The following is a 72,089-nucleotide window of genomic DNA, read 5'->3' as shown; positions in this document are numbered from 1 at the left end:
GCTTGCAAAATACTGCCAATTCTTTTCCTGTGTAAAAGTTATGTAAGTTCAGTGTTACGTGATCACACGGGAGCAAAGGTGTCACAAGAATACATGGGTCAGTCTGTACACAATACCTTTGCCCAAAATAATACTTGGCCTATTTTATACATTGAAAGAATTAGAGCCATTACTCTAGGTAATAGTCCCTAAAATGCAAAAGCTTTTTTCATGCCTGGAGAATTTTAAGCTAGGAGGGAAAAACATGTTATTCACAGACGTAGAACACATGGAAAAAGTTTTATTATAATTTCTTTCTCCATTAAAAGCATTCGGGTTTTTGAATGAAAATAAGCTTAATCATTATTTAATCCAAATCCTGACAGTTGTTTGTAGACATATGTAGACATTAAAAAAAAAAAAACAAAACAGGAGGTGGGAACACTTTTTACCAGGAGTGTTTCTCACAACCAAGGGTTCTACATTTTGCACAAAGTGGAAGCAGCGTTAATTAGACTATGAAAAGTTGGGGGTGTACCTTGTATCCCTATAGAAACTAATTTTTAAAAGACAAGGGTAAGGGTGAAGTATGATAAATCCTTTCCCAAAAAGGCAGTGATAGAACTGGATAAAATTATCAGAACCAACCATTTTAGTACTCCATAAATTGACCAGTCATACAGTAAATTGAGCAGAATGCCTTTGAGAAACATGACTGAGCATTGGTAGATCAGTGTCAGGCTGTGGTGTGAGACTGGAGCTGTTCCATTTGCTCCTTTCCCACCTCTGTCATGAGGCAGTTCTCCCAGAACAGAGTAGGTCATGAGAAGGAGCTTCCGAGGGGCCTGGTTTCATTTGGAGCAGAACTGAGGAACCCTTTGCCCAAGGTCACTATCCAGAACAAGTGGGATTTCAATGGCAAATAATCAGGGAAGCTCAGCACTGCAGCTAGCCTGATGTTGCAATGTTGGTTGTGACAAGCAACACACCAGCAGACCAACCAGAAATTTGACAGCGTGACCTGGGACTCTGTGGCCATTGTAGGTCCTGATAAGCTCCCACATGTCCCTAGGGGTCTGAAGACTGCCTGTGCATGGTTGTACTCCTACTCAGGAGAAACCAAACAGGGCCTCACCTAGATGTGAAGCTAACTGAAGACAGAGCTTTGTGATACAGAGAGCAAAATCAGGGATAGAGTTGTAAACTGAGTGAATATTGCATATGGTCTTGAACCTAAACAAAACTCCATGGGGAAAGGCTAAACCAAGGATGGTTGCTTAAGCACAAATTCTTACCAGTTATTCACCAGGCTTAAAACAACAACAAAAACAAGAATAACAATAATAGTAAACACTGAACAGGAACAGCAAAACTGCTGCATGTTCTGACAAAGTCCGACTCCACAGTAAGTCCAGGCAAGTCACTAAACAAATGAGTAAATACAGTAATAATAGCTTGCAATGGAAGGGTATTAGAATCTAAAGTTGCTACACTATAGTATTAAAAAATGCTCAGATTTCATGAAAAAGTTATGAGACATTCAAAGGAACAGTAAGTATGACCTGAACACAGGAGGGAAAAAACAGCAATAGAGGCAGTCTCTGAGGAGGCCCAGATGTAGGATATAGTGGACAAAGATTAGCTGTGCTCAAAGAACTAAAGGAAACAATGCCTAAAGAATTAAATGAAAAAATGATAATATCTCATGAAACAGAGAACACTGATGAAGAGAGAGAAATTACTAGGAAGAATTGAACAAAAATTCTGGTGTTGAAAAAAAAAAAACTGATAGCCGAAACAAAAATTCACTATGAGGTGTCAGTCACAGCTTTGGTATGGCAAAAGAAGAATCAGTAAATTTGAGGATAATCCAAAAGAGACTATTCAACTTAGAGAAAATTTCAAGGGAATACTTTCTTTGTAATAGAGATAAAAAGTATCTACAATGTATGGGATGCAGCTAACGTAGCACATATAAGAAAATTCATAGCTTTAAACATTCCTTTACAGAAAAGAAGAATAATCCCAAATCAAATAATCAAATTTCCATCTCTAATAAAGTAGAAAAGAGAAAACTGAGCCCAAATCAATCAGAAAGAAGGAAATAAGACAAGAGGAAATCAATTAAAGAAGAAACAGAAGAGCAATAGAAAAAATTAATTAAACTGAAAATTGGTTCCTTGAAAAGATCAAAATATTGACAAAACTTTAGATAGACTGATGAAAAAAACTGAGACGATCAAAAACAAGAAGGGAAAGGGGATCACTATTTACCTTAGAGAAATTTAAAAGCTTATAAGGCAATAGTATGAAGAACTTAAGACTAACAAATTATATAGCTTAGATGAAAAGAAATAATTCCAAGAATAAAAATTAGCAGAATGATATAAGAAATTGAAACTCTGACCAGACCTATATCAAGTAAAGAACTTGAATTTGTAATTTAAATATTCCATAATGAAAATCCTCGGTCCAGTTTTTTTCCTACTGGAAGAATCTATAAATTTGGAGAAAAATAACCCTTAATAACCTTGCCGAGAAAACAGAAGTGGAGAGCTGGAGGCATGGCTGAAGTGGTAGAACTAGCAAACACAAAGTTTTGAGATCAAACCCCAGCACAACAACAACAAAAGAAGAAAGAAGGTAAGGAAGGGAGGGAGAGAGAAAAGGAAGGAGGAAGGAAGGGAGGGGTGGAAAAAGAGAAGAGAAAAAAGAAAGAAAATAGAGCCGGAAGGAATATTTCACAAGTCAATCTATATGACCGGCTTTAACCTACTACCAAAACAAAAGGCATCGAACTGCAGACCAATGCTCCTCGTGAGGACAGATGCATAAATTTTCAGCAAAACACTAGCAAGATGAACTCAACAGTATTTTAGAAGCAATGTTACTATCTATAATACATTGGGTAATAGAATAAAGTACAAAAAACACATGATCATCTCATCAGACCAAGAAAAACCACTGGACAACATCCAGTACCTACTTATGGCAAAACAAACAAACAAAAAACTCAAGAAACCGGAAATGGGTAGGAACTTAAACAAAGGCGGAGACTGAGTTCTTTCCTTCCTAAGATTTAAACCAAGACGAGAATGTCACCTCTCACCGCTTCTGTTTGCTTTGTGCCAGGGAGAAAAAAGACGTGTCAGTAAGAAAAAAAGCGTCTTTATTTACAGACTTGAGATTTTGTGTGTAGGATGTGCACGAAAACACACACATGCACACGCACCCTTGCACACACATTCAACACTACTAGAACTTGAATGAATCGGTGAGGACGCAAACTACAAGCTCAGCACACCAAAATCAATTGCATTTTTATATATTCACAATGAGAAACCCCAAAATAAAACTAAGAAATACATTCTTAAGTGAAAAAATGGCACCTCCAAAACTACAGTGCAATATATATTCTGCAAAAGTCAATCGAGCTGGAAGTGTAGCTCAGTGGTAGAGCACTTGTGTCGTCTGCATGAAGTTCTGGGTTGGTCCTCCCACCTTCACCCCTAAATCAGCCAATCAGAGAAAGTTTGGAAAATGAATTGCACAGTAGTTACCAAAGGTAGAGAAATTGTGGCTAATTTAAGTTTTTTTCTTTCCTTTTGTTTTTGAAACAAGATCTTGCTATGTAGTCCAGTTGGCTTCAAACTCCTCAGCTTCCCAAGTGCTGGGATTCTAGGCATGAACTACTAATACCTGGGTTAAAGCTTATCTTTTTATTTATTTATTTATTTATTTAGCCGTACTGGGGCTTGAACTCAGGGCCTCATGTTTGCCAGGCAGGCGCTCTACCACTTGAGCCATTCCTCCAGCCCTAATTAAAATTTTAATAGTGAACGTGGGTGGCTTTTATGGTAAGGAAATAAATGGCCAATGTTATTTAAACTCTTTGGGTTCTTTAATTGAAAATATTTCACATTACCTAGTGTAGTGTTTGAAGCATAGCTTTGGGACAGCCATCCAGGGCTCAAATGTCTCAGTCACTTTCTAGCATGAGACCTTGGGAAAGTGACTTGAGCTCTCCATCTCAGTTTCCTCATCCAGAAAATGACACATACCTTAAGACCGTTATGAAGACTAATGGGAACTGTGTATGAAGTGGTCTGTACAATGGCACACAATTCAGTATTCAATAAATTGTCACTAATGCTTTTGCTGTTAAGGGAGCCTTGTGCTGTGTCTTGGGGAATGATTCTTTTCTCCTGGCTGTCATTTCTTTGCTATGTCTGATTTACTTCTTCAAGCCACAAGAGTAGGGAATACAGAGGCCAAGAAGGATTTGGTGAAGACAGCAGAGAACATAGTCACAACTATGTTCCATCCATGTATGACATCACCTCTTCAGTTCCAAGGCATGAGGTGCTAGTGAGGGGAGCCATTACCAGAGCTGTCCCAAATGGGGCTCTAAGTATCCTACAATTTGTTTTCCCTTGACCTTAAATGCTTGTGAGACCTCACAGCCGGAGGACTAGGTAGGGAAGCTGAAAGGATGCTAGGAAGGAGTTTTTGAGAACTGATAATGTACACAAGTCTTAATTTAGCACCATGCAGTTATCTCCTCCGTGTGGCTGCGTACCTGAGTCATCAAGAGAATTCCCAGACTCCACAGAGGTCAGAGGTCAGGAAGTGACAATCTAGTCAAAAGACAATCACCTCTGACCCTTCAGGCATCATCCCCCAAAGACTTCTGGTAGAACTGACATGATTCACTAACTACATCGCCAGCACCACAAGTTAAATCCGAAAAACGGTGGGTTTATGCAGATAGAATCCTAATGTAAGGATTTAGCTTACAAATTATTCTCATGACTTTTTAAAGAGGGAGGCATTTGGGACTTAACAGTCTTTCAAAGTTGTAAATGTTGATGGCACATTTTAGGTAGAACTATTTTGTTGTTTTTGGCGCCACTGGGATTTGAACTCAGAACCTCACATTTGCTAGGCAGGTGTTCTTCTCACTTGAGCCACGGCACCAGCTGGAGGCACATTTTACACAAATATGGCATGTAAGAAGAATAACCTGATTTGAGGTTTAATAGCAAAATAAGTATTTTTTAATATCTCAAGTACAGTTAGACTATAAAATCTGTATACTGGTGTGTAGATACAGTTCAAAAAATGTGGGAAGAATACGGCTTAATTTAGATTACAGCTGCTTAGCTTACATCCTCATAGCTCCATCAAAATCAACTGAAAAATGAACAAAACATACAATTCATAAACAAGTAGTCTGATTTTAGTTTTTAAACTAAATTTGTCATTTATTTTCGCATACTTTTTTCTTAAAAGTACATTTTTAGAATGAAATTAGTTATGTGGTTTAAGTAACAGCCTAGTGTGTATTTTCTTCTGTACATAAAGGTTTGTAACCTTCCCTCTAAAGTTGAAAGTAACATTTAAAATTGCAGAGTTTAGTTTTTAATTCCTCCAACTTTTTAAATAGGAATAATATTCTTGAAATGGTATTGTTTGGGATCTAAATTACTCAAGTTTTATATGAAGTGTAAGTTAAGGTGATGTCAAAGAACCACAGGCTGTTCACATCACCGTTAACTAGTAAGATTCAGGGGGAGTGAACTCTCTAGCTAATCCACAAGTCTGGTTTTCCAGGATAGCACTTATTTATAGTGTGAGATATTCTTTTTTATATCTCCATTCCGCCAAGTATCCTGTTGGCCCACAGCAAGTCACAGGGAAATAGGATCGCTAATAAAAGGTAACTTGATTCTGAATCAGAATCACAGTGTGAAAATTTGAGAGCAAAAAATTAGGACAGATTTTTCATGAGGGCAAGGGACAAATTCAAAGAATGAACACTTCTCCGGGACAGAACTCTTTCCAATGATGGAAAAGCTGTATCTACCACACAGATATAGCAGCATTTACATTAAAGAGTGTGGGTGCATAGACATCCATTTTCTGTTTTATATTACAAGCAACCTTGTCAAATATCTTTTTGGAAGAAGGCGGATAATAGAACTAATTAACAGAATGCCATCCTCCTAGTATTCCACCATGATTTTGTGTAGTTTCATTCCAGTATGATGGTTTTGCAGCCTTTGTAGGAATGTTTCTGTCTGAGGGTGACCTTACTTGGGCTTGGCTGTATCTCTGGTTTCCTTCGTAACACACCGACAAACTGACTCTTGGGATGCCTTCTGACTCTACAAGCCATGACAAGTTGATTCTAACCAGCCTCACTAATATTTTGAAATGTCGATATCTGAGGTAACACATTCATAGAGTTCTCTTACACCCCATCCATAAATCTTATAAATCTTAGTTTCAAGGAGACTTAATTAATTGTATGTGCTACACTTCACACAACTGACAGAACAGTAGGTTTGTTAGAGCAGCAATCACCACAGGCAAGTGAGGAACGGGATGCACTAGGAAGCTACAATGGCTAGGACATCCCTATGTGGTAGGAATTTTTCAGCTGTATAATATGGGACCACTACTGTGTATGTGACCAAAACCACCATTATGTGGTCTGTGATTTTATACTGTTTTTGATTCATCCTCTGGATGTGTATTTGTGAGCTTCATTTAAAAATTTTTTATTTTGAGAAACGCTCACACCTACAGAAAGGTAAAATGGTACTATGTTTGCCAATTCACCTAGATTTACCTATCATTAATATTTTACTGCACTCACTTTACTTTTTATCATTTTCTGAGCTCAGAAGATAATCAGTTACACACCATGACATTCCAACCCTCAATGATCACCATGCACCTCGTGAAAACAAGGAATTTTCCCTGTAGAGTCAATCTCATTACTTCATGCAAGAAAGTTAGCACTGAAACAGAATGAGTCTATATTCTAATTTACCTAGTTATCCCCAAAATGTCTTTTTTTAAGATTTTTAAATTCTAAGACCTATCAGATCATGAACTGCCTTCGGTTGTTACGTCTAGTTTTCCTTAGTCTAGCAAAGTCCCCTGCCTGAATTTCCTGTCATGACACGTTTTTGAAGATTCAGATCAGTCATCTAACATAATGTCCCATAATTTGTCTCATGATTAGATTCAATTTAAACATTTTGGCAAGAATAGTACAAATTGTGTGCATTTTTCATGGGGAATCCAAGACTGTCCCATGATTGGTCACACAAATTGCGACCACATGGTTAAAGTTAACATCCATTAGATTTATCCATGTAAAAGTACCCTTTTTCCTTTATTAACTGAGGTAAAACTTTGAATGTGAATATTTCATTTCCCAAAACTTTGTAGCCAATGGTGAAATGTTTGGACCAACATTTCATGGTTGCAAAATGATAATTAACTTCTGCATTTTTTTGGCATTCTTCTACAAGGAGCTTTCCCAGCACCATCCCCTACCCCTTTCCTTTGGGAATCCCTATGGACTTGGAATTTTTCTTTAATTTGGTAATACTATCATATTTCTTTTGATACTCCAATTTTGCCAGATTTGGCCAGTGGGAGCCTCCCTTAAATTGGTTGGCCTCTCCTTTTGACATGTCCCATCATGAACCAATTGGTAAGAAATATGGGATTTTTGATTGACTTACTGATGAAGAGCTATTGGTAGCACTGGCAAAGGTATGCCTTAACTCACACAAAGTCTTTGGGAGAAGGGTAGGTAATCAAAACAAATTTAGGGTTATTTTATGAAGGTAAAAGGGTAAGATATAGCGCAGTGAAACTGGGTTGACAATCAACAGCCTACCAATAGTTTGATGTAAATATTTAGCTTGAGAAATACATGAATTCAGCAAATTCCATTCCAGAGAACAGTGCTGGAAATAGCAGTGGTTATTTTTCTATCTATCAAGTCAGCCATCAGTTCTACCTTTCCAGGGTAGAAGTCAGAGTTGTCTCTTTGGGTGACAGCCCTTACGGTTTTGAACAGTTGGACAAAAGATCTATTTGCATAGGTTCCACAGAACCAGAGGGCTAAACTAAGAACCTCTGTCCTGGTAAACCATCTAGTTCATTAATTTCTAACACAAATCAGTAGCCTGACCATTTTCCAAACCAAACTACTGCAGAATCAGTTTTATTTCTGGACAGTCTCCAAAGATTGGTGGATTTCAGTTTCTCCAAAAAAAAAAAAAATGGTGGCTTGTACTCAGGGCCTTGAGCTTGCATTCTAATTGAGCAAAGCCTCCAACCTAGTTTCTCCAAAAACTTTTTTTTTTTTCTTACATGGTACTGGGTTTGAACTCAGAGCTTTGCGATTGCTAGGCACTCCACCACTTAAGCCAAGCTGCCACCATTTTTACCCTGGTTATTTTTTGAGATAGGGTCTCACTTTGTGCTCAGGCCAGACTGGACTGAAATCCTCCTATTTTATGCTTTCAACCATTGCTGGGATGACAGGCACATACCACGGCACCCAGCTTTTTTTCTCGAGACGGAGGTCTGGCTAACTTTTCTGCCTGGTGTGAACTGTAACCACGATCCTCCAGATCCCAGCCTAACGGTAGGGGGGATGAGCGGTGCACACACAATTACTGGCTGAGATGAGATCTCACTGGTTTTGCCCAGTGTGGCCTCAAACTGCCATTCTCCTGATCTCAGCTTTCCAAGTAGGTAGGAGTATAGGCATGAGCCACCAGTACTGGGCTCAAAAATTTCAACATACAATGATTCTCCACATGCAGTGAGGACTTGGGTAACTTGTCACTCTTCTGAGTTCAACCCAAGCCTCATCTTCTTGAAGAGATGCCATATACCATCATGTTGAGCAGAGTCCCAGGTTCCAAAGGGAATACTGTCACAGTGATGATCAATGATTTCTCTTCATCTCAACTCTGTTTTGTAGGGTGCTATTATAAACCCTTATAAAACTTATCTTTTAATTTTAGCATGTAATTTTTCCATAAGTTGCAAATCAATGAGTAATTTACCTGTTATTTTCAAGACCTTTAGAAATTTTTAAGTGTAATCCTTAAAAACAACTTAATATTTAACATACATATATATATATATATATATATATATATATATATTTGTTTGTTTCTTTTGTTTCATTTTGTTTTGGTGGTACTAGGGTTTGAACTCAGGATTTCACACTTGCTAGGCAGGCACTCTTCTGCTTGAGCCACTCCACCAGTCCTGTTTTGTACTGGGAATTTTTGAGATAAGGTCTCACAAACTATTTGCCCAGGGCTGGTTTCAGACCTCGATCCTCCTGATCTCTGCCTCCAGAGTAGCGAGGATTACAGGCCTGAGCCACCAGCGTCCAGCAACATATATTTATTTTTGACAATTTAAGTGATCCACACTTCAGAGTAAAGTACAATGATGTTGGACATACGTTGTTTGCTTCCCCAGGATCCATGTTTCTCTTCTTCCTTTCCAACAGCCTTATACTTCTTTTGTGGGACTCCATACAGTTCTTTCACTGACTTCACTTCTCTGGGGCCAGAGATTGATTAAGAAGGGCATGTCCAGCCATGAAGAAGAACGAAATGTTATCATTCGCTGGTAAATGGATGGAATTGGAGAACATCATTCTGAGTGAGGTTAGCCTGGCCCAAAAGACCAAAAATCGTATGTTCTCCCTCATATGTGGACATTAGATCAAGGGTAAACACAACAAGGGATTGGACTATGAGCACATGATAAAAGCGAGAGCACACAAGGAAGGGGTGAGGATAGGTAAGACACCTAAAAAACTAGCTAGCATTTGTTACCCTTAACACAGAGAAACTAAAGCAGATACCTTAAAGCAACTGAGGCCAATAGGAAAAGGGGAACAGGTACTAGAGAAAAGGTTAGATCAAAAAGAATTAACCTAGAAGGTAACACCCACGCACAGGAAATCAATGTGAGTCAATGCCCTGTATAGCTATCCTTATCTCAACCAGCAAAAACCCTTGTTCCTTCCTATTATTGCTTATACTCTCTCTACAACAAAATTAGAAATAAGGGCAAAATAGTTTCTGCTGGGTATTGAGGGGGGGGAGAGGGAGGGGGCGGAGTGGGTGGTAAGGGAGGGGGTGGGGGCAGGGGGGAGAAATGAACCAAGCCTTGTATGCACATATGAATAATCAAAGAAAAAGAAAAAAAAAAGAAGGGCATGTCATTTCAGCCAGGTCAGCAGGAGTGAATCTCAGGACTGCTCTGCAAATGCTGGGACATGTTTTCTCTTTCCTGTGAAACATGAGCAAGTACCCAAATGCCCTAGGAGCTTCTGGTCTTTGTATTCCTGCTGTTCATTCAAAAACATTTATGAACATCTGTTGTGTGCCAGATGGGAAAATATAAAGTTGAATGAGATACAGCCACTCACGTTAAGTCATTTATATTTCAGCTAGGTATGGTGGCACATGCCTGTAGTATCACTTGGGATGTAGAGGCAGGAGGATTGAGAGTTTGAGGCCAGTCTGGACTACATAGTGACACCCTGTCTCAAAACAAGACATTTATATTCCAGTGGAGAAAATAGGGAGACAAAATGGTAGTCAATGTTCGTGAAAAATGACAGAACAAATTCTAGGGATAGACCAAACTGGTTGCTTCAGGACATCTTCAGAGTTTCAAATGGATTTTCTGACCATCCCTTTTACAGAGGTGTAAAGTGCACCAGTCTGTCTGGAACCACTTGATTATCTGAATGTTGGAGAAATTTGTTACAGGAGCCCAATCGAAAAAGGGAAGGGTGAACAGTCTCCTCCGTTACTCACAAGTGTCTTAATCCAAGTGCAAGAGTAACTTGAAACCAGCTTTCTGGTTACATTGAAATACTTGGATGGTGATAATACCATCCTTCAATATTAAGGAGGAAAATAAGATAGTACTCCGAATGTGCACTCATATCTCCTTAAAGGTTTTTTTTGGATTTTTTTGGTAGTACTGGTGTTTGAATTCAGAACCTCACATTTGTTAGGCAAGTGCTCTGGCACTTGTCCCACGCCCTCAGTCCTTTTTTCCCTTTAGTTTTTCAGATAGGGTCTCATACTTTTGCCAGGGTTGCCTTGGACTCCGATCCGCCTGTCTCCACATCATTAATAATGGTTTTTTCTTTCTGCTCAATAATATACCTCTATGAAAGATTTTGATACAAACCATACCTTACTATGACTATCTAGCCCATCCGATCAGATTACAGGAAATATATAAAATACCTGAAATCTAGAGTAGGTATTGGCAGGTATAGGCCAGGTGGAAGAATAACTTCCTCAGATGTCATTAGAATCATAAGGATAGTTTTCCACGACTAAACACACCCCCATGTCACCGCCCCCCCCATGAGATTTCCATGTGAGTTTTCCCTCAAAATCACTCTTAATGTATCATCTTACTTCTGATGGGGTAGACAAAACACTGAGATCTGATCTAGCGATTTGCAGCATGGAGAGGGCCCTGAAACTGAGGGGATAAATAGCAAACTGTGGAGCTGGTTAATGACAGCGTGAATCATTAAATCATGATACATGTCATTTGTGTGCAAGAGCTCTTATCATTGCATTTTCTAACGTTGGTCAAAGGTAGAAAGTCATCATTGTTGATCACAAATTTTAGTTCTGATGTAAAAAACATTGATCAAATGTTGAGAAGAGTTCATTTGGCTTCTTAAGGCCAAGGAAAATGTAAAGACCTTTTGCTTGGCGGTAAAGCAATTACTCTCAGCGCAAGGTTTGTGACTATCTAGCAAAATTAGCATTGTTTTGGTTGCTTAAAGTATCCCACCCTAAGCTTTAGAAGTGTGAGAACAGGAGATACGACAGGAACAGTAGAGCCCATGGTAGTTGAGGATGACAGCGAAAAGGGGCAAATACCGTCTAATGAAACTCATCATGAACTTGTCACCTCATTTAAAATTACACCCAAAGAATCCAAGGAAATAGGCAAGTTATACGATGGTGTGGATTTCACGATAGAGTACATATGAAATAGATTTCATATATTTTGCCAACCTAAAATGTGCTCTGTGGGGCGAGGCTCCAGTAGGGCTCCCTCAGCCGGGTCGCCAACCCACCAGCCTCGGCGTGGGCGTCTGGGACCTCCAAGCCACGGCCACAATTCTGCATCCCGACCGGGTTCCCTGATGTGCGACACAGCGTCAACACGAGTGATCCTCGTAAACGTCTACAAGGTGGGACCTTCCCCATTGCTGACTTTCACAACGTCCACCAAGCGGTGGAGAATGTGAACGAGTTTATCTCAGGGTCTGCTCGATCACTTCGATGATACGCCGGCTCCCGGGACGCTCGGGCGCCGGGATCCCGAGCGGCGCTGCGGCTGACGCCAGGTGGCCGAGCAGAGCGGAGTCAGCAGTCAAAGCGGGACCAGGGCCCTCGGCAAAATCCTAGTCTTCTGCGGCCCTCTTCTCACGTATGCGTTGCAAGCTTCTCGCGGCGCCCAGGCAAGCTCACCTCGTTGCCGCCCCGGGGTCCCCACCCCACGTCCTCTGGCGGCTGGCAGAGACCCGACATTAGGACCGCGCGGAAGCCGCCGTAGAAAGGCGGCCAGGCAGCAGCTGGGCGTGGCTCCTCGGCGAAAGACGGCCCCTGGGGCGGGGAGATCTACGTCACCGTCGACTCGGAGCGATGATTGGCTGAAGCGCGGTGCGCGGATCCCGCAAGCGTCACCGCCCAGCCCAGCCGCTCCATCCGCGCCGGCTCGCGAGGGAACCGCTTAGGCGCCGCCGCCCCAGCCCAGTGCGGACGACTGAGAGAAGGAGGCGGAAGGAGAACACGCTCGCTCCCATCAGCTCCCGGGCTCCCAGAACCGGCGCGGCGCCCAGGGGGAGGAGCCGCCGCGGGCACGCCCGCCTCTGGCCCAGGACACCGCCGCCAGCGACCCCGCCGGCCGGCCGGCCGCCGCCCCCTTGGCCGGCCGAGACCCACCCCCGGCCCTCCCCCAGCGGCATGAAGGGGCCCCGCTCCTGACGGCCGCGCCGCCGCCCCGGCCCCCGCCCCACCGCGCGGCCCCTCCCGCCCGCCCCCGCTCGCATGTCCGCGCCGCGCTAGCCGAGGATGCTGAGGATGAAGCTCCCGCTGAAGCCGACGCACCCCGCCGAGCCGCCGCCCGAGGCAGAGGAGCCCGAATCGGACGCGCGGCTGGGCGCAAAGGCGCCTCCGCGCCGCCGCCGTGACTGCCGCCCCCCGCCGCCGCCGCCCGCGGGCCCGCCGCGGGGTCCCCTGCCGCCGCCGCCCGGGGGGCTCAGGCCGCCTGTTGCTGGCGGGCCGCCGGCGGCGGGGGCGGGCATGCCGGGCGGCGGCGGCGGCGGCGGAGGGGGGCCCGCGGCGGCGGCGACGGCGCTGCGCGAGCAGGAGCGAGTGTACGAGTGGTTCGGGCTGGTGCTGGGCTCGGCGCAGCGCCTGGAGTTCATGTGCGGGCTGTTGGACCTGTGCAACCCGCTGGAGCTGCGCTTCCTCGGCTCGTGCCTGGAGGACCTGGCGCGCAAGGACTACCACTACCTGCGCGACTCGGAGGCCAAGGCCAATGGCCTCTCGGACCCGGGGCCGCTGGCTGACTTCCGAGAGCCCGCCGTGCGCTCTCGCCTCATCGTGTACCTGGCGCTGTTGGGCTCGGAGAACCGGGAAGCTGCCGGCCGTCTGCACCGCCTCCTGCCCCAGGTGGACTCGGTGCTCAAGAGCCTGCGCGCGGCCCGGGCCGAGGGCTCGCGGGGCAGCGCGGACGATGAGCCGGCCGGCGAGGACGGCGACGCCGAGCAGGACGGTTCCGGCCCGGAAGGCGGCGGCGCGGAGCCCCGGGCGGGAGGCGTGCTGGGCTCCAGGGCCCAGGAGGAGCTGCTGCTGCTGTTCACCATGGCTTCGCTGCACCCGGCGTTCTCCTTCCACCAGCGGGTCACCCTGAGGGAGCACCTGGAGCGGCTCCGCCACGCGCTCCGCCGGAGCCCCGAGGACGCGGAGGTGGAGCCCTGCAACTTTGCCGGCCCCAAGGCCCAGGTAAGTCGGGGCCCCCGGCCCGGCGCAGGGGGGTTGGATTTCCACGCCGCCTCTCCCAGCCCCCGGGGTCCTCGCCTTCGCGTGGTTGGGCCGCTCAGCTCCACTCCCCCCCACCCCCCCATGCACACATCGCCACCCGCCATAACAGAACGCTCTAGAAGTCTTCCGTGCCGGAGTTGCCCCGGGGGACGCGAGGCGGGAGGGGCTCGGGACATCCTGGGCTTTGGGCAGCCCCAGCCCTCCCCCCCACACCCGGTGGGGCGTCCCGAAGGTGCGCTGCGGACCAGCTGCCCTTGGCGCTGGCCTAAGAGCTTTTTATGTTCTGTGCGCGCCCGAGTTAAAAGGGATTGTAGGGATCTTTTGGCAGAACTGTGCTGATGTGACCTGCGAATTGACTTGAGATAAACACTGGTGCAGATGTGTGGGTTCAAAGAGCGTCCTGGGGCGGTCTGGTCCTCCGCTGTACCCCGCATAGCCAGCTTTCTCAGGGGCTCATTTGTGCCTACAGATGTGGATCCGGGGATTTGTTGGGTCCCTACTACAGGAATTGGTACTGTTCAGAGAGTTAGATATCAAAGTGTAGTACATGAGGATCCAGATGAGTCAGTTGTCACAAACATTAAAGGATTTTTATAGAGCAATTTCATTATCTGGGCCCAGTTAAGTCCTTGTGAGTGACGGTTTAATGGAGAAGAGGGGAGGAGGTTTCGTTTACAATGAAAACTGTACGCTTACAGTTGATTTGTGTACACCAGACTTTTGAAGGGTATTGATTGGGATGTCATGCTTTTTAAATTAATCTCCAGGACCCCCCCCCGCCCTTGCTTGGGAAGTTAATTCTGCTTATATGTCTGTGTAATTCAGTATCTTAGAGCTAAAATTGCGTGTTGTGTTTCGCTAATAGTTGAAAAGATAATCTAAGCTGAGCCCCTCATTTTTACCAGGAGGCTTCTATGAAGCGACAATCTTGTTTTAGGACACATTTTATCAAACTCAAGTGCAGTAACGCCACAGTAGCCAGCATTTTCTCCATCCCGTGAAATGCCTATTTAAGTGTGTGTAGTAAGGGTGTTCAAACCAAGTCCTCCCTTCAGCCTACTCACCAAAACGCACCTGAAAAGCTACGCCGCAAAGCCAGTAAGTTTAAAGCAGAAAGCATGGGTTCTGGGACAATGGAAAACACTTTAACGTATTTTGTAGTAACAGTGTATATGGTAAGGATAACCTTGAATGTAGGTCTGGTGAAAATGTCCCACAGTGGAACAACTTTTATATCCTTTCCATTAATACCAGTCTCACAAGGGTACATCAGAGGTTCCAGATTTTAATCTGCTAGGAGTCTTTTTTCCCTTCCCTTTATTTCTTTAAAATCTGGCTTTTAATGTGATTATTGTAAAGCAACTAGACTAAGGAAAGAGGTGCGCGCTAACCAGAGTAGACATTTTTTACCTTGGCAGTTGCTTGACCTTTTCTGGCAACCAGTGAGTGCTGAGGAGGGGACCAAGCGGATTGGGCATCCTGCCGTAAATTCAGTCCAGCCTTACTTCGGGAAGTGCCCTGGGCTGTGGCCATCAGCTGGAGTTCCTTACTACAGGTGACACAGCCTGTTCTAGACCCCTGGCGCTGTGCTGAACTTTTTCTCCAGTAGTTGTTTAGGGTTGCCCTAACATGTCGTTTACGGCATTCAGTTGCCACGACCCCACGTTTCTGCATCTAAGAGTGGCCTCCAAGTCCTCTGGCTGTGGCGCGGTTTGCGAATCTCGTCCAGGCTGTCACTCCGGACTGCGGGCGGTGGGCTGATGAAAAGCCCCGAGGCGCTGCAGTCCCGCCCCGCCGAGGCTCGGCCTCTGCCGCACTGCGCCCCGGTGAGGGCGGGAGGGCCTCGGGGTCTGCGGGGGGCGCCCGGGGCTCGTGGGGCCCGGCGGTCACGCGCCGTCGCGGCTCGCACATTGCGGCGTGGGGCCTGTCCGGGGCCACCTCCCCTCCCCTCCCCTCTCCCGCCCCGCAAGATGGCGGCCGCGCGCTGCCCACGTGACGGGCGTGGCCCCGCCCCCGAGAGGTGGCCGCGCCCCGCGCCGCCTTGGTGTCTGCGGGAGGCTGACGTTGGAGGTAGGGGGTAGCCCAGGACCACGTGGGCCGAGGACCTGGGAAGGGAAAGTTCGTGTGGCAGCGGCTTAGTGCCCCAGACTAATGTTGTGGTCACAAGTGTGCAACTGCTGCCGATGGCTTAGGAATCCAGTTTTTCCTTATCACTGTCGAAGTGAAACTTCTCAGTGCTCCAGTGTATTGTCACCCATACTAAATGGATGAAGCAAAACTATTTTAAATTTTTTTATTTAAACAAAAGTGCTCTGCCCCAGAGTAGTGTTTCTGGCCCTCATAAAGACTATTACCCGGTAATGAAGCAGCCCCTCTTTTTTTTTTTTTTTAACTGACTTTTACCGGTAGAACATTTGCTTTAATGCTAGTTTTATATTATATCTCTTGAAGAGATCCAGCACATACTTCAGGGTCGTGCCATGGTTACAGTGTTAATAATTGGTGACAAATCCACAAATTACCTCTAGAATCTAATACTGGGTTGGTCACATTAGAAACAGGAAGATTGAACAAATACGTTTTTTTCTTAAAAGCGACATTTCCAGTTTTTAAAAATGTGATATGGATGATTGTATAGTGTTAAGGTTGAATTGCAATTTGAACATTGGCATTCCTTTTAGGAGACTTGTATGTAAGTTTCAGTAGACTGCCAGTAACCTGTATAAAATTCAACATATAGGCCAATGAGGGTAGTGGAAATAACGCATTAACAGTATCTTAGGAAATGCACGTGATGTAGTTCTGTACGGGCCTCATGTATAGCACAACTGAAAACACTTTGCTTTGAAAATGGGTCTCGTTATTAGGCAAATAAACTCTAAATTGTGCATTAGGAGCAACACCAAAAAAAAAAAAAACCTGCATAAATATTTTTATAAATACCAGTTTTGTTGCTGCTTCATTGAAAAACAGATACCAAGATAGGCAGACTTCCTGAATTTTCATGCTTAAAGGCAGTCTTAAACTATTATGAACACGGATATTCTAATTTTGGAGGTTTATCCTCCAGCTAGCAATACAGATGTGTGAGAAACAAAATACCTAGGCTATAGTGGTAGTGCTTAGTGGTTAATATTGAAGGTTTAGCTGTTCTGTAGTGATGATGTTCCCAAGATCCTCAAAGCTTACTTGCTTGGCCTGACAGTACTAATATTTGAATAAAAGATAAGAATGTTAACTTTTAATACCAAGACACATGATTCTATGTCATAGTGTCATTTGAACTCATAAAGCATAACTGAACTCTGTCATTTCAACTTAAAAAAATCAGTGGCCATGTGTTCTTTACTTTTTAATATTAGTACAATAAGATAAGGAAAACCATGTGAAACTGTTACCCTTTCACAATTTAAGTAAATTAGCTGTATTGTCCTTAAGTGACTGACTGCTTTGATTCATTTTGCGATGCAAATAGTGTATTAGTAGTGTTGGAGCCTGAGAAAGAATTTTTTTTAACTTAACTGTTTTTAACATAACTTTTTTAACATAACTGTTACTACTTCAAGAAACTGAATGTATATGTGCCAACCAGAATCTTAGAAAAAGCAGCTCCGTAAAATGAAAGGAAAGGTTGGTTGTCAGGATTTCTATCCTTATTGTATTGTGCACCTGAAAGGTGCTTTTTAAAAAAATGACTTTTAAAAAGAATAGTGTTTATGTTTTTGAGACAGAGTCTGCTCACATAGCCGAGCTCAAACTCAACACTGATCTGCCTCTCTGCCACATGAGTACAGGCGTGTGCTACCACGTCTGGCTAAAAAAGAATAGTTTCAGCACTCACTGGTAATAAACACCTTCATTTACTTTTTTGGCCACTGCTAGAATAATCAATATTTTACAGTGAATAAAGTCCTTGGAACTGTGGTCCCCTCCTGAGGCTTTCCTCACTTAAAAGTCGAGAATGCTAACAGTACTTTGTTTAGATTGCTAGGAGTCAAGAAACTGTACTCTTAGAATAATTTCTGGTACATAGTCTTCAGTCAACATTAGGGATTTTAGGTAGAAGTTCAACTTAGCTTGGAAGGTGGGGAAAAGGGAGTAGGTACAGCATCTCATAAATTGAGAATAGGAGCAGTAATAGCCCTGTCTGTGATGAGAAATTTTAGGTTAGTTGGCTGCAGCAAAGAATAAAAGCAAATTCAGTTATAAAAGAGTTTTGGAAGAGACTTTTTTGAATATTAAGTAGTGGTTATTTTAGTAGCAGATAACCACTAAAATATTGAGTATGCTTGCCTAGGTGCATTTTTTCTGTACAGTGGTTTTCTTATGGTGTGGAAAGTTTCATACCACAGTGAGAGGGATGTGGAGTATGGAAAGGAAGCAAGTGCCTTACCTCAAGTGAACTAAGATATGTCAGTATCTAGATGAATCTGTCTGTCTACATACATATTTTTCTTTACTATCTTTTTTGATTTTCTTTGTAAGGAAGGGATGGATGGGGGAGGTGTGTTGTAGAGGCCTTGAAGCCATACAGCTATGTTTAGTGCAGCACTTCTTGGGCCTTTAAATTCCATCTTTGCCACTAGCTCTACGATATTAACTGGGCCACTTAAAACATCAAGCTTTAGTTTGATATAAAATGGGGAGAGTAACTTCCTTTTGGGGTTGTGGTGACTGAATTAATGAAATAAGTTACAAAGTGATTCACATACAATTTTGAACTTAAATTCTCTGTGAGAATAGGACCTAGTGCAGCTTTGTTTTCCAGTACGACCACATCTTGTTTTCAGGAATGTGGGGGTTTGGGGAGTTTTATATATAATTTTTTACATTTTTGTTTTTCTCCTTGAAGTCCATAATGTGGAGTATTTTGTATATTGTTCTTTTTTGCCACACCTCTAGGTAGATTGGTGTTCAAGAAGGGTAGGTAATTAAAAAGCTAGTGCTTGAGACATGTTTATTTGAAGCAGTTATTTTTCTTAACACTTACATTGTAAAAATCTTTTGAAAACCAAAAGAAGAAATTTTCTGATTCACAAGTCATTAAAATACGTGCTCTCCCACTATTGTATTTGGGGATAGAAAAGGAGAAAATACATATTTTGAAATGGAATTATTATTAATTCCCATATAGCTATAATCTACCTAAATCTTACCCAGTGTTTGCATTTAAGTAGGAAATTAGCCTATAATTTATTTATTTATTTATTTTTTTATTTTTCTGTTCTTTTTTTTTTCATTTTTCTTTTATTATTCATATGTGCATACAAGGCTTGGTTCATTTCTCCCCCCTGCCCCCACCCCCTCCCTTACCACCCACTCCGCCCCTTCCCGCTCCACCCCCCTCAATACCCAGCAGAAACTATTTTGCCCTTATTTCTAATTTTGTTGTAGAGAGAGTATAAGCAATAATAGGAAGGAACAAGGGTTTTTGCTGGTTGAGATAAGGATAGCTATACAGGGAGTTGACTCACATTGATTTCCTGTGCGTGGGTGTTACCTTCTAGGTTAATTCTTCTTGATCTAACCTTTTCTCTAGTACCTGTTCCCCTTTTCCTATTGGCCTCAGTTGCTTTAAGGTATCTGCTTTAGTTTCTCTGCGTTAAGGGCAACAAATGCTAGCTAGTTTTTTAGGTGTCTTACCTATCCTCACCCCTTCCTTGTGTGCTCTCGCTTTTATCATGTGCTCATAGTCCAATCCCCTTGTTGTGTTTGCCCTTGATCTAACGTCCGCATATGAGGGAGAACGTACGATTTTTGGTCTTTTGAGCCAGGCTAACCTCACTCAGAATGATGTTCTCCAATTCCATCCATTTACCAGCGAATGATAACATTTCGTTCTTCTTCATGGCTGCATAAAATTCCATTGTGTATAGATACCACATTCTCTTAATCCATTCGTCAGTGCTGGGGCATCTTGGCTGTTCCCATAACTTGGCTATTGTGAATAGTGCCGCAATAAACATGGATGTGCAGGTGCCTCTGGAGTAACAGTCTTTTGGGTATATCCCCAAGAGTGATATTGCTGGATCAAATGGTAGATCGATGTCCAGCTTTTTAAGTAGCCTCCAAATTTTTTTCCAGAGTGGTAGTACTAGTCTACATTCCCACCAACAGTGTAAGAGGGTTCCTTTTTCCCCGCATCCTCGCCAACACCTGTTGTTTGTGGTGTTGCTGATGATGGCTATTCTAACAGGGGTGAGGTGGAATCTTAGCGTGGTTTTAATTTTAGCCTATAATTTAAATCTACTTTGAGTTGTGTATGAGGGTGTCTGCCTGTAATTTCAGTAAGATGACACAGAACAATCAAAAATTTGAGGCCAGCCTGGGCTACAGGGTGAGACCCTGTCTCAAAGAAATGTGTGTGTGTGTATATATTAAATTATGTAATTGTCATTAGTTCAGAGAGCACAGACTGGAATACATTTTTTATTATTATTTTTGGCAGTACTGGGGGTTGAACAGAGGGCCTCATGCTTAAAAGGAAGGTACTCTACCACTTGAGCCACACCTCCCAGCCTTTTATGGATTAATTATTTTTGAGATAGGGTCTGCTTTATGCCCCACCAGCCTGGACCACAGTCCTTCTATTTGTACTTCTCTAGTAGCTGGAGATAGCTAGGGATGACAGGCCCATGCTACCAATGGTCCCGCCATTGGTTGAGATGGAGTTTTTTTGTACTTTTGCCATTGCTGGCCTCCAGCCACAATCCTCCCACCTACTCAGCTAGGATGGACACCTGGCTACATTTTTATGGAGCGTTTTTATATCTTTTATAAAAGCTATTAAATTGGGTAATTTTATTGTGATGTTTTCTTTGAGAAATGTTAAGCTAACTTTATTTTTTATTTATTTATTTTTTTTTTTAAGAAAAGCAGAAGCAAAGAGGCCTGCTCTAAGCATACTGGGTTTTAAGATTATTGACTCTATTTTTCATTAAGGAAGACTATATGAAACATAGAATTCTTTTACTTTACAGAGAATTCTTTGTCACAAAAGCCTTGTTCATCCAGTAACTTGCTTTGGTTTATGTCTATGTAAACAGTCCTTGTAGAAGGGAAATGCCTCATCGGGTGTTTATGTTTCAGGTAATAGAGCCCTGGGCCCTTGGTAGTCCATTTCCTTTCCTTTCTATACTCCAGGGAATATTTGACTTTTAGTTCCCTTTTACATATCTTGACTCATTTGATGCTTATTCAAGAAGGAGTTTATTTGAGATCAGATTTAGGTTTTGAAAAGGTCACTTTCCAAGCTTCAGAGTAACCAGTATGGTATAGGCTGTCATTCTCATCTAATTTCTGTAACTGTTTTGAAGGTGAATGTGATACAATATTTGAAAATTCTGGGTAAAAGAGTGAGCTATGTGTATTATTCAAAGTGATTAGGACAGTTTGGTTATGACAGATGAACAGCAATATAGACTGTTGAAGAGATAATAGGGGTTGGATTACTGGGGGGCCTTGAAGATCAGATTAAAGGAATAGATTGTCAACAGGTTTTATGGGAGCCAGTGAAAATATTTGTATGTGTGAGGTTATGATACATGTCTCTCTAAAGGTCAGCTGTCACTTTAAATTTAATCTGTACTTCAGATTAAATTTAATTTGATTTGCTCGATCACACTAATCCTTACTCTTACCTCATCTGTCTGTATGTATAACCTGACTGTGTGCTTTTGTCATCCTTGCTTTCCCCATTCTCTTTGAAGACTTTATGCTTCGGCATATATAGTAGTCCTCTGATTTCCTTGCTTTCAGCCTGTCCCCCGTTTTATCTTTTGGATACTGCTATGAAGCACATCTTCCTAAATCAGTATTTAATCATACTGCATTTTCTTTCAGTGACTGTTAGACCCTGGCCTCCAATAGATCTTTGACTCAAAGTCCCATGTATTTACTCTTCACATGCCTTTCATTCAAGACTGGGTTCGTGCCATCACTTCTTGTGTGTTCTTTATTAATTGTCCCTATGGCAGTCTTGCAAGATTCTTTGCCAGCTCTGAATTCCAGTAGCACAGATAGTCTGTGGAGTTCTAGTACCTCTGTAATTCTTAGTATTATTTTAAAGTTGATCTTCCCTACTAGATTTTTAAGCAACTCAGGGGCTAGGCATCATGTTTCTTTTCTTTTCTTTTTTTTTTTTTTGTGGTGAGCATTGCATATATCATCAATGCTCAGTCATAATTTCTTACGCATAGACTTTTCAAATATAATGCAAAAATACCAATATTATAAATTCCTTTAAGACTTAAGTGAATTAGGCAGTGATTTTTTTTGTGTTATTTTGAATTATACTTACCTAGGTACTTTATAAAACTATTTGGTGCTACATAGTATAGTTTCAATTGTTTCAGAAATAATGAAAGGAATTGTTTCTTTAATTAAAAAGCATGCAGCAGTACAGATCTGCAATGAGTCTTCGATTGGTGAATGCTGAATAGTCGTGCTTGTTAAATACTCTTTAAAAAGAAGGTCATTTGTACTCCTTCATTACCCTTTTATGTGTGGGGTGCATAAATTGGTATAAACCTGACTGATGTTTTGACAGGATGGAGAAGTCATAAATTACAAACTGTTTTATTATTGCTTGTGTAGGTGACTGTACGGAGCCTTGCTCAGTGTTTGATTTCCAGTATATGATTTGTATGAAAGGTGGTAGGAATGAGATATGGGCAGAGATAGTACTTTGCTTGTGGTTAGAAAGATTAAAACTTATGTTGGTCACTGAAATGAGCAGTCTATAAAGTATGTGTTGGGGAATTTTTATGCTTCTTGTTAAGACTGCCTAAATTGGGATAGTTTCCCACAGTATAATTGATTTTTGTTCTAGAGGTCCTAGAGAGGACAGTGTGGTTGCATGCATCCAAAGGAGCACTTCCTTGGGAAAGAGGCCATTCTGCGTACAAAGACATTCCCCAATAACATAGTGAATTGAGTAGTTTTGTTGGTTTGGGGAGTTGATTTGGTTAGCTTGGGGGAAAGTGCCTGTTTTGTCAGGTGCCATTAAATGCCAATTCTAATGCAGTGTTATCCAATACTATAAATACTTACCAACACTATATGTTACTTATTGTCAACAGTCCTTTTTAAATTCCGTAAGCTTAAACTTAGATGTGCTCCCAAGGATGTTTCTACAGTGAGGGTGAAGGCTGTGACTCTGCTACAGAAGCTAAAAGGTACCTGGGCTATCATACCTGAGCCCAGCTCTCTTCCTGCAAAGAACACTTTGGCCTCATCATTCTCCTATTGCTTGGTGTGAGGTTGTGAAGGTGAAGGCAGATAGAAAGACTGATGTGCACTCAAATTCATGGGTACATTCTTGACACCTCATCCAAATCATTCTGGTATGGGGATTTAAAGATTAGTGGCCCAGGGGTCTAGTAGTTCCTGGTTAAACTTTATTCCTCTGGTGAGAGAGTTTTTCTTTTCTATGGGGAGAGCAGAAGGGAAAAGTGCCCCTCTCTGGATCCTGTCTTTTTGTCCTTTTTGAGGTTTAGTACAATCTGTATTTTTTACTAATCCACCTGTCAATAATAGATGGCACTATTTGGGTTGAAGGAACAGAATCATGGAGAGTTTTACAAGGAGAATATCAAGGCCAATACTTGAGTAAAAACTGCTGCCCTCACTTCTCCACTGTCCACTTCCCTTCTCCCTAGGAGGCTTCTTTATCATCATTATTTTGCTAAGTCTTAATGGTGCAACCTAGAAGTTGAGATCCTCCCTAAAGATAATGATACCAACAATTAAAAATTTTAATTAGTAATAAATGCATAGAGTTCCATAATATACAGAATGTGTCTGTGTGTGATTTTTTTCTTGCCCCATCTTATTCCAGTTCTGCTTAGCTTAGCTAACCATGGTTAGTTCTCAGCTGTGATGCTGGGGACTTGCATAGTTGTCATGGCCATGTCTGATCTGTAGGCTGTGATGGCAGAGTATATGCAGACTCAGTAAATTATATTTCCACTCCCCATTCAATGGCTAGTGTGCATTTGCCCAAACTTTAAGGTGGCTAGTTAAGCCACACTCCCCTGGCTGAATCACCTAATACACCGTTTCATGCTGCTTCTGAGCTATTGATTCATTGGTCTTCTCTAAACTGCCGTGTCAATTTTGTTGTTCCAGTGCAATTTTAATGCATTACCAAGCATATTTCTTCTCACTCCAGAACTTGTCTTTTATTAGATGCTCTGGGGTGATTCTCAAGGCATTATCTTTGGGTTGAGTTGTCCTATTGTATTAAGTAGAGATTAGACCAATTTATACCTTTTCTCTACATCTTCTTGGTTAAATAAAAGGCAATAAATAATTCTTAAATTCTTGTTGGCTTCTTCCCTTTTCTGTAAAGATGGGAATCTGAACTTAACTGAGAAAGTAGGTATAATTCTCTATACAATTCCATCAACTTAGTAGTTCTCAGATTTTGTGGCACCCTTCTTCGTATTGAATGTCATGTAAAAAGAGAGAGCATTACTGACAGCCACTCATTTTGGGAGCTGATCCCTGTAACCTATATGAATTTTATAAATAGCTTCTAAATTTGATCTGAATGGTATATGTACCTACTGAGACTTGAGGACAAAAGGGAGCAATTGGTAGATATTTCATGGGTTGAAAAACTTAGGCCCTTGGATAGAAACCCAAGTATTTTTCTCTTTAGCTTATTAAACAGGATAAATTGTGTCTTTTTTTTTTTCTTTCTTTCTTTACCCCTCAGTACTAGGAACTGAACCCAGTGTCCCATGCATAATAGGCTAGCTAGCACTGTACCACTGAATTAACATTCCCAGTCCTTTTTTACTTTATTTTGAGACAGGATCTTACTAAGTTTCCCAGGCTGGCCTTGAGCGAGCTTGGGATTGTCTTGCTTCAACTTCCTGAGTAGCTGGAGTTACAGTCATGTGCCACCATGCCCAGCAAATTGTGTTCTTAAAGTTAACTTCAGACTTGAAAACTGTGACTTTGATTGTGAAGCAAACTACTTTCTCATGATTCCTTCAATATAATAATATTTGTGGAAGCAATATGGTTAATTTATTATGCTAAATATACATAACAAAATTTGTCTTGTTATCCCTTTTTGAGTGTACAGTTCAGTGGCACTGAGTATACCACATCTTCATCAACACCACTTGATTTCTATTTAAGATAATAACCATCTTAATGGGTGTAAAGTGATACCTCATTGTGGTTTTAATTTGCATTTCCCTAATGAAACTTATTTTTGCATACTTTTGCATTTATATTCAAAAGTGTAATTTTTAATTTGCAAGTCACATTTCAGAATGTAGAAAAATAGTCCACTGTAAAAAATTTTTCCTGGATATGATGGTTCATGCCTATAATCCCAGCTACCTGGGAGGCAGAGATTGGGAGACTGGTGTTCAGGACTACCCTGGGCAGCAACTTCAGTGAGATTCCCCCATCTAAATCAATAAACCAGAAGTGGCACATGCCTGTAATCCCATCTCTGAGGGGGATTATGGGTAAGAAGGTGATGGTCTGAGGCCATTCTAAGGCAAAAACTAAGACCCTACCTGAAAAGTAACTAAAGCAAAAAAGGACTTGGACACATGGCTCAAGTGGTAGTGTGCCTGTCTAGCAAGTACAAGGCCCAGAGCTGCCAAAAAAAAAAACAAAAAACAAATTATTAAAGCTATTCCATAAGCTTCTTTCAACTAACATACCTATTTGAAAGGATTATATCACTTTTATTTTAGCATTTTTGGGGAAGTTGTTGTGCTGGGGTTGGAACCCAGGACCTCTGGCATGTTAAAGAGGTGCTCTACCACTGAGCTACACCCCCAGCTCTGTTTTCCTGCTGATATTTGAAGTACTAAGAATAGTGTTAAAATTTTGAGAAGCAGAATCTCTCTTAGGCAAATGTGGTCTTAGTACTTTGTAAGGAAAGATTATATGACCTGGATTGGGATATATGTAATTTGGTTATTGTTAAAAGAATTCATATACACTTTTGGGGGGAGGGTGCGGAAATTGTCTTCAAATTTATGATCCTTCTGCCTCAGCCTTTCAAGTCCTGGATTGCAGGGTTGACCACTGTGCCCAGCCTCATACTCACATTTTTAAAATGAGTCATGTCGTTAGTTGGTAAATGCCATTAGACTAAATGTTTCAGAGTTTACTGAAGAAATCTGTGCTCTCCTTCTTTAGTAGTTCTTTGTAAATTGTCTATTTCCTTGAGTTTCTAGAAGACAGACACTAAGTCTGAAGTGCCTGTGGGAATCTGCTGTAGCGCTTTATCCCCACAAGTGAGTGCACCCATACTCATCATCAGACTAGAATGTGTGATTTAAACACCAGAGCAAAACATCTTAAATGAATCCCCAGGAAATTTAACGTCCTCTAATCATGTCATTTCTTTATACAAATTAAAATTGAAGTATGTTATTAGCTGTGGGTTTATAGAATTGTGATTGGTTCTTGAAATTGAATGAGTGTGTGAGGTTCTGAGTGGGAAGAGGGGAATAAGTTATAAGTTGTGATAGAAAACTAATATAGAGCTATTTTCTTTTTTTTTTTTGACTTAATCAATGTGTTACGATAACAACATGTAGCATGGCACTGCTTTAATTCTGGAAAGCTGTAAGATTGGCAAGCTCTTTATTACTCCAAATAGCTGATTTCCAAGGTATAAAACTATAGTTCACTAATGACTGGATAAGTAAAGTCAATTAGGTTTAGAGTTTCCGGTTGCTATTAAATATCTTGCCTTTAATAGTATACTCACTGTCCATATACATTCTTGTTTAGAAAGATTTGATGTGTGTTGATGATAACCTTGTAAAACTTTTTCCTAAGACAGTGTCCTGTTAGATTGTCAATAAAGCCAAGTAATGAGTGAAACTTAAGAAACGATTAATGGAAAAAGTACCAGTACGCTTATCTTTGGGGGATTAGCATAAGGTATACCATTTATTATATATGTCACTTTGACTCTAGTTTACTGTGGTATAGAACTGACATCATTTAGCAACTCTGAATAGCAACATACAAGTTTTTTCTTGTTCCAAGACAGCTGGAAATGTGAAAAATTGATAGACTATTACTGTTAAATGAATATAAACATTGATAGGTCTCCTTTTACTTGTGGTTGTGACACTATGTGGTCTTAGTATGTAATCACTCACTTGATCTCTAAAAAACTGCTATTAAAATGAATATTAGAACTCTAAGACTTTACTCTGGTTTATGTTTGCGGGCTTTCTTACCTTGTGGTATAGATTAATGTATACTCTTCTTTTTTCTCTAGAATGACTCTGGTCATGGTGATTATATGCAAAGTAATGAGACTGGTTTAGTAGAACAAGCCACAATACCTCAGGATGGACTTACTGTGGCTCCTCACAGAGCTCAGCGAGAAGGTACGCTGTATTTGTTGTGGACTTAAAGCAGGGTACGGTTCACAGTGATTGACTCTACACTCTCCTTTTTACAGAAGCTTTACTGGTCCTAGGTTGTGCTCAGAAGCTAGTGATCCCAGTTCTGCCATCTGCATTCTGAGCTTCTCCCTTCCCTACAACCCTGTCTTGTCCTAGCACACACTTATCTTTTCTGTCCATAGACACTTGTCTTTTTGACTGTATCTTAAAACTGGTTGTGTCCTTTTGTAGGACAAAGACGTTATCCTAGCCACAAAGTATTTAGTGTAGCACTTTACCTATAGAATGTACTATGTTCTGAATAAATAAATTTTACGAAAGTTCACTGTAAGAGAGTGAATTAATTGCCTACAAGTTATTTTTCCTGCAGTAAGCTGTGTTTAAGAGGATTGGGATAGAAAAATGAAAGGACTTTGCCATCTCTAAAGAAATCAGCTCAGATCATCCTCTCTCCTTGCATTTGGGGAGTTCATTAGCCTGTCATGGGAGAAAAATTGAAACAGAAAATGTACCCTACCATTTAGGCTCTAGAAGAGCTAAGGATAGGGTAACCTCTTACTGGGTTATAACAACTTTGAATTCGCAAAGTATGTCTCCATTTAGTCTCAGTAATGATCCTTTTTGTGTGATATAGTTTTTCCTTAGAGGAAAAATAGGTATGAATGTTTAGTGATAAAAGCCATTTATATAATTACCACTTCTGTTCAAGACAATCACAGTATTCCTGTTGCTCCAACTAAACTGATTTAATCATAGATTACTTCAGTTTAGCTTATCAAACATATGAATAGCCAAAATCAGAGTTTGGTTTTATAATGAAGGTTCTTTTGTTTAATTAAAATACTTTAGAAAAATACAAGAACTATATAAAAATGCTAACACTTAACTGTAAGTTCTATAGTTACTTTTTCTTACATTCCTAACTTTAAAAAAATATGTAATACATGCTATTTAGTTTTCATTTATGAGGATTAAGGTACTCTCATTAGTCATTCCTTCCCACATATTCTCATGTCTTATCTTGATGCTGGTAGATAATAGATTTTAACTTGAAATCCAGGCTGAAGCTACAACCATTGTTCCATGTCCTGAAATGACTTTCTGCTAAGCTGAACTGGGATATGCTCTGCCCCGTACCCCTCCCCCTCCGAGAAAAAACCCCAAGATTTCCCCACCACTGAAGCCCAGTGATTTGCAGAGGTAGAGCTGCTTTGTTTCTGAACACATTTTAGTTCAGTAAGTTTATTTAATAGCATCACCCTTTAAGTAATTTAATATAACACCTTTTGGAAACCGCAGACTCTATTGAGTAAGTACTCTCTTCTTCTGTTTATGTCCTGATCACCAGTCTGTTCTTCTTAAGTCCTTTTCTTACAGTCAGTAGATTGGCTTTTTTTTTTTTCAGTTTGATTTATTTGCTAAAGTAGACACTATTACCAAAGGAGGTGTGACATTAGTAGTTGGGGGGGGGTGTATATTTGCTTACATTATGAATAAACTGAGTATCTAGTTGAATTCAGAGTAAGTTTAATGTCTCTTAGGTCTCCTACTTTATGTCTGTAATAAAATAAATTTTGCTACAGTGAATCTTTACAGTTCATTATAATGTTCAGTTTGTATACTGTTGTATGATATTAAGGATCATACTTGAGAAAAATTAAATTTACCAGTTAGATAAGAATTTTGTCAGCTTGTTATATTCTTTTTTTGTCTTTGTCTTATGTCATCTCTTCTTTTTTTGTTTTGTTTATTCATATGTGCATGCAATGTTTGTGTCATGTTATATTATTCTTGAGTAGTTTTTTAGGTAAAGATAAAACCTAGATAGTTTCTAGTTTATACCTATCATGTATAAATAATTGAATGAATCATATCTAGTTGATCCTAACATGCTGTATTTATGGTAATCTGGATAGCAGTTTACAAGATTATCCTTTAGAAAATCTCTGTCTTCCATGCAAGCAGCTTTTATTATTTGTCTTTTTTTTAAATCTTTGGTGTTAGCAAAGTGTTTCATACTCCTCAGGCACTCAGCATGTTGAATGCATATACAAAAGACTACTTTGTATATGAATGGCATAGTAATATGCTTCAGTTTGTTGTATTTCCTGATTTAAGACCAGTAGGAAAGGTCAAGTAAATAGCTTACTTACTAAGCATTTGTCAAATTACAGGATTACTTTAAGTGACAGAAGTATATGTCTAATCTCGGTAGCACAAGTCAGCATTTTGTTTTGTCTTTCAGCTGTACACATCGAGAAGATAATGTTGAAAGGAGTACAGAGAAAAAGGGCTGACAAATATTGGGAATACACTTTCAAAGTAAGCTATTCTCACCCGCAAAAGATCTCTCATGTACCACATTACATGATCTTGATCTTTGGAAGAGCTTATGCCAGGTCTGCTAATTCAAGGGGAAAAACTATATATGTATATGTGTATGTTTATAATGAAGGGCTTTAAGAATGAACTGCTTTAAGAATAACACTACATGGTTTGCCAAGTTTTTTTTATCTTTTTTCTATTATTATTATTTTGGCTTGACTGAGGTTTAAACTAAGGACTTTGTGCTTACAAAGCAGGCGCTCTATCATTTGAGTCATATCTCCAGACCATTTGCTCTGGTTATTTTGGAGATAGGGTCTTGCAAAATATTTACCCAGGCTGGCTTCAAACCATGATATTCCCAATCTCAGCCTCCCAAGTAGCTAGGACTACAGGCATGAGATGCCAGTGGCTGGCATGTGAAGTTTTGTTTTTGTTTTTTTAAGTTGTATCATATTATTAAAAAGAAATAAGAGCCGTAGATTTAGGGATTAAGTCCTAAGATACAGCTTTAAGAGTAAAAGCATACACTTTCATCGATATTTGTAAAATCAAGACCACAGGTCTTGTCTTTGTTGGCATTGTATTTCCTGACATTTTCCTGTACTTTCTCTACACCAATTTTAGTCCATGCTTTGTTGCTTTGTTGCTTTGTCTTCTTATCTGTAATTGCTCTCTGTCAACTGTCTGATTAACTGTAGAGCCCAGCTCTGATTCTGTTACCACCGGGATAATACTTTGCAGTATTTATCCTTTATACCTGATGACTATGACATGGATTCCTTGCCACATCTTCCTGGCTGCTTCCTGCTGGGGCTTCCCTGTCAAGTCCTTTTTCTGAAGGTTGGACTATAGACCCTGAAGCCACATGGTTTGAGGCAACATTTCTCTGCCAGTTCGCTTCAGTTCTTAGTCAAAGGCATTGTTGACCAGTTTTACCTCTTTTCTGGAGTCATTTCTGACCCTCTGACAGAATGTTTCCTCCTTCCAAGGCCTACTGTCATCTCTCTGTCACAGACCCTTAAAATAGACCTCCATCCTGTGAGAGCAGGCATTTTCATTCTGTGCTTCCAACCATGTCTGACTTGTTCAGTACATTTACTGAATTAATTTCAATACTCTGGCTTCTGTTCTGAGGGAGAGATAGCCTTGATTTTCAGGGTTTAATTCCTAATCTCCCAAGGGTCTCAGTTGTGGTATATTTTGCTTTCTTTGACCTTGCCAGGCTTTCTGGCCTCTCCTTTTGTTGCTGGAGCTCACAGCTTGTTCCTTAAGACCTCACTGTCCCCTTCCCCTGGAGCAAGGCACAGTTAAATATCCAGTTCATATCCTTCCTCCTCAGAGGGCCTTCTTGACACCCCATCTACTCTTGTTCCATGCCCTAGTCACTGTCTTTGAAGCACTGATCATTGATGATTGGGGTTTTCTCTCTCTTTGACACTGTACTGAACACAGCCCTTGGAGACTTCATTGTCTTGTCCATTCCTGTGTCCCCTGACACAAGTAGCTGCTCAATGAACATTCGATCATTTAAAAGTCATTGAAGAAATGTGCCAGTCAATAAAAAGAGTTGCTGGATAAAATTGTGTATTTATTTTTGAAGTATTTGATTATAATTACAGTGTGATTAGTTGGTAAGGACTACATTTTAGCTTAGCTCAAGTATTTATTTAGCTTACATGATTATTCAGTAGCAAGTCCACTAAATCAGAGGTATCTAGCAGGTAGAACTGGCTTTTATGCTTCCTTAAGGTCATACCATAGTAAGTTAACCTTATTCAGCTTTTAGTTTCTCCATCTGGAGATGGAGGTATTCATACTTGTACTAAGCATCTTACTAGGATTTCAAAGATCTGAGATAAAGATGAAATCTCTTCAAAGCTATCAATCTCAGAATATGAAATGGTATGGTGCTTCCAAAGAGGAGCAGTATACTCTCACTGTTTCTCTTGTATATTTAATAAGTTTCTAGAGACAAAACTTTTTTGTCTTTTGGGGGAGGGGGGGCATGGATATACACTGTCAAGAGTGTCATTTTAGAGTACTATAACATTATCAAAACTATGATCTTTCTGAAAAATTACTATAATATGGTCACATTTTATGACTGCTTTTTCAATGTACAATTTAAAAGGAGTAACTAGAAATACAACAATGCTAGATAAACTTTATAGTTCTAATGGTTAGTCTTAATAAAATTTAAGTAAGGCCTTTGTTTTACATATGGCTTTTTTACTAGCCTGTTCCTGCCTAAACAATAACCATATAATATGTGTGTTTTTTTTAAATCAGGTAAATTGGTCTGATCTTACAGTCACAACAGTAACAAAAACCCACCAAGAACTACAGGAATTTCTACTGAAGGTAAAATTATAGATATTTTGTTTGTTCAAATGATTTTTACATAATATGAAAAATCCAAAAACCTCAATGTCAAACACTGAGAACATAAAAAACATGCGTAAAGACCATCTCCAAATTTTGAATGAATATGAGCTATAGAAAACATATTGCTGAAACATAAAGGGTTTTGTTTTTGTTTTTTTACCTTATTTTAGCAACATATGGAAATGATGAAGGGCTTCCACATTTTTAAAAAATGGGAATCTTATTCCTCTTTCCTTACAAAGGTGTACATTGTTGGTGGCCGTTTGCAAGAGTACTTTTCCTGAGAGTGTGTCTGCAAAATGAGATGATCCTTGTTTTCCTGTGATACTTAACAATCATTCATCTCTCTTCACCCCCCCCCCAGCTTCCTTTAAATCCTCCATTTCTTGAATTAATTTCTCCATTTCTTCTTCCTTTGAGTTCCAGCCCACCCTCCCTAGCCCCCCATATGATAGAATCTTAAAACTATTGGGAATTAAGAAGATAATAGAAATGTCTCATACAGATTTTCAGAGGTGAAAGATACCTAAGATCATTTGTTGAAACCCTTGCCTATTTCTCTTAATAAAAACAACTGATTAGCTTTCATTGCAAAGCATATGGGTATAAATAAATACTAGAAGGAATGAGCTTAAATGGTCAATAAGTTACTACTTCTCAGTAAGCTAATATTTTCGAGTTTATTATTAATAGGGAGATAAAGCTATTAGTTACCAAGTTTTGAACAAAAGTGTAGTTACTGAACCTGTAACATATGAAACTTGCAGGCCATTGCTAGTTTTTAAGTTGTTTGCTTGCCATCATAAGTATGTTGTTCATATTTGTGTGTGTGTGTTACTTAAATCTACAAGAGACTTTTTTTTTAACCAATTCAGAGGACTTTGATCAGAACATTAGAAGCTGGTTCTATGAGGTGCACATAGTTTGATAAATTGTCCAAGCGTTCAGCTGGATTTCTTGTTGGTCTCTCTGAAGGAAGTAACACCCAGGAATGAGCTAAGTAGCTCCATTTTTCTGTGATTTATTTTAAACAAAGCTCTCTCTGTTAAGGGCTGAGGACTCCTTTGCACACTAAAGTTAGTGACCTCTGTGCATGTAAAGATGAGGGGGGAGTTTTATTCATTTCAAGTCACCAAAGATCATGTCCCTGTTATGACCTATCAGCTCCAGACAGCTTGATGAGTAAGAAGACACTGGCAGAAGGCACAAGCTTGTGAGCACTGGCTTCCATCTCCTGGACTCAGTCATAGTAATAGCAGAGTGGCTGTGGTTGGCCACATCTTGGTGAGGTAGCACCCCATTGGAAAAGAGAGCTCTTGGCTGGCATTCTGATGATTTGAGGAAGCTTAAGAAGGTCTGCCCCATCTCACCTCCACATGTACATTTAAAGTCTCTTCTTTAAGTTTCTTTTTGGGAGATAGTATATTTCTAACACTCTTGTTTCTCAGTATCAAAGTGTAAGGGCAAGTAAACATGAATGGCCATCATTTGGTTTAGGGAACCATATGCTCTTATTTCTCATCTGTCTTCTGTTATCTTTTCTATAACATAGCTCTAATGCTAGGGAGTGAGATGCAGGGGATGTAGAGATAAGACTGAAAAGTCTTTGAGGGGGAGTCCAAAACTATCACCTGTCAAGGCCAAGTAACAAGATTCCAGATTGCATTTGGAGTTGCTGCCTGTTTGTCCATCTTCTACAGTTCAGTGAGAGAACACATAATCCACCCCTGCCTGTAGCGTGGTTTCTGGGATGTATTTCCTCTCTTTTACTGGGTTTCCTTCCCTAAGCTTTGGTTATTGTTTGTCTTAACAGATTATATTTTTTCTGCCACACAATTTTTCTAAATACTAAATGCTTACGGCCCCAAATAAGGAACTCATTCTTCAGAATCATGTTGATTTCCCTGCTTACCCAACATTTGGATATAGTATTTTTCTAAAATAAATATAAATTCCTCTTAGTTACATGAAATAATCTGCAACATGTGTTTCTAGAAATAAATTGCCTGTTTTAAAATAGTCTTCACATTTACAGCTTTTTTCCCTTTTTACTTTCCTTTTTAACATCATTTACAAAAAGTCAAGAGCAAAAGCTGTCTTTTTGACAACCTGTATAGACGAACACCCTTGAACTTGTGCTGATGCTATTGAACTGCACTTCCAGTTTTCTATAATGAGGAAATAGGAGTTTGAGGTCAGGGCTACAAATCCTCTTTTTCCCATGGAAATAGCATCTTCTGTCTTCCACATCCTGGTCCCTTCCCCAGTTTTATTCTTCCTCTTATCACTACAATGTCGGCTCCCTGCTGGCAGGGTTTTTGTTTCTTCTTCACTGCTGTATCCACAGTGCCTGAAACAGTAGCTGGAACAGAGTAGAAGTTTGAATGTTTCTTGACTGACTGAATGAACAAGAGGTATTGAGAAAACTAAATTGTTTTATAAATGACTGTGCCTTAGGCTTTAGTGCTTTTAAAGGCTGGATATACTAAAATGGAGATAGGAGGGGTGAAGCAAGAAAACTCTAAACAAGGGACTAAAACATAAAAGATGTGATTTGGAGCTATAGTATTAGAAAATATGCTTCCTTTAGGGCTACAAATAGGATCTGGAAATTGAAGGTAAAAACCACTTGAAAATAAGTCAATTGCAATTACCAATGATTACATATCGATACCCTGCCCAGTAATGTGAGCGGTATCATTGAACTGGTAGAAATTTATGTCCTATTGCCTTCAGTGTCTAGAACAACCATCAGTGATTCAGTAACTAAAGTAGGCTTCTCCACTAAAGCTAGTTTTCTTTGTTTCTGTACAGATATTCTATAGAAATCATGTCTAAAATTGATGATACCATAAGTCATAAATCTGTATTAAAGTTTTAATTATAAACTAGAAATCTTGAAATTAATAGTGATTTTTTTTTTTGGCTTTTTTTTTTTTGGTAAAATATGTCTATCCAAAACTTGTTTTCTTCCTGTTACTAATCAGAGGACATAATTTCCACAGTGGGTGTACCATCAGAGCCTTTGGTTTTACCAGGCTAATTAGTGAACCAGAGGAGCTTCATCATTATAGAGCATCTTGACACAATAGTTCACTATGCCTAAAATTAGTAATGCTTTATGCTACCTTTGTTAGCTGTTGCATTTCTTAGTAGTTGACTCAATAATGCTTATTTTTCAAAAGAGATTTACTGTGGATTGTTCAAAGTTCAGTATGTAAGTCAGTTTGTAGATTTTCATATTCTTATGGCTCCTAAGATAATGTATTAATTTAATTTTAATGAAAGTGCCAGTAATTCAGAAATTAATGACAAAAGTCAGATTTAAAACTGAATTTTTGAAAAAGTTAGCTTTGCAAAAATTCAGTTTATTTGGATTTGTGAAAAGTAAACAAGTTAAATAAAATGGCAAGTTTTTGTTTTAATTTTAAAATTTCTTGGCCCAGGGATTTTTTTTTTTAATGGTGTGTAGCACACTGGTTCTAGGGCACCTCCACTGCATTGTCTTACTTTTGTGAGACATAATAAGATTGTGAAAGTTGGCTTCACCCAACTTTCATAATTTGATCTTTTATGTGATGCACAGCATTAGTAGTCTGACATTGCCTGAGATTAAAGTGTAAAACAGGAGGCACAAAAATGGTAACTATGGAGGCAGAGATACACCTTTCATAATACTATTCTAGGATAAAAATAATACCAGCTGTGCTATGCAGAATGTTCGGTTGAACTTGAACTTTGGTGTGGGTGTCATTGTACTGTGACATGAGTGTGAGCTCCATGCAAGTGTGCCCCGGAAGCATGTTAAATACTGTGGTGTTCCCATACATCTCGTCAGGGAAGCCCCACAGTGTGTCTAGAAGGAGACATTGTGTTTCCTAGAGGAAACCACTTCAGTGTGGGGGAGCCTATGTGGGGAAGGTTTGGAAAAAGAGCAGCTTTTGGATAATGAGCAGGAGGCATTTTTCTTTATTTTGTACATCTGCTGTGTAATGTATTTGCCAGTAAAGGAGGAACTGAACATTGGACATTATGTTTTTCTTTTCTAGCTTCCAAAGGAGTTGTCTTCAGAGACTTTTGACAAGACCATCTTAAGAGCCCTGAATCAGGGTTCCTTAAAAAGAGAGGAGCGGCGACACCCTGATCTGGAGCCCATCCTAAGGTAACAGTCTACCTGATGCAAATTATGACATCTGACAGAAGGCTGTGGATAGTTAGGACAGGCTTGTTAGGAAGATCACAAGAGATTCTCTCTCTGGAGAACTTTATAAAATGGACCTTTTATCCTTATGCTGGTAGTTAGGCCTAGCTTCACAGTAAAAAATACCAAATTCATTTTATCATTGTGCTTTTCTGTTCTCTTAACATAAAATTTAGTTGCTTCTAAAATGTGAAAATATTGAGCAAACCCTTTTATTTTCTCTATAAAATATTTAACTCAACTTGGGAGATGTTTGAAGTTGTCAAGTAAGATCAGGCTGATGGGAAGTGAAGGGAAGCAACCCTTTTCAAGCACTTACTCTCTGCTATTTGCTCTCCTGAGCCCAGTGCTGGTTAAGGTTCATATTTTCGTTCTCATGGGATTGTTGAGCTATTTCAAAAAATAGATATAGGTGAGGTAAGAGTTAAATATGATGCTAGAGGCACATAGGATCCGCTCCAAGGACCTCCCATGTGCCTGCAGAGGAAGAGATTGAAGATACAGGTAAGCAGGGTGATCAGTGGCACAAGGTCCCTATGAAAGCAGGGTAGGTGTGGCTATAGGCAAATTTTCTTGTATTGTGACAGGAACTTGAGAGATGTTTTCCCTAGTGGCTTATATGTTTTCTAAAGTAAGAGGTTTGCATAAGAAGAAGGAGATTGAGGGTGGAGGATCAGATGATTGAGAGTAGAGGGACTTAAAACCGTGTGTACGTACATTGAGAACAACCCAATGAAGGAAACCTATTAAGCTGGACAAGATATGGCATGCACCTGGACATCAGTACATTATTTTGGTATTGACTTGCTCTGTTTTGTGCATTTAAAATTTTTTTTTCTAGTTGTTCTAGTCTAAGTATAAAGAAAACAGATGGTTGGCTTTGTCCTGGGTGGAGGCTGTCTTGGATGTGACAATAGTACAATGAAGCAAGGGAATTTAGGAAGAATATTTAGTTTTGAACAAGTGGTGGACAGTGAGAGCTAACTGTGAAATAGGTGATCTGCAGCAGTAGAATGCACCATGCCTAGAGAACAGTTTTCAAGGGAGTATTCAATTAGTAAAGCAGAAAGAGTCAAGTTGGGGTTAGAGTCTGAGATGTCCAAGCAGTGGGTCTTAAAGTGGAACAGTTGCTTGTGAGGCTGGAAATTGGAATGTGGTTTTGGCAGTCATCCCCTTCACTCCTTTCTGAGGTCTTCTCTTTAAGAGGTAGAAAAGTTAAGAAATAATGGCCAGTAAGTCAAATGCTGTTTTACTGGAAATTTGTAGTTACTAATAAATAAATAGTAAAAGCAGTGCTGGGCCTTTATGGCTTAGGTTCAGGCATAAGGGAAGGTTCCTCTGGTCTGCCTTCTGAACCAGAAGCAGACTTCCCTGGGGGAAGAAAACACAGAGATATGTGTTACTTCATGTGATGGCCCTCCCATTCCTGAGAGGTGAACTGTTCTTGGGATGGGTGCGGCTAAGAAAAAGGAAGGCAGGTTTGCGCCTCAGTGGAGACAAGCAGAAATCTGGGAGGTGGGGAGAGTATAATCATTATATAACAAGATTCAGAGTGTGACTATGGAAGTAAATGACTAGAATGGAATAGGAGATAGAGGAAGTCACTAGGTGAAGGCAGCTGAACAAAGAGCTCAGTGTCAGATGGCCCCCTATAAAGATAGCCCTGGTTACCAAGTAATGTAAGATTTAGGGTAGAGGAGACAGTGGGGCTGGTTCCAAAATTGAATGTGCATATGGAAGATTGACCTAAAAGGTGGTGCATGAAACAAATTAGGGAAAAGAAAGGCTGAATGGGGGGGGGCTTAAGGGAATGCAGGCACATGTGTGTTAGGAGTGGGTGAAGAGATGGGCACCTTCAACCTGAACAGCTGTGAGGAAAGCTGGAGCCCAGAGTTTAATCACAATGAGGTACGTGGTCTGGTCACTGAAGAATCTGAATATTTAGAGAGTCTATGAGGGCACAGGGGAAAGGTTTAGAGAAAGAAGGAATGGGAATAGAACAAAGAGCACTGCGGGGATAAGACTAAATGAGCAGTAGGGCAAAGGTGCAGAATAATTGAATTCCTGAGTTCCTGTGTGCTCTCACATTAATCGGCATATGTATTTCCTGGGATTTTGTAAAATGTGGGTCTTTATTCCACACTACCAGGATTGGCTAGAGATTGTGTGATTCTAGCAAGCTCCAGGAGGTGCTGGTGGTTCCCAGAGCACACACAGATTAGCAAGGCTTCAGCAGCTGGTGAGCACTCAGCACCACATCCAGAAGTGAGTTAGGAAGGAGTTCACAGCTGTGCTATTTGCAAAGGTATCTGGCTGCATGAACCTGGTGGGCTGGCCAGGGGTAGTCATGAGAATCTAGATGACAGTGCGAAGCAGAGGGATTGTGACCCTTACGGACCAGCGGGTTGGTGCATGGTGTGTCATCCTGTCCGCACTGGCTTCGTTATGTGATTTGACCGCAGCCAGCCATGAGTATTACCCTGTCTCAGAGTCAGACAAAAGCCTTTAATTTAGCTGAGGTCACATGGCTGACCAGTAGTAGACACACAACACAATGGAGAGGTAAAATTTCATAAAGTTTATTCAGTATTTATTTAATTCAGTGTTTGATATAGAATGACTCTATTCTGATTAATATGGGGCTTCCATGAAAAATCTTAACAAATACTCAGTAAAGAACATGGGGAAATACAGAAAAGAAATAAAAAATTACTCATTCAAATAATTATTAAAATTTTAATTTTTCCTTTTAGTCTGTAATATTAGATCTGTAGTTTCATTTGCTCTTTCTCAAATCATAAGCATTTTATATTTCAGAAGCATTTTGAGTGACTATAAAATACATTGCATTTGGCTGTAATCCTTTTTGTTTTTCTGTTTGGGGGAAATACAGTTAATTCCGTTGTTTTTTTCCTAAAAATAAAGCTTTGATCATTTTTGTGTCTAAAACATTTCCCAGATTATGGTTAATTGCTGAGGAGAGATTCTTTGAAATTGATTTACTATTGCCTGAAAGAGATCTTGACCCTGGTTTTCTTCTGTAAAGCTTTTGTAAGGGGCAGTATGCACTCAGAGTGTTTGACTTAGTTAACACAGCCTGGCTGGCTTTGAGCATCTTGAAGAATATTGACTAATTTGATAGGTGAATGCTTAACTCACAGTCTCCATTTTTATCATTTAGTGAAATGTCTATGTGAGTATTTTGTAAAATCCTGTGTTCCTTACCAATTTTATCTTTTTAGATTTTTGTGTTTTTCTTACCTTTTTAAGTGAAGTATTAATTGATATTAATATTAAATGAATTAATATTTTTAGTTAACTATGTTTTTAAAATGGAATTTTAAAATGTTATGTCTTTTAATCTTTGCTTTTGTGTTTCCATCCCTCCTTTCAAATTAGAAAGTCATTCCTAGACTTTGGGTATAACTCAGTAGCCATGTGGGAAGAAATTAGTTTGGAAGGCAGGTATGATGTAGTCCCTAGTTACTTGCGAGGTTGAAGCAGGAGATGTGATCCTGGAAGAATGGTAGATTGATGGAATGAGAAGCCAAGAAAAACATGTTAACATTAAAAAGTACTCACTCAACTACTCAAGACTTGAAACCACACAGTTCTGCCTGTCTTCTAGAATGTGTGCATATACATGGAGTTTTAACATAACTGTCTAATGAACTGAAGAATAAATATCTTAGAGTGTGTAAAAGTATTTTGGGAACAGAATTAGGAAAACCAGATTTATTTATCAGCTATTAATAAACTCTAAAGCTCTAATAATTGAAAATTTTTAAATTCATTTATTCATGTGTGCATACATTGTTTGGGTCATTTTTCCCTCCTGTCCCCTACCTCCCAGGACATGGGGCAAGTTATACAACAGCATCAGGAGAGGAGGATGTGCCCCTGTGGGCTGGAGAAGGAGCCTAAGAGGGGCTAGAAGTGACTCGTGGTCTACCTGGAGGAGGCCAAGCACAATGTGTTCATCAGCCACAGATGCAGCAGGCTGCTGGAACCCAAGTGGAGTCAGGAGGGTGCCTGCATAGGGGTTGGAAGGGAGTAGTGATAACAGTGGGAGATAGTTTGCTACAGGGGATTTGAATAAATATGTAAATATGTTAAGGATATTGAGAACCAGCTTGAATTTTTTCTGGAGAAAGGAATTAACGTGGAAAACCAGAACGAATTCTGGAGTGTCTGACTGGAATTGAAGTTATTAAACTCATGATATTCAGTACATATAGATCAAGAAACAAATATGGTTGTGTGTATGTGTGTGTGCACACACGTGCTTCCCAGCTCTGTTCATTGAAAGAGTCTGGAAGCAGCAGTACTTCAGGAGTAATCAGGATAGACTTCTACATTCTCCACTAAAGGGAATTTGGGCTTCTTGGAAGACAAGCAGATTTCAGTTGAAATATACAAGATGAGCCTGTTGTGCCAGAATGCAAGGAAGTCCTCCAAGAATGCTAACAGATTTGTCACAAGGAGTAGAGCCAGCTTGAAGGGGCTCCTGGTAGTCAGATCTGGGGAGATAAAATATCAAAACAATTTAACAGTAGTAAAATTCAATAAAGCAGAAAACCCTGAGTGCGTGTTGAAATAAATAATGAATTGATCGAATATTTGAAGAATAAGATACTGATACTATCAAAGTCCCTTTCCACAACTTCCCACAAAATAATGGTCATTAATTATAAAGGAAAAAAAGAGTAGTAGCTTTAGAGTGGAGAAGACTGACAGACACTTTTTTAATCCAGTGAAAGTGAGCTTTTATCAGCGATGGGTAGTTAGAGTTGTTCACCAGGGCATGATAAAGAGTCAACGTGGATCATGAAGTCATCTTGACTTAGGATATAGTAATTCTTGTATAATATATGTTAACTATGTCTCTAGCTATGTTCCAAGTTTCCAGGACTCTTAGCATCCCAAACTTCTCAACCTCTTATAGTCAGAGTGTGGGAAGAGAAAGGGCATTACAGTTCTCTCTGAGCAGAAAGGCAGCTATTGGGCCACTTAGGGAAAAGTCTAAAATAATGCATTTTTTTTGCTAGAATTGAAACCTTACCATTAAAAATATGTTTGGATCCTGTAAATGAGTTTGTTAAATTTTACTTGCTCCTTCCTGTAGAAAATACATTAGAAAATAATATTCTTTCCTTTAGGAAAAAAAAAAGTTTTTCTGTAGTTGAATGAAACAGCCACTTAAGGCTTCTTTATAATCTAAAGTGAGATACTGTAGATGCATGTACCTGAAATTAACAATTCTCTTCCTTTTTATGTGCAGGCAGCTATTTTCAACGTCATCCCAAGCTTTTCTGCAGAGTCAGAAAGTACACAGCTTTTTCCGGACCATATCGTCAGACTCTCTTCACAGTCTCAGTAAGCATCCTCTAGTCCTCTGTGGAAATCTGTTTTGTTTTGTTTTTTTTTTGCTTGACTTTCTTGTTTTGTCATGTCCCCTCATAGTTAAAAGTTAGTGAATTTAGTTAAAAGTTAAGGGATAGTGACATACAATTATGAAAGATTTGACATTTGTAGTTAATTTTGCACTGCAATTTTAAAGAGTAATGTATAAGAGCTGACATAACAAGGCAGACTGAGGACCAGGCAAAGTCTTAAGAATCTCTGAGACTTGCTCTGAGACATGGTCCTTCACTTCCTTGGTGGAGCTTGCTTACAGATTAGAGAGCTATGACAATCTAGTCTGCCTTCCTCCTGAGTCACCTGTTCCTGTGTTGACCTTCACAGCCCCTTAGTCTTACTCATCTCTGTCATCTTCTGCATTTTCAGCCACCTAAAGGCCAGCCCACGCTAGACAGGGATGTATTTTTGTTCCATTTTGGCCATCCCATTGTTCAGTTAGGCCTTGTTTCATGCACAGATTGTTTGGCTGCAAATTCCTGCTCTTTGCTCAGGTTATAGTTCTCACTCTGTCCTGCCCAGGACTATCACAGGGACAAATTTGATTGTTAATTCCCTGTTAAAAACTTAAAAGTTTTGTCTTTTGGTCTCTGAAGCTCTAGCTGCTTGAAGGCTTAGAATTTCCCAGGACCCTCTGCCCCAGTGTCTGCTCATTTGTACTCTTTTTAAATATCCATCTTTTCTCACTGCCCACTAAAATCACACCTGTTTTAAGGCTCAACGGAAGTATCACCTCTTCCAGAAAGCTTTACCAGTTTTTTTTTCTCTTATTTCTGTTAGTGCTTTCTTCTGTTCAGTTTTGCCCTTGTGTTTCAGCACTCATCAGCCTGTCTGCTGTTCAGTTTTATACACATTGTCTTCAGCCTTCCTTTTAAACAGATATTTTGCCAGTAACATTAATGCATGTGTTAAAGAATTTCTGCTAACTTTAAGCGTAGCCTCTGTATCAAGGAACACTTTTTTCTTTAAGTCTTTATTTTTGCTTTAATAGTTATTTTTATTTACTTAATGGGAAGATAAATGCATATTTCATTAGTTTGGGGTGGGAGAAAAAGAGGTGAAAAATATGATTGGATGCTATAACATATGGGCTAACTTGTAAAGTTTCACTAACTGCTTGAGTGCAAATGTGTGCGTGTGTATGCCTTAAATATTTTGAACATAATTAGCATTTAGAATTAAAAACAAGACACTTTATGATTAGTTGACTAAGATAAGAAGCACAACTGCATAGCTGAATTTATGTTGATTAAAGAATGTCTTGGTTGTTACAGAGCTGTGTAGATTTTATAGTGCTTTCTCCCTGAACCAGGTTTAAGTGCTTTTTAATAATGTCTATCAGTAGCCTTAATTTAATTCTAAAAAAATCATCGAAACACAAAAATACTTCATTTACATATTTATTTTTGGTGGTAGTAGGGTTTGAATTTAGGGCTTTATGCTTGCTAGGCAGGTGCTTTACCACTTGAGCCAAGTCTCTAGCCCACAAATGTACTTATATCTCAGATTAACAGGCTGGGGCTGGCAGAGTGGCTCAAGTGGTAGAATGTCTGCCTAACAAGCGTGAGGCCCTGAGTTCAAGCCCCAGTACCCCACACACACACACATACTCAAAAACAGATTAGTAGGCTGCCCATGAAAGGCCATATGAGGAGTATGCATATAAGTAATATATGCATATTATATTATATTATAATGTATCATATATAACATATTTTTTATAAATATATATAAACTTATAAACATAGTATACATATTACATTAAAATATTCTGTATTGTTACAATAAAATAATATAATAATATATGCATATATAATAAGGGAAGACTCCTCTGGAGGGCTTGGTAGGTTTTTAAGGTTATGAAATTAAATTAAAATGCTATTGAAAGTATACAGTTTAAGATTGTGGGAAACTTTTTCAGCATAGTATTTATACATGTCTGAGTGGTTTCACTGATGAACACATTGTTGTCAAGGTTCACTTGTACATAGTTTTTCTTCTGAAAAATTGATAGCTCTACCTTTTTGTTCTCTTGGGACATACCCTGACAACTAACTCTGTGAGAACAATGTTAAACTCCTAAATGACTTAATATGTCCAACTGTGGAATCCATTGCTATCAAAATGTCCACAAATTGCTTGTCACTGCTCTGTAATAGAAGAATGGAAATTCAGAATAGACACTGAGGGAGCTTTTATAGCCACTCAGCATTGCCACATCATTGTTGTGTATCACAAAAGCAAGAATATACAACAAACTGGAGACTTTTTAACAAATTAAAATAATATCCTTAGTACCCACAGATTTTTGAGAGCTCCCTCTTGTCCATTTGCTGATTTTGTGAATGGGCACACTGGGGCTGATAAACGTGGCACAGCTTTCTCAGGTCAGGTGATAATCAGAGGACAGGTGGTGCCATGACTCCACTAGTAGCCCTGTGCTTTATGCTGTGTCATCTTGCTGTCCTAAAGGCCCTAACTAGTAGAAATGTTCTCTTCTCCACTAACCCTCCACTTTTCTCTTCTTTGGGGGAAAGAGAGAATAATTACTGTGTTTTTTTTCTTTATCTAATTATTATAATATTCATGAAGAGATAATAGTATGGATTGTTCCTGCAGATAACTTACCATCCTCTCTGAAGACTTCTAAGATTTTGGAGCACTTAAAAGAAGACAGCTCAGAAGCTTCAAGTCAAGAAGAAGGTAAAGGTAGATCCACTAGAACAAGTCATTCTGCCTGAAGCTGACACAGAGATAGAACAGATTAAGGAACCTAGAAACACACATAAGGGAATTGGGACGTGATCAAGGTGACATTACAAATATGTGGGCATAGAATAGACTGTTCACTACATAGTGTTGGCACAATTGATTTTCCATATGAGAAATTTTTCATTTCTCAGTTTGTAGTCACAAAAATTTCAAGTGAAAAACTATTTGTAAAATTTAAACTTTTAAATGTTAATGTGGGAAGAGAAGGCTTTCCTGCACAAGGCAGAACATTGACCATAGATTTTACTAATTTAAATAAGAGCTTACATATAACAAAAGAAACCATACAACTAGAAGACAGTCTACAGACCCTGCGGTGATATGAGCAGGATATAATGTAGACTATAGACAAATCCTCCTTAAAAATCATTGTGAGAAAATCATCCCAATAGAAATCTGAGCAAGGGCTGACAGAGTGGCTCAAGTGGTAGAGCACCTACCTAGCAAGCATGAGACCCTGAGTTCAACCCCCAGTACCACCAAAACAAAGCAGAAATACAGACAAAAGACCTAAGTAGGAAATTCACAGAGGAAGAGACCTGAACAGCTATTAAGCAGTGTGCGGCCTCACTAATAGTTAAGAAAACGTAAATGAAAACAGATCATTTCACGTTCATCAGGTTGCTAAAACGTTTTCATGTTTCATGACTATCGTGTCTATGAAGCAATGAGAACTCATGCACTGTGGATTGAATATGAATTGACACAAAGCAGTGAAGTTGTAAATAATTTTATGTTGCTGTTCAGCAAAGATATTCCTGTGAAAGCTGTTGTGCATGTGCTTAGGGAGATGTGGACAGGCACTCAGGCAGCGCTGTTATAAGAGCAAATACTAGGGAATGGCTGGAATGTTTCAAATGCTAATGAGTTTACAGACAGATCATGATATATCCATGCTGGTAGCATTTAAAGTAAAGGATATCTGTAGTATGTTCAAACATGCAACACCACTCTATGTGTTTATGCCTATGCATATATTTATGGGTAGTTAAAATGAAGCTTTCAAGCTGAGTGTGGTTGTACATGCCTATAATCCCAGCTATGTTGTAGGCAAAGGCAGGAGGATCCTGAGTTTGAGGCTATCCCTAGCAAAGTTAGCAAGATGCTATCTCAAAAACAAAAGGGCTATGGACATAGCTTAAGTAGAGGATCTGTGTTCTATCCCTAATACTGCAAAATATGTACATACATACATATATACATAAATAAGAAACTTTCAATAGATGTTTCAACAGGTTAGGTACTAGTTAACCTCTGTAGAGAGAGGGAGGTAAGTGAAAGAAGACTTGCAGTCATACCTGCAGTATTTTGTTTCTTGAAAAAAAAGCAAATAGAAGGTTGAGATGTGGATTTACATAGGTGTTTATTATATCAGTAATGTTAAAATGTTTGAAACACTTAATTTTACAGTGGTTAAAAAGTGAGTTGTACTTGAAATTAGATGTTGTTTGTTTGTAGTGGTATGCTTATATTAGTCTTCCATATATTTTGTTTTTGTTTTTGGCAGTACTGTAGATTGAGTTCAGGACCTCCCACTTGCTAGGCAGGTGCTCTATTGCTTTAGCCGTGCCTAGTCTTTTGCTCTTACGTTTGTTTTTCAGATAAGGTCTTGTTAGCCTCAGACCACAATCCTACCTCTGCTCCCAAGTAAGTCGGATTACAGGTGTGCTCCACCACACACAACAAGAATCTTAATAAGATTGGTGTGCTATTAGGTGAAATACATTTGAGGTGATACTTAAGGTAATTCAGTAGCTTAGTATGTCCGAAAAATTGCATAAGATGTTTTCTATGTTGAGAAACGCATAGGAGTGCTCCCATGCTGTTGATCACCTCTGTCTCGATTGTGTAAGTTAGTAACATCACCCTTGTGATTTTTGCTGCAGCGTTTAATGAAGTACTTCTTCCTCTACTCTAGATGTGCTGCAGCACACCATAATCCACAAGAAGCATACCACAAAAAGTCCCGTTGTGAAGTAAGTATCTAGTTTCTAAAATGTGAGTGCCTTTGTTTGTACACTTTCAAATAATTAAATTACCAATATATTTGGCTACAACTCTTGTCATTTTGCTGTTTGCTTTTTATTTGTCCACCTATTCTGGGTTTCCTTGTGTGTCCTTTCTTGCCATCTTTTGGCTTGTTTTTCATTATTTTTCTTTCCTATCAGGCTTGATAGTTATACATTATTTGCTCTAGAGATTGTAGCTACCCTACAGTCAGTAGAGTAATATTCTAGTAGTCATCCTAGAGATTGTATCACACATCTTTGACTTCTTAAAATCTAATAATTTGAAGACCTTGAATTACTATAACCTCATTTATCTTTTTCTCAGTTATAAAATATAATGCACTTTAGTTCTCTGTTTGTAGTTGATTTTTTTTTTTTTTCTGGCAGCACTGGGGTTTGAACTCAGGACCTCACGCTTGCCAGGCAGGTGCTCTTAATGCTTGAGCCATTCCCTGCCAGCCCTCTGTTTTGGCAGAATTGGGGCTTGGACTCAGGGCCTTGTGGTTGCTTGGTAGGCACTCTGCTACTTGAACTACACTCCCAAGCCTGAATTAGATTTTACCATTTCCTTGCTCTTCATTTCTTCCTGTCTCTAAGCATCTACTATGATTATTTTCTTCTTAAATGAAAAAGACAGTAGTTTCTGTAGTTAATCTGCCAGTGATGAATGTGGTTAGGTTTTCTTTCTTTTATTGTCTGTTTTGTTATGAGGGTCAATCCCAGGTCCTCATGAATGCTAAGCAAGCACTCTACTGCTGAGCCATACTCCCAGCCTTGAATGCAAACGCGAAAGAAATGTGTAGTTAGTGTACATTTTTTAAAAGTTTTGTGAGGATTTTTGGTTTTTGTTTGTTTTGTGGCAGTACTGGGGGAGTTGAACTCAGGGCCTTGCACTTTACTAGGCAAGTTCTCAACCACATAAGCTACTCTGCCAGCCATGAAAGATATTTTTGCTGGATATGGAATTCTAGATTGACAGTTTCTGTTTTTAGCTCTTTGAAGCTATGGTGTCCCCCTCACTCATGTGCCACCAGACCTTTCACTTTCTGCCTCAAGGCCTCTGCTGATTCTTTGAGAGCCTTCTTCCTATCCTTTGGTAGATAATTCTAGGAGATCTCAGCAGCTATGGGCAACTTTTGCTTTCAGTGGCAAACTTAATGAGGGTTTTGGCTATTTCATTCTTCATACTCCTTTTCTCCTACTTTCTGCTTTTAAGGGCAGATCACACTGAAGCTATCTAGCCTCCATCATTTAGTCAGTCTTACTGTTGCTCTTTTGAAGGTGATGTAGTTTTTCCTCTATTTTAAGTTTTTTTCATTGTCTGGTTTTCAGCAGCTTTCCTATGATAATGTTTGTAGCTTTTTTTTGCATGAATTCTACTTCTTGAATGTGTAGCTTTTTATCTTCTGATTTTAGAAAATTCCTAGTTTGTATCTCATCAGATATTACTTCTGCCTTGTTCTCCTGGTCCATCTTTAAGACTTAAGCCAAGCGCATATATATTAGACTTCCCACCATGTCCTACATGTCTTAAATCTTTTTTATTTTCCATATTTTTCCCTCCTAGAACTTCAGTATATTTTCTTCAGACCAACTTTTCTCCTCATTAATTTTCTCCATCTGTTTCCCACCAATTGAGTTCTTAATATCAATTTATTTTATGGTTTTAGATTTTAAATTTGGTTCTTTTTTTGTATTTTCCAGTACTGTTCCAAAAATCCTCAATCTTGTGTTCATTGACCATGTTAAGCACTGTTACCTGAAAGTCCATGTCCAGTAGCTTTATTGTCTGGATTTTCTTGGGTCCTATTTCTATTGTCTGTTTCTTTGAGGTTTCAGTCATTTTATTCTTTCCCTTTACTTGCCTAGTTACTACACAATTCTTAGCACAGAAGTTTTTTGTAGATACGGGTTGTGCACCCTCTCTGATCCAGCTGTCAGTGGTGCAAGATGACTCTCCAGTGGCAGAGTAACTACTACTCTTTTTAGATATGATAAACTAAATACTTATTTCTCATAACGTACCTTTCTTTCCCCTTAGACGTATCACTACATGTTCAAAAAAAACCCAAAAATTAAGTCTTCAGTAGATTCAAGAAGGGGTTACTGTAGCTTTTTCATTGAAATGATACAGCAGGTTTAATTACTGAGGAGAGATGTTCACACTGTCATAAACTTTTCTTTCCATAGCAGTATTGGTACAAGCTGTTCTCCATTGGATGGATTTGCCATGCAGTATTCTGAACAGAATGGAATTGTGGATTGCAGGAAGCAAAGCTGTGCCACCATTCAGCACCCAGAGCACTGTGTGACCTTAGCTGACCAGGTATATGGGGGGTTGTTTTGGTGTCATATAGTTAGGCATTTCTGTTCTCTGTATTTTTTTAATGAGTCTATAAGCATTCAGTCAGATAGTATATCTGGTAAGAAGAAAGGAGGAATGTTTTAGTGATAGACTTTATATTTGTAAATATGATCTGAGTTCTTTTAAGAACTGAAAAAGTGTATATAGATAACTTTGATTGCTCATGTAAAATTAACTGACCTTAATTTGACACTTAAAATGCTTATTCTAACTCTAGGAGAACATTAAATTACGTCAAGTTTTTTGGTCTTAAAAGAATTACTCACATTTCAATCAGTACCTTGTTAAGTTGCTATTTTTCAAACTGATCTTTCATCATGAGTAGTTGGGCCAATTTATTGGCACTCTTGAACATAATGAGGAAATATTTGTTGTCTTAGGAAATTGAGGGTGATGAGAAAGGGAATGCTTTCAAGTGTTTCCAGTGTGACATGCCACTACAGATTTGGGAGAGAGCATACACATTGCAAATGCAGAAGAAATACTTTTCTCTCTGGAAAATTGATTTGTTTAACCCAATTCTCTTTCTGGCCAACACTCAAATCCAAATGTTACCTCTTTATGGAATAATTTTTATGAACTAAAGTTGTCTCAATCACAATTAATGGTCTCTTTTTCAACGCTCACCTGATTATCCTTTCCTCTCTCTATTCCAATGTATGCCCTCTCTTCTTAGATTTGACAAAATTGAAAGTTTTATCAAATTGAACTTCAAGGGAACCCTAATAAAATAAATCAAATACCAGTACTTGCTTATATTTTATTTTGGAATTTGATGATATGTATGTCCCAAGGATGCCTGAAAATATAGACAGCTTAGATAAACTACATGTTTTCCTATACATACATACATACCTATGATAAAGTTTAATTTATAAATTAAGCACAGTGAGACATTAACAACACTAATAGTAAAACAGAAAATTATAACAACATGCTGGAATAACTGTTAGATGGATATGTGGTTACTGTCTTAACTGCCATGAGGTGAATAGTGAATGCAGTGTAGATGCACTAGACAAAAGGATGATGTGTGTCCTAGGAAGGATGGAGTAGGCCAGATTTTATCGTGTTACTCAGAATAGCACTTTTAAACTTAAGAAATGTTTATTGTTGGGATGTATATTTTACCATGGTTGACTCTGGAAAGCAAAATTCTGCAGATAAGGGGGAAGTGCTGTAATCAGAAAAAAAGAATAGTGTGCATTTAAAAAGAAAAATAAAAATATTTTCTCATGATTAATATTAAGTATTTGTCATAGAATATGTAAATTTTAGTGGTTTCTTATAGCTTACTTCAAAAATAGGTTGAAAATAAAAATTTGTTAGAATGTACACCTGGAAGATATAACATTTTAATGCCTGATATCAGAATGAATAGATTCCTGCAGCATGTGGTTTGGCTTTGGTCTGTTTGACTTGTCTTTTTATTTCTACTAGCATTCTGCTGAAAAACGGAACTTATCTTCAGTGAATAAGAAGAAAGGAAAGCCACAAATAGAAAAGTATGTTTAATTCAATGTTTCCAGTAATAGAAATTTGAAAGGAAAGACAGCATTTAGTACTTAACTATGGGCATATTTAGTTTATAGAGTATAAGTAGTATTTTCCATTAGATTCTTTTATATATTTTTAATTCTAGGCTTAAATTTTTAGTTAAAAATATCAGCACATGTGAGTGATAGAAGTTAAGAGCTGTTGTTAGACTGACAGCATGGCTTAACTGGCAGAGCACTGACCTAACAAGTTCAATTCCCCAATACCACAAAAAAAAAAAAAAGCAAAGCTATTCTCAAATTGTGTATTGTGTTTGGAGGGACAGAACTTGCAGAACTGTACACTAAAGTGTGACTCTTATTTGTATTTAGGTTTTTTCCTACTGCATTTTTTTAATTATAAAAACATCTTGAAGGAAATTTTAGTAATAGTGTACTTAATGTATTTGACAGAGAACCTTATAAAGCAATATACATACATTTGTTTTAGGGAGAAAATTAAGAAGACTGACAACAGATTGACTAGTAGGATAAATGGTATTAGACTCTGCACTCCTCAGCATGCCCATGGTGGTACTGTGAAAGGTAAGAAAGCCCCCTAAATATATTTAATATAATATTATATTCATAGGTATTTAGCTGTTGTGTTATATCCTAATATAATTTTACCTTGCATTGATGTGTACGGCAATTTCCAAATTAAACAATTCTGAAATTACTGGGATTAATTTTAAAGACTGTCAGTCAGCTATGGAGGTTGACATTTCCTCCCTCTGCCACAGTAGTCACTCGAATTTGTTTTCTTCTCAGATCAGTCCCTACTCCAGAGCTGACAGCAGTTCCAGGGTCTTAGGTCTTTTCTGCAACTTTGCAGGCCACCTTCAGGGAAGTCTGGACATGTTCTCATCAGACTCATTTTTTAGAATATAACTGACTTTTTCATTAATAACTGGTTCTTTATTGAACATTGAGAGAATTCTGACCCTCAGATATTTGTTGAACTAGATTTGTTGTGATTTCCTTTTACCCACCATTACTTTTAAGTTCTCTTTATTTTTAGACTCACAGTTCATTTGACTGAGAGGTGTCCCTACTGCTAGTAGGGATGGCTTTTTCTGTGTTTTATTTGACTTTACGATTAATAGTGAAAATAGAATAAGAGCACCTGACATATTGACTGATCCCACAAATGAGGACTTTTTAAATTTAAATCTTACTGTAATGTTAGTATATTCACTTGAAATTTTCTAAATAACCAGAATATACTTCTTAAATGGGATATATTTGTAAAATAGATATTTGTAAGAAAGACTGAATAGTGATGAAAGAAAAATGATTTCATTTTTAATCCAAATTGTCCAGCCAATTCAATGAATCAGCCGAACTGGGGTAAAAATTACATGGAAAAAACTCATCCCGTCTATTGTAAGGATCCAATCCCATGTTGTAACACCTTGTGTGATGGCAACCAAAAGCAGGAGGAAAAAATTTAAGGAAGGCAAATGGTCTGTGGGTGGACAACTAGAATTTGCTTCTGCCAGGTCTTCCTGCCTTTGTTCCCTCCTGACTCATTTTCCACACTGCTACATTTGTCTTGGAAGAGCATACTTAATCGGGTCACTGTCCTGATGCAGTTTCTATCAAGTATACACCACCTTCCACCAGATCATGCTACCTCCTGTTTCAAATCATTCAGGAACTCCTGCTCATTCAAGAAGTTTGTGGCTGTTCTTCCCTTTTTAACCTATTTCTAGAGGAGAAATATATGGACTTTGATCAGAAGTTAGTGGATTTGGCTCTTATGTTCCTTGTTTTTTAGATGTGTGGCCTGCAAGTTGTAGTTTTCTCATTTGTCTACTAGAAATAATACTGCCTATCTCAGCAGAGCATTTCACTAGTACTGAGTCTTGAGGTATTCAATAATTTAGTTCCTTTTCCTTGTACTAATAAATTAGAAGAAAATAATACATTTTATACTTTAAGAACTTTGTAACAACATCCCAAGCTCTAGTTCTTTTTCTCTTTTTGTCTCTTAATTTTCAAGTATTATGATAATAATCAGGATTTTTGAATAAGCCAAACCGTATTCTATTTTATTCTCTGTTTATGTCATTAATTCATAGATATTTACTTTTATGGAATATGATTATGAATAAAAGATACTTGTGACAGTTTGTCTCATTGATGTCAACTATAACTTAAGAGATATGCCAAGTCTAACTTAAAAAACAATTCTGTTTATGAATTTCCCTTTGAAATAGTAAGGTACCTTTAGCAAGAAGGAATTGCCTGTAGGCACTTAGTAAATTTGAGATATGATTAAAATTTTCTCCTTATGGAACAATACCTCATATTATGAAACATAGAAAAACTGAATTGGAGCTGAAAGTATAGGGTAGGTTGTTTGGTTGATTGGTAGGTTTTTCAGATCTTTAAATAATGCATTCTAGCTTAAGATGAACTTTATTTACTTTTAATTTTATAATTTTAAATTTTAACTTCTCTTTTGAGTAATAATACATTCATGTAGCTTAAAATTCCAAAAATACAAAAAGAAATTAAAATAAAGACCCCCTAATTGCATTTGTCCATGTTGTCAGCTCCCAGAAAGCAATTTATGCTATTCATTGCATTTGCAGGGCATTTCACTTTAAAACTTTATGTCTCAGCACTTGCTGGCTGGCCATAGTGGTGCACGCCTATAATCCCAGCACTCAGGAAGCAGAGGGATGAGGGTCACAAGTTTGAGGTCAACCTGTATTTCAGACTGTTTCAAAACAATAACCACCGAAAACCCTTTATGTCTGTTCTAAAGAGATACATGCATTACCACACAGACACCATTATGAACTCTTACTGTTTAGTCTATTGTGCCAGTATTTCTTTCACCTCACTTTTTTGTTGCTGGTTGTGGGACCAAAAAGTTTGGAGGGAAATGATGTGGTTGACCTCTCAATTTCTTTTACAAAATTTAGAGTGCTCTAAATGTCTCCAACTTCTTTTAGTAACTCTATCACCTGTGATTTATTTAAATGGTTCTTAACTCTGTAACAAACTTCATAATTGCCAGTGAGAAATTTTGTTGGTATAATGACTTATGTTGTGAGTTTTGTCTTAATCATATGTAAGACCTTTTTATCATTTGAGACATGATAAAAAATTTAAGTTTGTCTATTTTTTTTTAAATTTAAGTTTTAAAATTTTAAGTTCATGGCGTATCCTTTGGCATAATTGTTTTGCCCTTGTATATCTTCTGAATCACTAGGGGATTTCTGATGTTTTAACATCATTATGAAGCATTTTCTTTTATTACCAAAAAGAGGAAATTCCTTTTAGTATAGATTTAGACTTACATGTTTAGTTCTTTGAAAACTGCAATTTAATACATGGCAGTGTTAGAATATTCACTAGCTATACAGTATAAAGAAAATTGTCTTATAAATTAAGCCATTTGGAGAAAAACTGCTTGGACTGTTCATTTTGTTAAATGTTGGCTGAAATGTTTATATGCAATATTTCCATATGTGCTACAGTTTTTATAGGTTTCATTTTCATGAGGCTAGTTTAATGTCAAGTTGTTTGGCCACTGTGGCACATTAGAATGCCTTCAGGTTTTGTTATTGACCTATATCCCTTTCATTATGTTGTAACTAGTAATTCAGAGCTTACTGTGTATATGTATACTCAAGATTGCTTTTCTGTAAAATTACTACCTTCCCATGTCAAGCCTCTGCCACTTTTCTGATACCTCATGAGTTTTTGTGCAGTTTTCCCTTGGCAATTTGGCATTTAACTGTATTACCCAGAAAGAACTAGCAACACCGACATTCTTAATGCCTTCATTTTTCGTCAAGATTCATCCAACACTTCAGTGGCTGGTGTGAGCTAAGTAGGACTGCTATAAAGTATCCCCTTCAAAAGATACGGGTAGTCAACCAAATTGTTCATTGTACCAGTCATGTCTTTTCTCTGACACATATTTTGCCCAAGTAATTAATCATCATAGCATTTTATTGGTTCTACCAAGTTGCCATGGAAATTATTCACTCATGTATATTTTTTTTAAATCCCCTGCAATTGCTTATATTGAGATTTATATGCTAAAGATGTATTAGATGTTTGCTGTAAGACAGAAGCTATGCTAGCTACTGGGTTTTCAGAAGTGCATAAGACAGTTTCCTCATCCTGGGCCAGTGTATGAATTTCTTGTACCACACACACCAGTGATCAGTCTCCTTATGTCTCCAAAACAGATGTAGTGAATTGATCGTTCCATGTACTGCTCTTACTCCTGCTCCATCTTGAAGTAGGCTTGGCCTTTCAGTGGAAATTAAGGGACTGCTCAGTCCCTCAGTTTATTCTTTTAAATACTCTGGCCTAGTAATTTTAACTGAGTAAGCATTTTGACAAACCATTCTTTTCTTGAAAGAATTTTTCAACAAGCCCTGAGGAGTTAGAAGGTGGCTCAAAATGGTATTATTGGACAGACCCTACAAAGAACCTTAATTCTGATTTTTTTAAGTCAATAAGATTGAATTGTTCTTCTATATTTTTGTTTTAAGAACACATTCATCAGTTATTTTGAGTTGAAATCATTATTTAGTAACAAATTTTCATCTAAATTGAAGACAAGCATTTTAAGTGTTTGCAGGAAAACTGAAAAAGTACTTATAGCTACAACTAATTTCTAATGGTTCAGTTTGGAAATTGACTACTTAACATGATTTTTTAAATAGAGTTATTATTTTTAGATATGAATTTAGACATTGGATCTGGACATGACACATGTGGAGAAACATCTTCAGAAAGTTACAGTTCTCCGTCTAGTCCACGACATGATGGAAGAGAAAGTTTTGAAAGTGAAGAAGAAAAGGACAGAGGTTTGCTTTTAGGATGGGGTGGAGGGAGAGGTGAGGGTGGAGGGAAATGTGTATTCTCTTTTAAAAATCAAAGCCAGACAACCTTGATTAAAATACAAAAAAAAAAGAGAAAAAAAATTAAACCCAAACAAAGAATTTTATGTTCCCATAAACCCCATTACTAATTTTAAATTTATTGTAAAGGGTATTCTAAAGACAATTGCCTTAGCAGTTTCTAGCAATATTGAATTTATAAGCTTATTTCATTGCATATGAAATTAAAACCAAGATCATAACAAAATGTAGTTAGTATATAAAGATTAAGATTGTGTGCATTAGCTAGATGCATACATGTTTATACTCTTATGTCTTCCTGATTGGCCTTTTCATCATTATAAGATATCCTTCTTTGTTTCTAGTAACAATATTTGTCATAGTCTCTTTTGTCTGATAATATAATATGGCCCACTCCAGCTCTTTTTGGAGTACTACCTGCATGGTACTACTCTTTTTAGTTCAGACCTATTTGTGTGTTAAATCTGAAATGTATCTCTTGATGGTAAAATATCGTTATATCCTGACTTTTGTGTCCAGTTTGCCCATCTCTATCTACCCTTTGATTTGAGTGTTTAATCCATTTACATTTAATGTAATACTAATAAGATGAGATTTACATCTGCCATTTGATGTTTGTTTCCTGTGTGTCTTACATCTTCAGTTCCTCCTAGCAGAAAGGCTAAGTTCAGCCAATTGTGAGAACTCGGAAATGCCCAGAGCTGAGGCATTGAACACAGTGTTCAGATTCCCAGTAATACATGAAAGCTTTTCAAAGTCCCTTGTGGACATCTCATTCCCTAGTTTTTCATTTTAAGAATTTTGGTCAGCCTCATGTTATTAAATACTTGCCACTGATTGTGACAGATGTTCTCTGAATAAGAAACCATTAATGCAGAGTGAGTATGAGCTGCCAAAAGGTCACATAGTGACAGTCTTTTTTTGGGAGAATTCCAAATCAATACTCTTTCTAGCTGCCATATTTGAAGGACTGTTTGTCTACAGGACTACATCAGAGCAGGAGAAAGGGAGATGGGATTAGGGTAGGGCACAGTAAAAGGCCATAAATTTCTGTTTTTATGAGATTTAGCTGTATTTCTTAAACTCTGTTCAGATTGTATCAAGCTTTTAGTTAATTTCCACAGTTCTGAGAAAGTTGATTTTGACAGTTTTTGTTGTGGATCTTGTTGATTTTATGAATGGTGGGTCATTGGAGAGTCCTTGTTCCATTCTTCTCTGAAAGTGAGATCTTGAAAAGGCATATGTTGAACAAAAATGTTTTCCTCACACATGCTGACAGATGATTATTAATGTCTTGATCATAAGGGGTACCCATGCTGTGCAGTGTCAAGTGATTTCTCTGTAGAGATCCTTAGGCCACATCATTTCAGCCAGTGTGGTTCCTTGCTGGACAGTCTGCAGCTCTCTGGGACCTTAGCTTCTGTGTTACCCTGTCAGGTCATGTCTTAGGAAGCTATGCAGTAGTGCTGTTACTTTGGAAACAATTGGAGTTAGCCTTTACTTTGCCGTTGTTTTGTAGCATGCAGTGATTCTACCACCAATTCTTCTGATCTGAGGCAACACTGCATTTCTGCTCTGCAGTTTCCTTACAAAAGATAAAAATGAAAATAACCTCTCAGAGCTATAATGAAGCTTGAGAGAATTTTTATGCCTTACCCAGAATAGACAAGCTTTCAGTATCTTTAATATGTATTATGCTTGATTCTATAGGAGGTGTAAATAATTCTGAAATCTTCAGCTCACCCTGCAGATTTGACCTGGTTGTCACATACTTGGATAACTTGTGGCATCCCTTTCCTGTCATCAGATAGCATAAGTTGATTGGCATGTGTAGAGGAACTTGCCTTTTTTTTTTCATATAAGCTCAGTTATTAACAAATGAAAATCCTTCTTTAGAAGAGTCACTTAGGCCTCTCTCAAACCAGGGAAATACACATTATAATAGAAAGCTTTGTTTTCAGAATTTTGAGTGCACACAAAGGTTGCTTTGAAAAACATGTGGCTTTGTTGGTGGTGGTGGTGGTTATAATGGTGTTTTGTCTAAGACTTATGTTTCCCAAAGTCAGTACAAAAAAAGGACAAGACCTGATATGTAGATGAATCCTTACAATGACTATGAAAAATATTCTTTTTGATTTTATGTTTGCCCTCAACTCTGTACTGATGGGAAGGTTCAGATATAAGTGCCTCAAATAGGCTATTGATTTGGGGATACTCTTTGTTTTGCAACATTTAGTAGGAAATTCCCCAATTATTAATTTTTTAAGGGAAGTTTGTGCTAGAACTATTCTCTTGATTGAACCTCTTCTCCATAATATAAATTCAAATAGTTCACTTAGCACCGTTGACATTCTCTGTCATTAGTAGATTCCATTTAACTTTTCTTAGGCAGACTAATTTTTGTTTTTAGTATAGTTTCATAATTTTTTAACATCTTAAGCTGAATATGACTAGCTCCTACCTTAATAAATACAAGTACTTTAGGTAGTATAATTCAGCTTATATTTATGAGCAGAAGGATTTTTAAATAGTTGCTACATTTAATTGAGATTGTTTGTGTACACATCAATGCAGTGCCTGTGTTTATAATGCCTAACATTGTGAATTAGATATGATCCTTTGCTGCCTTTATATGAAAGTTTGGAAATCAGAAGTCTAGACTGAAGTTATTTCTATATGTATGCATGAGTAATGAATTAAACAAATGCAATATAGTTTTCTATCTACTGTTTTAATTTTGAAGAAAAGGAAATGCTTTCATACTTGCCTTGCTTCTTGTGCTCTAGAGTTTGATTTTATGATTAATAGTAGTTTAAAATTTTCTTTCCCTCCCATTAACCTATATAGTAGAACAGATATTTACTCCATTCTTTAAAAAAAACTCTTCCATTCCTTCTCTTTAGATATTTGGGTTAAATATTGTCTTGATTGAGCTCCTTTAAATTATGTCATTTATCTGAGACAAATTGAAGATTGGGGGTTTGACAGTGTTAAAATTAAGTAGATTGCCTAAAAGTGATTAAGGTTAATGCAATCTAATGCTTTTCTCAGTAATAAGGTAGTATTCAGTGAATGTCTGTGTTTATACTATGCTTCATTCAGTCTCCAAATAACTTTTTGTTACTGTTTATGTCCCCATATTTTTGAAACAAAGCATGCACATAATGCAAAAAAAGGTCAACTTGAGCAGTTAGTGATAGAAGGATACATCCAAACTTTTGAGTTGATTTTAGGTATACTTAAACTTTATTTCTAGCAAGAAAGATGAGAGAATTCAGCTTGGGTTAATATCTATTTATATCTGTTTTCTTTAGACACTGATAGCAATTCAGAGGATTCTGGAAATCCATCAACAACCAGGTTTACAGGTTATTGTTCTGTCAACCAGACTGTCACTGTCAAGCCGCCTGTTCATATTTCTTCACTAGGAAATGAGAATGGAAACCTTTTAGAAGAGCCCTTGAACTCACCCAAGTATCCACATATTCCTTTTATGCCAACTTTACACTGTGTCATGCACAATGGTGCCCAGAAGTCTGAAGTTGTCATTCCTCCACCCAAATCTGCAGATGGCAAAACAATAGGGATGCTTGTTCCTAGTCCTGTTGCTATTTCTGCAATAAGGGAGTCCACAAACTCAACCCCTGTTGGAATTCTAGGGCCAACAGCCTCTACTGGAGAATCAGAAAAACACTTTGAATTGCTGGCTTCCCCTCTTCCTATTCCATCAACCTTCCTTCCACATAGTAGTACTCCTGCTTTGCACCTAACATTTCAGAGGTTAAAATTGCCACCACAGGGATCTTCTGAGAGTTGCACCGTTAATATCCCACAACAACCCACCGGAAGCCTAAGTATCGGATCACCAAACACTGCCTTTATTCCTGTCCATAACCCAGGTAGCTTCCCAGGACCTCCTGTGGCTACCACGGACCCCATCACAAAATCTGCTTCCCAGGTGGTAGGACTAAATCAAATGGTGCCTCAAATTGAGGGAAACACAGGGACAGTCCCTCAGCCTACCAATGTGAAGGTAGTTCTTCCAGCAGCTGGCCTCTCAGCTACACAGCCACCAGCTTCCTATACTTTACCAGGCTCTCCCCTTGCTGCCAGTGTGTTACCCACCCAGAATTCCAGTGTGCTCAACACAGCAGCCACTTCTGCCCAACCAGCAAGTGCAGGAATTAGTCAGGCCCAGTCCAGTGTTCCTCCTGCAGTTCCTACCCATACCCCAGGCCCTGCCCCAAGCCCAAGCCCCGCTTTAACACACAGCACTGCACAGAGCGACAGCACATCTTATATCAGTGCTGTGGGGAATACGAACGCTAATGGGACAATAGTGCCACCACAGCAGATGGGCTCAGGTCCTTGTGGTTCTTGTGGGCGAAGGTGCAGCTGTGGGACCAATGGAAACCTTCAGCTAAACAGTTACTATTACCCCAATCCAATGCCTGGACCAATGTACCGCGTCCCATCCTTCTTCACTCTGCCATCCATTTGCAATGGCAGCTACCTCAACCAAGCACATCAGAGCAATGGAAACCAACTTCCTTTTTTTCTGCCTCAGACTCCATATGCAAATGGACTGGTACATGACCCAGTCATGGGGAGCCAAGCCAACTATGGCATGCAACAGATGGCAGGATTTGGGAGATTCTATCCTGTATATCCAGCACCTAATGTAGTTGCCAATACAAGTGGTTCGGGGCCCAAGAAGAATGGGAATGTCTCATGTTACAATTGTGGTGTGAGCGGACACTATGCCCAGGACTGTAAGCAGTCATCCATGGAGGCCAGTCAACAAGGTAATCACAGTAACTCCCAGAGGACTTGTTTTTGAGTTCACCTGTTTACTTCCTTTCCTTTTGATCATGCTATTCTGTCATAGCAGAAAAATCCATTTGTGTGTTTGTTTACAGATAACTGTGTTTTCAGTGACAAATCATAAAATGCAGCCAGAAAAACCTAATGTAGACCCAGGTCACACATAGCACAAGGCAGGTCAGAGGAATTTTGATTTCCAGTTAAGGAATAAATTCTCAAGGCACTTTTCAAGAAATATGGAGATTTGAATTATATAATGTTAAGTCTCTTGCTTACAGCACTTTAAAAAAAAACTAGAGAGAATAAGCAGACTTCAAATATTGAAAACTAGAAAAGAAGCTAGTTATTTGACAAGCAAGGTTTTTAACAACTGGTTATGTGTCTTTGTGTAATCAGCAGGCTTCACACATATGCCCTTGTTGCCCTTTTCCTTCCTGACAAATGTGTAAGGAGAAAAAAGCCCAAGATTCTATTATTATTTTACAGGAACAGTGGTTTGGGAATAAGGGAATTTGAGCTAAGTTTAATATTATTACCACCAGAAAGAAGAAAATGCACTTACATAAGTATAAGTGAGGTACAAAACTCAGTGATGACCTCAAACTCTTCTGTTTCACTTGAATTTGAACTTTGACATTCTGCCAAATCTTACCCAGAAAATAAAGTCTTGAATTTGGAGTGTATTGACGTAGCATTCTTAAAGGAAAATCAAGTTTGATAGCTTTAGGTTGGACTTAAAGCACAAACTTGTTACTACTATTTTTTTTTTAAAGTAACTTTATTTGCCATTTTGAGTAGCATTAGTGTTAAGGAAGGTGCCTTCTGAAGAGCATGCCCATTTGATATCTGTAGTGGTTTGTGATGAGTGTCATTGTAAGCGGTGACTTAGCCATTCTGTCTTTCCCATTTTAGGCACTTACAGACTGAGATACGCACCTCCCCTCCCCCCTTCTAATGATACGTTGGATTCTGCAGACTGAAACAAGTAAAGCTTGCCTACTTAATACACTCAAGTGTGGGGAGTCATGGGGTATGGAGGGGAGGAAAGGAAAGGTATTTTGTTTGTTTCTTTGTCTATACATTTCCTAAACTTCTATGCAGTTGGGAGTTTTCATTTCTCTTGTACCAATGTCCAAAATAAGAAAGAATGAAATGCTTCTGAGCCTCTGGTCTCCTGGTTCAACAACAGGCTTATATGTGTGATACATGTAACTTAAACTTCCTGACAAACTTATCAAAAAGGAAAATGTTGATGCGTGCTTTTTTTTTTTACACTGAATACTTGCTGTGTGTAATGTTTACTGAATCTTTAAAACTGTGTATTTGACCTTTTTTACAACACTGGTGACAGTCATATGGTTTTGGGGAAAAAAAAAAAAAAACCCAACAACTTTGCTTCTTCCCTAGCTTTTCTCACTTTCACCCTAAACTACATTTTTCTGACAGCCACTCTCACCCTTTCCCTGTCTCTCGGCAGGAGTGCCCAGCAGTGTACTTGTCTGCACTTGTGTAAACTGCTCTACATATAAACCAAGGGCAAAATGTTTCACCCTAGTCCTTCGGGAGAAGTCAAATTCCCAAGATAGTATGTATATATGTAATAAAAGCATCATGCAAATACATATATGCAGTGCTTATTGTCAAATAAACAGGAAAGTAAGTGGAGAGAGAGGAAGAAGTCAAACCATATGAAGCTGAAAAAAAATGACATTTGAAATGGACAAAAAGGTTTTTCAGAAAAGAAAACAACTTTTTCCTTCTATCATACCTTTCTAGCCTGTTGCTTCAGAGAGACACAAAATAAACACACTGGTGTGAATGTTCTCTGTGTGCTTGTGTTTGTGGTGAAAGGAGACAGCCAGTTCAACCTGTCATCTACCACAGTGTCCTGGTCAAAGACACAACTTGAGTAAAGATTTCTTCTTTTGCTATACCAACTGTTACAGTGTTATGTTGTGTTTAAATATGTGTGCTTTGTTGCAATCTGAACAGAAGCTATGGGTTTCTACAAAACGTCAGGTATTTGTTCCCTAACTTGTCTCTTGTAGCAAAGTCACTTTTATAACTGTTTACCACTATGCTTGATTATAATGTGAAAGACTGAATTCTGAGTGTGTTAAGATGGTGTTAATCATGTCAGTGTCATGTCACTAAAGTTTAATGCTGCTGTTTAAAAAAAAAAAAGTTTTTTTAAAAGCCAATCTATGTACTAAATTGCTTCCAGGTAATTTGATTTCCTAAAGTGCACTGAAGTTATCTGGAAGATTGAGTTTATTTTTTGGTGACTGCTGCATTCAACAGCAATGAACAGCTACCACTGTAGTCATAAGTTTAAGGGTGAGGGTTTTTCCCCATTCCTCAGCACAGAGCAGAAATGATAGCTTTTTGTCATGGGGTAGTAATGTTGGTGTGCAGCAGAGGAACTTAATATATGGTGTTGGTTCAGAAGCCTGACATTGCTAGACAAAAGGAAAAACTTGAAGAGAAAAGAAGCTTAGTTTAATGCTTCAGAAGTAGCATTTATATTTATAGCACCAATGTACATTTTGAAACTTTCAGGGGTGGGAGTTCTGGGGAAGGGAAAGGGGTGTGAAGGGGTAGATGAAAGCTTTAATTTAGAAAGAAAAATTCGAGTAAAGGAAATTATTTTGATTAAATATTATATTTTATTTGATCTGGGTATTTTTGGAGCACATTATTAATTAATTGTTAAGCTGCAGTTGAGTTGTTCAGGTGAGAGTGTTGATAAGCCACGTGTGAGCGCGTCGTGAATCACTTGCCAGTTGTACTTTATGGAGCTTGTTTTATGATTTAAAATACTGTACTGTACATAGGAGGTGTGTTACCTTCTCCTTATTTGTATGTTTACCATATACTTTGATATTTGAAATGTTATGTACTGGAAAGGCCACTTATATTTCTAGAACAGATTGGATTTTATGCAACCTTTTTCCTTGAATTAACAGCAATAAAAAAAATGAGAAACAGCTTAAGAATTGTGCTTTATTGAAAATTTTGTAAAAATGAAAGGATATTATACATCATGGTTTTATTTATTTATTTAAAGAATCATTCTATTTCCCTGTGACTTGGGCAGTGAGTCCTAAAGTCATTCTTTAGTGTTCCCCTTCCACACAGGTGACCACTATAAGACAGGATGCTTTGTTTCTTTGTCTGTTGAGCACACACTGTACACCAGGGGCACATTGGTAAACAGGACCAAGTTCCTGTCAGCCTGGAGCTTAAGAGTTCTGGTTTAGGACTTCCCTTGCCAAAAGTGTAAAGGACCTAATTTACTTCTCAAATTTGATTTTTTTTTTCAGCCAGAAAACTATCTTGGTTCAATATTGAGTATCTTTAATATCATATCATTGGTTCTGTCTTCTATAAACCAGTCTCAAGTCAAGGTCTTTAAACCATCAGTAATTTCTGAGATACTGATGGCAGCCTGTGCACTGTTGTTCTGCAATGACCCTTCTAGTAGTGTCCTCTTCCCCAGCACTCAGCACAGTGATGGACACACAGAAGTGCCAGGCCCATGAGCACTGGATTATTGTCTGGAGTCATCTAATGAGTGTTCCCTCTGTGAACAGTGCATTTGAGATGATTTTAGAGTCTGTGATTATTTATAGACACCAACTTCCCAGGTTAGCCAGAAAATATGCATCTGTGTGTAACACCTGTGAATCATGAACCCACCTTCATATTAGCCAGAACATCTCGGGTGTTACTACCTGTAGTCCACGTCTGTCCCATCTTCCTCCTCCCCACCACCAACTTGCACCTGCTGTAAATTACATTACCCTTTGCTTTTTCTGTTTTCTTACCTTTTACATCCTCCATAAATAACAGCTTAGTTTTGCTTTTCTTAAATTTTACAAAAAGGGTATCCTTTTGTACCTAGTCTTCTGGGACTGCCTCTACTCATCTGATTTTATGGTCCTGAACCTTACTCATTTTCATACCTTAAAATATTTTCTAGTGTGGAGAAGACTGATTTACCCGGTATTCTCTCAGCAGACATTTGAATACTTGTTGTTCCTGTCTTGCTCTCTGTCTGTCTCCCTCTCCCTCAGTCTGTCTCCTGGTCTTCCCTCCCTCCCCCTGTCCCCCTCTGTTTTACAAACATGGCTTCCAGGAACATTTTTGTATAGTCTTCTGTGCAAGAGTTCGCTAGGATGTGTATCTATAGCACTTAACACGTAGGAGTCCTGCATGTGGGACTTCAGACAGTTTTCCAAGATCGGCGGAATTGTTTTCCACATGATTTACACATACCTGCAGATCCCTGAACCCATATCCTGACACCCTTCCAAGAAGATGTCACAGAGCTGTGGAAGACAAAGTCAGAGATGTGCCCCCAGAAGATGGTATACAGTCCCGTGGGGGAGATGAGCCTAGAGGCCGGACTCAGTGGGGGCAGGGTTGATGGACACCACGTGGGGAAGGGGATGTAGACAGAAAATGTGTAGTGGCCAGAAATGGCAGTAAGAGGGGTATTTTAAAAGACATGGGAGTTGGGGAATTTGTGGGTGCGATAGATAAAACTCAGAATTTGGAGTTGACTGAAAAATAAGTTACTAAGTTTTAAATAGAGGAAAAACATGTTGACTATGGCATTTGAAGTTTTAAGACCAATGAGGGCCTTGCCGTGAGGTGTTGGCAGTGGGAAAGGTCTAAGAGTAAGAACTGACCTAGCGAAGCCAGTTTAGAAAAGGATGGATGAGATAAGGAGAAGGAACCTTGGACCTTTCAATTTCTATAAAATGAAAGTTCATTTCAAATCATGGTTGTGTTGGTGAAACGGCAGCCAAGAAGCTGCTCAGATGCTACTTGAATTCAGTTTTGATGAGAGGATTATGATTCTAAGAGATGGGCAGAATGGGATAGAATAGGACTGAAGGTGACAGTTCTTTGGATGATGAGGGACCTCGCAAACAGTTCTTCAGTAGCACAGGGTTAGTTTACTCCATGCAGTGACAAATATTCCCAACCCTCAAAAGACTCTGTGATACAAAGTAAAATAAGTCATATACACAGAAAATCCACATTTAGTTTTTTATATAAGTGCTTGGAAGTCAAGTTTTTTTGAGAAGACTCCAGCGAGATTAAAACAGTGTAATGTCTCTTGTTTCAACAGGAAGCATCTAGTACAGCATCTGTGTGAGCTTGGGAGACACCTTTTTTCAGTTCTACTCACTGAGGATAAAAGCATCCTAAGGTTGAGGGAATGAAATCATACGGAGCAAGCTGACAGTAGTCAAGTCCATGACCCTTCCAGTACTCCATTTCAAAAGAAGAAAGCAAATGCTGACCGCCCCCATCCCACTCCACAAAAAGGGCTCATTTTCATAAAGGGGTTTGGAGGTGTGGGGGATAGAGTGAGGGGACTGGTGCTCTAACTTGAAATGTGGTCACTGTACCCTTGTCTCCCTTTCTCCTCAGGGGCGAGGCCAGCTGTGGTGAGAAGGAAGGGCTCTTGGTCCCAGAGCTGAGCAGCAGGTGTGGCTGGGGCAGAGGGTGTGTTTCAGCTGCAGTGCTGTTAACCTTCAACATGATCCTGAGCAGAGAGAGGGAAGGCCGTGTTAGGCAGCCCTGTCTTTTCCAGGATCCCATTACTTCGTTGAGTTGCACAGTGTGGGTTCCCAATGTCAACCTACATCAATGTTTTTATGTTATCACTGCATTCAAAGCACTGCTATTGTGCCTGCACATGCAAAAAGAACCTTTTTGCCAAATCACAGAGAAATTTGCATAATCCTTACAACACTGTTCTCTTGAAAAACATAAGCGCTCTGGATAGGCACATGGGTACATGCTGCCTGAACTTTCTGCGTGCACACACGCTTTCTTCAGTCTTGGGAGCACAGGGTGTTAGGCTCTTTCTATTCTGGGAAGTGCTACATATGCACACCACGTGGGGTTCAGAGACCCCGCCCTCCTACAGCCGCACGTCCATCTGCAGTGACTGGCAGGCCAGGGTCACCAGAAGATCTTAATCCCCAAATCCTGTTTTGCAATTTGGAATTGGGGGGTGCGTGGGGTAAGGTGGAGCTTGCATGGTTCTTCATTGCTTTTCTTCTTTCTCTTGCAGCTCCAATTTGATCCACACTTAAAATGCTCTGGACCAGTCCGTCGAAGGAATTGCTCATCGGAAAGCAGTGCCACCTGGTGGGAGATGAGGACAGTGCAAGCAAGCAGATGTTATTTTCTACTTTAGGAGATGTTATCTCCTAATTTAGAGAAAATTAAGAGAGAAAACATTTGGGATTGTCAGCCTGTGCCCCAGGCCTTAAAGAATGCCAGCAGCTGACTATGACGGCAATCTGAGCAGTCTCCTCTTTGGGCCATTGTGTTTGCATCTGAACATCTCCAGACATGGGTGGTATCGCATGGTTTCCTTCGCACTTTCCGTCTGTGTCATTTGGGCATCACAACTTTGAAGGGGATGGGAGCTTCCTGTGTTTTACAAGTTAGGAATTCAAGGTCAGGGAGATGAAGTACCTCAGGCACACGATGAGGAAGGCTGGGCTCCAATTTAGGATTAACGGTTGCTCACTCCCTGTTCCATTGCTGCCTCCGTAGCTGCTTCTGTGCTGAGCCCAGTGCAGACTTTGAAACTGTATAAAGCCATAGGAACCCATGGATGCAACAACTCACATGGCCTCATATTGCCAAGAGAGGCCTGGGCCAGGTTGTGGGCAAGCCTGCCACATGGACCATGTCCTAGTCAAGTGGGATGTCTCTCTTCAGTGACTGTTGGAAGACTTGAAAACAGGATGGAGAAAACTCCAGAAACAGGACAACTTTGAACTTTCAGAACTAAGCTTTAAGCATGTCTTAAATTTGTCGTAAACTCAAGGAGCACCATTACTTCCCTACATTGAAGGTTTTAAACATGCACAAATGCCCTCCATTGGGGCACTGACCTTACAAAGTTTTTTTTTTATTCACGTGTATGAATATTCCATTAAGACTCAAGAAGACTGGGAGTGGTGACACATCTGTAATCCCAGCTGCTTGGCAGGTGGAAGTCAAGAGGATTGTGGTTTGAGGTCAGCCCAGACAAAAGTTAGTGAGACTCCCATCTCAACCAATAAGCCTAGTGCTGTGATATGCGTCTGTAGTCCCATCTAGATGGGAGTCATAGATAGGAGGCTCACCATATAGGCTCACCCAAGCAAAAACATGAGACTGTATTCAAAAAGGAAAGCAAAAAGGGCTGGGGGCATGGCTCATGGGTGAAGTGGCTATCTAGCAAACTCAAGAAGTCCAGAGTTCAAACCTCAGAACCACCTAAAAAAAGCACTCAACTAGCAAGTGCAAGACCCTGAATTCAAGCCCCAGTATCGAGGGGGAAAAAGTGATGCAAGCAGAAAGGACAAGTAGCTGCTGATGCTACAGAGCACTGATACTCACATATACATCATCCCAAGAAGCCTTCAACCAACCACCCCCCCCCCAAAAAAATAAAAACACTGAAGGCAAAAGTGACTGTCACACAGAAGCAGTAACTCGCCCACCGCCTCCAAAAGTCCTGCTAAGTGCCTTGAGTGCTACCTGGTGACCTGATCTGAGCCACCTCGCCACTCTTCTTATCTCAAAGCTACATGGGCAGTCAGTAAAGGATAGTATTTAATGCTTCTTACTGCCAGCATGCTGGAGTCAGGTCATATTGGTTACATGGGAACTTAATTGTACCTTGGACACCTCCACAAAACTCGTACAAGAGGCGGCCCCTGCCCACACGGCCTGTGGCCTTTCTCAGGCTGATCTGCAGAACCAGAATAACACCTGGTAGTGTAGTTGCAAGGATGCTAGGGCAAAATACATAAAGCATGCAAAGTCTGACACCCATCACAGGTACACCTGAGTGGGTGGTGTCGGTCAGACACATAGCTCATTTCAGTCGCATAACCCTGGTAGGTGGATCTGTGCCCCATTTTGCACTGAGGGAATTTGAGGCACAAAAGGCTAAGAGGAAGTGTCTGAGGGCACGGAGCAATTAAGTGTCAGTGAGCCTAAGCAGTGCGGCTTCAGGGGCACTGCACCACACCCCTTCCTTGTGTCATGTTGCAAGTATGTCGCTGAGGTAACAGACAGCCCTCTGATACCAGATGCTCAGACAGGTGTGCCTTAGACATTTGGAACAGCCTTCCCGACTTTTCTTTGAAACAGGGGTCTCACTATGGAGCCTAGGCTAGCCTCAAACTCAATCCTCCTGCCTGAGCCTCCTGTGTGCCAGGATTGCAGGCATGGGCCACTGTACCTGGCTTTTTTTTTTCCTTCAGTGCTAAGGATAGAACCCAGCATACCAAGGCCTCATGCATGCCACGCAAGCACCTCTACCACTGAGCCACAACTCTAGTCCCGTCTCTTCTTATCTGAAAGCTACATGGAAGGTACATAATTCTGCGATTTGAAGCTTGATTTTTCACTTTAAGTGAAAGGGCTTATAGTTCTTTGTTTTTGTAATTCTTTGTTTTCTTTTTGGTTTCACAGATTTGGTGCGGTCTCACTCTGAGACTAGACAGTATTGTCCTGGTGCTGGAGGCAAGAGCCGAGAAAAAGACTGAAGTTAAGCTGTCTAGCCACTAGGTGGCAGTACAAAAGCGCCAGCTGCACAAGGCCATCAGCCAGAGCAGTTTCTGTCTGTCCACCATCATAGCTTCTACCCTCTTCTTTACTTATATGTATACAGTTTTCATTTTGGGGGGCCTTTTAGCTAAAAACTAACACTGACATGAGTCTTCTGCTGAAAGACACGGCTCGAGTGTTGGTAACAAATACCGTGGTCGGCAAACTATAGCCCTGCAAAGATAGTTCTGTGTCTTTAAATAGTTGAAACACTGGGACAGGAGGATCATGAGTTTGAGGCCAGCCTGGGCTAAATAGAAAGACCGAGGCACAGAAAATAAGACTTTCATTGACATGTAAAATGATACCAAATTTTAACTTCAGTGTCTACAAAAAAAATTATTGGGACACAGCTACTGCCATTCATTTACACATTGTATGCTTTGCACCTATAACAGAAAAGTCAAGTAGTAGTGACAGGCAACACATGGCCCTGTCCTGTTACAAAAGAGGCTTGCTGACCCCTGACATGCAATCTACCAACCTTCCTTAAATAAAGATGTACTTCACTTCCTGTCATCTTTAAAGTCCCAATGTTCTTGAGGAATTTGCATTCCTTTTTGGTGCTCTTAGTGGGGCTTGCACACTTGCAGTCATTCAGCAAACACTGGCTGGGAACTCATTCTAGCCAGGGGCACAGCTAACCACAGCCCAGGTAGAGGTCAGTGTTGCCTGCTTAGAACTGGGAAGCATTTTCAAAAGAAACATTTGGGTCAGAAAGAAAGGAGGGAGATGTTCCCTAGTGGAGAGGTGAGAGAAGGCAAAGAAAATGGCATGACCAAAGCTATATTTTAGAAGAGTGCCCCTGGTTCATGCCTGTAATCCTGCCTACCTGGGAAGCTGATATTGGGAGGATCACGTTTTGAGGCCAGCCCAGGCAAATAGTTTGTGAGACCCCTTCTCCAAAATAGCCAGAGTGAAATGGACTGGAGGTGTGGCTCAAGCAGTAAGAGTGCCTGCTTTGCGAGTGCAAAGCCCTGAGTGCAAACCCCAGTCCCACCAAAAATAAATAAATAAATAAAAGCAACGTATTCAAAGGCAGTGTGTTGGTGTTGGGGGGTGGGGCACAAGAAACTAGGACGTGCTGGCAAGGCAGAGGAAGGAACAGGGCAGGGCACAAGGCACACAGGTGAAAATGGGATGGGCTGCCCATCCATCCTCACCCAAGGGAGTGCCGCACGGCACGCAGGTCTGCAGGGCTGAAGTTGTGAGGCGTGGTGGCCTCTGTCAGGCCCATGTTCTTAGTGCAGTGCTCAGGTTCCCTGAAGCAGAGCCACCTGAAGGACTAAGTGAAGACAGACTCTGTGACTCTCCCTCCCCACCCCCACCTTCCTACAGGATGGCAGTTTCCAGAGAGAGCAGAGTCATCACAGAAGACAGAATGAGAGTTCAGAGACACTGGAGAAGATGGAGGGAATGTGCCCTGAAGACAAAGAAATACAAATTTAAGAACAAAATGCCTGTTACTGTCACAGGCTCTAGAGAAAAGGAATTGTTCTGTGAGGTGTCTGGAACAGTGGAGTGCCTGGAAGGAGAGGGACAGCAGAGTCAGAGGAAGCTTGCAGTCCCCGGACCTAAGGCTGTGACATGGATTGATGGTGTCAAGGGGGCCAAAGGAGAGCAACCGAGGCCGGAAGGAGCTGTGCGGCGGCTTCCACTGAAGTTGCAGCCATGTGTTTGAGCTGTGGGCAATCACACAGCACAGCTAAGGGACTTTTTTTGCCCTCTAATGGAAGAAGCTGGGTCAGGAGAAGGGTCAGTTTGACAGGGTAAAGGGGCTTTGTATGTTCCCTGCAAAGATTTTGTGTTGATTTCATTGCCCTGCTAAGGCAGCCACCTCTTCGGGGCTTTCGTTTCTCCCTTCCCATCGCACTTCATCAAGTCCCTTTCCCACTGGCATGAGTCCCCACTTCCACGTAGCCACTCTGGACCTTGCTCCAAGATCTTACTAACTCCCACCTCTTCAGCCTCCACTCCTCCAAGCTCTGGTTCCTGTCCCAGCTTCCAGGGCACTTGTTCCCATATGACGTGGGAAGGAGACTTGCCCCAGGAGACCCAGACCTTTTCCACAAGTCGATAATAAACCTCTGGTAACTCACATCAGTCAAACAAATCAGGGGTGGAAGACAGTCCCTGGGCCCTCTGGAGTTCTCTGCACAGATGGGATGCACACCAGGCAGCACGCTGAACTTGACACGCCAGTGGCAAAGGCCTACAGGAAGGCTCCATTTGGACTTCGCCTGATTTGGATGATGGAGATGCAGTAAGGTGAGTAGATAAAATTGGCCTCCACTGATGACCGGGGCGGGGGCGGGGGGAGCAGTTTGTAAAACACAGGAGCATAGATTCTATTTCTAGAAAACGTTTGAACCACTAAGATGAGTGACTTTCAAGTACTTCACAAGGACCTATTAACAAATAAATAAGTGCTCTTACAATTTTACTCTAGCCCCAGTCTGGTTGTTAAATTTTTGAGTATCGGTATATAGAGGTTATTGGTGTGGGAGTCTAAAATATGCCATCCCAAAATACCCTTCCTTGGCATATTTCAACATGGCTATTCAAAGAAACTGCAGATGACAGGAATAGCTCGCGGAGCCAGACTTTCATAAAAGAAATGTGTGTCTCTAGCCAAACACTGGTGGCTTACGCCTGTAATCCTAGCTACTTGGGAGGTTGAGATCAGTAGGCACACAGTTTGAGGCCAGCCTGGGTAAATAGTTTGTGAGACCCTGTCTCCAAAATAACCAGAACAAAATGGACTGGAGGTGTGGCTGCTTTGTAAGTGCTTTGTAAGTGCTCTGAGTTCAAGCCTCAGGCACAGGGTGCAAACCGGCTTCCTCTGAGCCCCCTTAATCACCTTACTTGGATCTGAGAGAGAGCTTGTGGCACCTCTGCCCAAAGATGGCCGCAGGGTATCTTGTCACATGTTCTTACCTCAGAGACCTTGAATAATAAGGACCTTGGGTCACAGTACACGCTTTGCCTTACCTCTGATACACAGCCCACCCCCCTCCAGGGCCCCACACCCCTACTTCTCTCTTTACAGTACAAAGCTTCAATCCTCTGGCCCTTCTTTGAGTCTCAGACTTTGCATATAATAAGTTTATATACCTTTTCCTTGTAAATCTATCATCAAATTATTTCAGAGACCAAAATATCAGCCTGCAGAGGGGGAAAGGAAAGTTCTGTTCACCCCAAAGTCAGCATAGGCTGAGTTTGAATCCGAAGACTCCTACTTTGAAGTCGGTGCCACAGGCCTGATCTCCCTTACCTGTAAATAAAATAAAAATAGAGTAGACCTCCCAGGTGCATGCGAAGGTTAATAATGCATTTAAACATGAGGCCAAGCATACAGGGAGCACTAAAACATGATTTTTTTCCTTTTAAAATGTCGTCTTGTT

The 72,089-nt window shown here is 39.8% G+C and overlaps 1 protein-coding gene across 5 annotated transcripts; it reads left to right on the top strand.

Moving 5' to 3' along the window:
* The first annotated feature begins 12,899 nt into the window (after positions 1–12,899).
* On the top strand, positions 12,900–63,035 carry Zcchc2 (zinc finger CCHC-type containing 2). Of its 5 annotated transcripts, none has more exons than XM_074069678.1 (14): positions 12,900–13,874; positions 27,187–27,298; positions 29,562–29,638; positions 31,934–32,005; positions 36,079–36,191; positions 41,512–41,606; positions 44,268–44,351; positions 46,339–46,396; positions 48,623–48,755; positions 50,235–50,299; positions 50,781–50,875; positions 55,042–55,170; positions 58,539–60,029; positions 60,961–63,035. In XM_074069678.1, the coding sequence occupies exons 1-14, from the start codon at positions 12,939–12,941 to the stop codon at positions 61,026–61,028; spliced, it is 3,528 nt and encodes a 1,175-aa protein (XP_073925779.1). In that variant the 5' UTR covers positions 12,900–12,938; the 3' UTR covers positions 61,029–63,035. The 5 variants fall into 5 exon arrangements, with proteins under 5 accessions (XP_073925779.1, XP_020032199.2, XP_073925778.1 ...); XM_020176610.2 differs by having other exon boundaries at positions 48,620–48,755; XM_074069677.1 differs by having other exon boundaries at positions 44,268–44,357.
* The last annotated feature ends 9,054 nt before the right edge of the window (positions 63,036–72,089 follow it).

The sequence above is a fragment of the Castor canadensis genome, chromosome 4 (genome assembly GCF_047511655.1).
Source record: "Castor canadensis chromosome 4, mCasCan1.hap1v2, whole genome shotgun sequence".
Classification (NCBI taxonomy): domain Eukaryota; kingdom Metazoa; phylum Chordata; class Mammalia; order Rodentia; family Castoridae; genus Castor; species Castor canadensis.
The sequence above is the reverse complement of the archived record's forward strand: the minus strand, read 5'-3'. Positions and strand labels throughout refer to the sequence as shown.

Bases quoted from the DNA above. Each gene is read 5' to 3' on its own strand.
- Zcchc2 (XM_074069676.1), top strand. From the start codon at position 12,939: ATGCTGAGGATGAAGCTCCCGCTGAAGCCGACGCACCCCGCCGAGCCG. The intron at 29,639-31,933 runs GTAAGCTATTCT...TTTTTAAATCAG, and splicing joins ATTGGGAATACACTTTCAAA to GTAAATTGGTCTGATCTTAC. The intron at 50,300-50,780 runs GTATGTTTAATT...CATTTGTTTTAG, and splicing joins GGAAAGCCACAAATAGAAAA to GGAGAAAATTAAGAAGACTG.